The sequence below is a fragment of the Lathamus discolor genome, chromosome 3, assembly GCF_037157495.1.
Source record: "Lathamus discolor isolate bLatDis1 chromosome 3, bLatDis1.hap1, whole genome shotgun sequence".
NCBI classification, from domain to species: Eukaryota; Metazoa; Chordata; class Aves; order Psittaciformes; family Psittacidae; genus Lathamus; species Lathamus discolor.
Genome location: NC_088886.1, coordinates 39,591,947 through 39,663,677, shown reverse-complemented (window position 1 = coordinate 39,663,677; position 71,731 = coordinate 39,591,947). Strand labels below are relative to the sequence as shown.

Here is a 71,731-nt window from a genome sequence, read left to right as displayed (position 1 = left end):
CCTCCTCCTATGTGATTGCTTTTTACCTGCAACATGACAGAATGGTGTCTGTTGGACATGACCTGGATGAACCCAAGCAGCTCCTCTCCAGGCAGTGTGATGGCTGGAGCCATTACCTCCTGGGGAACTTGCAAGTCTGTTGTTAAATATTTGCCTTTTGGCACTTACCCTTACTGTATATTTGTGGAAGACAGTCAGTCCACCAACCTTAAAGGCCCAAGGTGATCCCTGTGTTCATCTATAATCCTCTGTAATGGGCGTAGCCAGAGAAGCCTTTCCTAAGCCACTTGCCTGGAGTTTCCTTTTGGTCTATCCAGTATGCAAAGGAAACGCAATCTCAGCTACAGCCTTTGGGCTGTTAGTTAATAATCAGTGATGACAAGGGTGTTTTGTTTACTTGGAATGAGATTCAGCTCATTGTCTCACTACAGGAGACCACCTGAAGTTCCACCTTCGCTTGTGTTGTATTAGCTTTCAACTACCAAATGAGATTAAACCTTTTATGGTTTTGTGGTTCTGCTTTTAACCTATTTTTTCTCTGGGTATATTTGGGAATCTTTTAATAACTACAAATCCTTCACTGAACACACCAAAATGTTTGAAGTAAATAGTTCTTTAGAGCTTAGGTTTTGCCAAAGCGTTTTACAATGATCCAGTCAAAACAAATCATTATTCATTAGCTCTATTTTGCTTTTTCCGGCTCATAGGGTTAATTTTTTTCTAATTTATGCCCATTAACTCTTGCATATGGTAATTTTTAACTCAAAATAAGTATGAAACCTGCACATGAACTGCTGTCACTTGTGCATTTTCACAACACAGCACCATGGATTTTGTACTTTAATCCATCTTATATGACACCAAGTTAATGAATTAAGGAGCAGATACGGGGAATCAGAAGTATTTTGCCTGGCCCTGCTTTCAGCAGGAGGTTGCAGTAGTTGCCCTGGCAAGCTGCCTCCCAACCTGAGTTCCCCCACACCCTGTGGATGGTGGCTGTGGGAAGCTGCAGGGCTGTTGCTATGGTTGACGGACCACAAGTGAATGCTGCAGAGCATCCTGTTGCCTTCCTGTTCACGCAGGACAGAAGCTGCAGGTTTGTTCCTGTAGTGTGGGCCCATATACTAAAGCCCCAGGGCCATGCCAAGTTCTCCTGAGCCTGGCATCCTCCTCTTCCTTGATGGGGAAGGACAAGGAGGATGGACACACACAGAGCTCTGGGCACCCGGCCGAGTGGCAGGAGCCCCGGGGAGCGGCACTGCCGCTGTGGCTGCTCTGGCTGCTCAGCTCAGTCTGTCTGGAGGCGACTGAGCACGTGTCCTGCAAAGACCTGGGCAGAAGTCGCTATGGAAAGGGGCTGAAGGGGCTGCTCTTCCCCGCTGCAACCCACAGATTGTCCTACCTGGAGAGTCAGGTCTGTAGCAGTTAAACACACTGGCCACGGAGGTGCCTGGAGGCAAAAAAACCTGATAATTGCCTTTCTGGGATTCTTTATCCTTTGTCACTAGTTTTTTTTTTTCTTCAGATTGGTCCAGAACAAAAATATTAATAAAGAGTGATGTCTTAGCACAGGTATTGCTTATTTTTGTGATAAACTCATTATTTTTCAAGTCTGTACATCCGTGTTTGTTACCTGCAGTGGTTAGTCTTCCCCTTGGGTAAAATTTTTGAAGGCAGCTATAAGCCTGAAGTTGAATATGAAGAACATATTCCAAGCTTCTGAGCAGCGAGGTTAAGCAACTGGGGATAGTGCAAGCACTCGGACCAGTAAAGCTGCAAGGGGAAGTGCTGAATTTGGGTGGAAGTTGGCTCAGACAGACACTAAAAGCCCTTAACTTTAAGAAAAAGCCCACAGTGTAGCTGCTTGAATAGGACTGTTTCACTCTCCTTACATTTGTGGTATTATTTCTAACTTCAGGGGCTTTGCACTGAATCAGAGCCTACTACAGAACAGTAGTTCTGCAGCCTAATGCTATTGGCACAGTAATAGCAAATATTTTCAAGATATACGACTTGTGAATTAAAACTACTACTTATTTTGTGGCCGTGAGGTAAAATGTGTTTCAAGGATATAGGTGAAAATGTCTATTTTTCTATTGTACTGTGATTTTGATATTGTTGAGCGAGTTCAATTTTTGTGCAAATACTAGTGAAATTTTATTGCGATACCCGCAGATACAGTGTTACTTGGTATTTAAGCTCAGGTTATGTAACTGCTTTAATTATATAGTAGTAAAAAAAAAAAATCCCCTTATTTGTCTATACTTTCAATGAATAAAAGGATTTTGTTTTTTAATAAAGCACGAGGTGTACTTTCGCATGTACATTTACTGTTAGGCATGGCTTTTAAAGTTACAACTATTTTTAGTGGCAGCAGAAGTGCAGCCACAGAGTTGCTGGCACTGTACCTAGCAACCTCACTTTGAAACTGCTCCAATAAAATTATGAAACACTTTTTCTGCCTTTTGTATTCTTGCAGTTAATTCATGTTTCCAAGTGATTATTCAGGCAGCAATATGTACTTAAGAACAGATAACAAAAGATTTGCAAGCCATATGAAACTTAAAACCTTGGGAAAGAACCAGGCGGATTAATTGAGAATAAAGTGAGTAAATGAGTGATGCTTCGTTTTCTAGGATTTTAGGAGACAGCATGTCCACAGGTGGCAGGTGAGCGACCCACCTCCTAACACAGAGGACATGCATATATGTGTGGTTCAGCTGGTGGAGGGCACTCCCCAGCATCGCTCCCGTTTCCAGCATTTGGCTGGAGAAGAACCTGCTCCCAGTCCCACTGTCCCTTCTCCTCGGCAGCTCTTTCTTACGTATTTATTCCTGTGGTTACTGTCCAGCACATGCAACTGCAATCGGACAGCCTGGAGTGCACTGCCTCATCTGTACAAAGCTGAATCTGTCTTTACAGAAACTTTCCTTTTTTCTCTTTGGCAGTGGCTGCTGCATGTTGATTTTGTTGCAGGATGCAGAGTGACTGTTCCTTCCCAAAACACTTAGCATCTAAAAACTAATTCAAATATTCAACCCTCTTTTTTATCCATACCTTATCTGACAGTATGGGTATTTCAGGTTTTATGTCACCCTCTGTTTTCATGCCACTGACTTGTTTTGCTGCCTGCAGCTACCCTAACTTCACACAGCGTGGACTTCCGTTCTGCTTCCCTCTTTACTCACGTGGGACAGCTGCAGTGCCCAGAGGCACCCTGCTCCTTTGGCTGGGGATGCCGCTGGCGGAGCTCAGGGGGCTCCAAGGGGCCAGGCGCAGGATGCTGGGACCCGTGCCTCTGCTGTCTCCTGCATCCCAGCTTCCCAAAGTAGCACAGCTGCTTCAGGGGACCTTTGGATAATTCCTGCCATCTTCTTTCTGGCCCAGTAACTACACGAGGCAAAATCCTGAAGCAGGAACCAAGGGCCCAGACCCTCAGCTGCAGCTGCAAGAGGAGGGACAGGTCTCTGTTGCTGAAGACTTCTTGCTCTTGCAAACTGAAGGTACAGGGTGCTGATACTGATAACGGGGTACAAAGTGCAGGTACATGGGATATAATATATCAGTATTCAATTTATTTCACCTGCTCTACTTTAGAATTTATTTACCTCATTTTCTTTTTTTTTCACTCAGTCTTGGTTTATCTTTGCAGTTCATGAAAATGTTTCAGCTTTGCTGTAAGATTCCTTTAATTGTAATGATATTTTCTTGTCAGTAAATGGATTCATCTTCAACAAATAATGCTCTTTCATGCCTTCCCAAAGTTCCCTCTCCCATCCAGCACCCACTAATATCCGACAGCCTCTTCCACCATCCACACAGAAACCTTTAAATGCTCACAAGTAAGTCAGGTCTAGAAGCACTGGAGTTTGTAAAGCTTTACTCTCACTGATTTTATTGAACATAAAGGGCTGTAAACAGCATGTTTTAATACTTGAACTGATATTGTGCATTTATTTCTGCCTTCCTTTAACCTTGGCCTAAGGTGAAAATGCATTTACTTTTACCCATGCCGATGTGAGGCAATGCATGAACACGGGGAAAATTTGCTTATAAACTTTTTTAGAATCAGCTTAGAGCATTAGCCAGTAGAAGACAAGCCTGTGGTGACAAGCGATGGGCTGAATAGGTAAATAGTCAAATAAATGTGAGTTTTCAAACTGTGCAGCTCAGGTTGCTGCTGCCAGCATCAGGCTTCTGCTCCAATGAGAGTGGAAGGGAGATACTGGGAATGCTGCTGTATGGTTCAGGCTGCATTCAAGTGGGCTGGGCTGAGAGTAGGACAATTTTTGGGGGCCACTGGGACAAGAGATTCATTCCCCTAGGGTTTACCCTGAATTATTACCAGCAGTGATGTTGGCAGCCACTGCACAGTCCTACTGGACTCAACAGGGCTCTAGCCCATAGCCTGCATCCCCACAGGGCTTAAACCTGACCGAGGGTTAGGGGTGAGAAATGCAGGACTGTTTGGCACAGCTGAGATGGAACCAATCATGTCTGCTGGCAGGAATATAAATACCCAGGGACTTCACGAATTACATGGCAGCTGAGTGTGGGTGTCACAAATTTTAGCAGTGCCTCCATGTGAGGTACAAAGAGGACAGTGAAGCACCAGGTGTATTTATAGCCCCTGGGGTGCACACAGTAGCACAGTGCTGGTTGGGGAGCAATGTCACCCCTCTGTGGGGTGGCAGTGACCCCCTGCTCTCCCCAGCCCCGCAGTGGGAGCAGGGTGCAGAGGTGACCACCTTCCCATCAGCTTGCATGCTGCTGCTGGCCAGCAGCTGGGCTGCGCGAATGGCTCATCTCACTGCCAGGGCAGCAGCTGATGTGCAGGAACTGGGTGGGCACCCTCTGGGGTGCTTGCTCCCCTGCAGGGTCACGGCAGCCAGCACTGTGCAACAGCCCACAGGAGGGTGTCCTGAAGCTCGGGAATACACCAGACTTCCCTGCTGAGATCCAGGCAGCAGCTTCCGTGGGGAAACCCGTTACCAGGGTCCTGAGCAATTGTGCCTCTGCCTGTGTGGGTCCCACCGAGCCGCTGCCTGCCCATGGGAGCATTCTTGTGTCTCTGACCGACCAACAGATCCACTCATTTAAAGTTCTCAAAACACCATTTACCCTTCCTGGCATTCCCGTGTAGCCAAGGAACAGTAGAGCTATTTATGTAAATAATTTATAAAAGTCTTCTCCATTCAGTTTGTGGCTCTTCTGCAGCAGCACCAGCAGCCACCCTGCATGCTCCTCCCAGAGTCTGCAGCAATGTCTGGGGGCCAGACTGAAATCTATAGGCAAGAGCCCTGCTGGTCTCATGGACCTTACCCGGGAGGGTGGGTGCCTCAGCTCTGTTTTATTAATGTCAAGAACTAAAGCCAGGTCCTAATACATGTTACTAGCCATTGTCGGGACTGCTTCCAGGCTTGTATTGTATCAAAGGAACACGATAGCTGTGAGCTCACCATGATGCAGGGCCTGGGGTATCCTTCCGCCTCTCAGCCAGACGCCCAGGACATGGTCCTGCTGGGCTTGTCCCCTGCACGAGGGTTGCAGGGGCACATGCCTTGGTGCCATGTGGGCATGCAGGCATCCACTGCCCCCCTGGCAGCACATGCTCTCCGACAGAGATGTCTCTGTGAAAATGGGGTTGATTGGTTAAAAATGTATTTCCTGCCACTGCAAATAATGACCTTTTGTAGGAAACTAATTTTTCTCCAGGATGGTGACAGAGAAATGATGCAGCTACGGAGCTGACTCCAGCTCAGCAGAGTAGAGTAAGGGGCAGGCGCCAGGGCTAAGGGGCAGGCGCCAGGGCTAAGGGTCAGGTGCCAGGGCAGTGGCAGTGCCAAGCCGGCACAGCGCCTTGACTGACCTGGCAAGCAGCTCAGGAGAAAGAGGAGTGGAGAATGCAAGGGGTGAGCACTCAGGAGAACACAGAACCAACTTCTGAGCTGTCAAGCAGTTTGGGCTATTGTAGTGCCAAGGCCCTACCCTTGATATTAGGGCACCCAAACAGACAGAAGGAACTGACAGAGGTGAGGAAAGAAAGGTCCTGCACATAGCCAAGCATCCTGATCCAATGCCTGGAGGCTTGGGGCACAGCCCTGGCACCAATGGGTGAGGACTTGCTCACTTGGTCCCTCTGGGCCCTAGCTAGGAGAAGCTCTTGGAGGTTATACACAGTTTTCATACCAAATATTGTGCTATTAATGTCAGAATTAAAGAGTACTTTTAAGAAATTATGGAAGTTTCAGTCTTTGCAGACTACTTGCATGGTAGAATTTGAATATCCTGAACATAAACACCTGGGAAGTTCAGTCCTATGTGGAAAATACATAAACTTTGCACTGTAGAGGAGAAATTATATATTTGATATTACTGGCCTTTTTTTATGTTATAGTCGTCAAACAATGCTGCCCTTACGAGAGACTGCTGTTTTCTTTCACTGATCCTCCCATGAGCAAGGAGTGTCAGCTCCGCCACTGGTGACCAGGAACAACTCTTGCATGGCTGAACTCCTCCTGTGCTGAAGCAGGACAGGGATCTGGACCTGCCACCTCCCTGCCACGATGCCGGGCTCAGGCAACCCAAAGTTCATTACTCCCCCTTTGAACATTGCACCTGACACTGCAGCGTGCAAGTCAGCATTAAAGAGAAGAAACTGCAGTTCTGCTGCTGCTTCTTTGCCTGGGTACTGCACAGCTCCACTGGCATTGGCCACCCTTTGACTGGCTCTTTACTTGGCCAAAACATGTCAAGCAGCAGTTTTGGGTGTCCTCAGGGCGGACAGAAGCTGGTTCTGCACCACAGACACCAGGGATTTGGTTCATCTGCACACTGAGGAATTTCTGCTTCCAGAAAGCTTTAGCAGCAGAGAGAAAACCATTCTGGACCAGCAGGTGCCTTCGGAAACATAGATTAATGCAAAATGAAGTCATACCAATTCTGTCTCAGCATTCAGACAGATTGGTGCATCCCATGTAACCAGCAAGAGCAGTAAATCGAGTGGATTTTGTTCCTGCTCCAGGAAAGTTGTGAATTAGTGACGGAGCCACACAGCACATCGTGGGGGACACATGCAGCTTTGGCGGGACACTTGGGACCAGCAGACTGGAACCTAGGCATAAAGTCCTGGTTAAAAATAATAAACCACTTTGCTATAGGGAGGGGACTGTACCTTTGCATCTTAGGTTACAAAGTTAAGCAACATTTGTGCATAAAGAAAACAGAAGTAAGCAGGCCCTTTAGATAATTTGGTGGGCGCTGTTCAGCTGCTGGCAGCTGGAGGAGCCGGCAGAGCATGCAGGCAGGGGAGGCAACAAGACAGGTCAACGCTGCTGTGAAGGGCCCAGTTGGCGCTCACAAGGGGCAGGAGCCAGGACAGAGCAGGGCATGCAATTGTGTAATTATTTTTTTCCTGTGACTACTCCCATTTCCCTGTTTCCTATTATATTCATTCCATAACCGTTGATGACTCCTATTGCATGCCCCCATGGCAGCTATTCCGGGCAGCAGTGAAAGCTGGGGACCACAAACTGGATCCCAACTGAAGCCCATCCCCAGCCTATCCCCATCCCTGTCCCTGTCCCCATCCCAACTGCAGGCTCCGTACAGGGCCCCAGGACCTGTCTGGGCGCAGCAAAGGATGGGTTTTGCCTGTACCTGCTCCTCTCAGCTGCAGTTAGGCAAATTCAACAAGAAAAATGACCTTGCAGAGGTTTTGTAGCAATCACCAATGCAACGACACCAACCAGGCCACATAGAAACAGCGTGCCCAGGCTCTGCCTGTGTTTCTTTTGAGCTGCAGCTTTCATCTGCCTCAGCAATGTGTCAGGACATGTTTGGCACAAATAAAAAAATTGTTGTTTAACATTCTTGTGTATTACTGAGGGGTGGCAGTGATGCTTCCTGTAAAACATATCTGCAAGCGTGGCAAAGCTGTTTGATATTACAGCCTTATTTAAAACAGCATTTAGATAGTAAAAGCAGTCATTTCCCTTCATCCCCACATACCAGCTACCCATTAAAATTCCTTCTCATGCTCTTGCACAAAGACTAATTTTGGCAAGAGCCTGACTTGCCCTAGATTTTTAAAAGACTACTTGTTTTAAAACAAAGTCCTTCGGGGAAGGGAGAGAGCTGGAAGAAAGACTACATCCTCTCTGCTTCCTCTCCCTGCCCACCCCTGTCCCACAGCAGCCCAAACACCCCCTGGCACTGTCATCCCCATCCCATCACCCCTGGCCCTGACATACTCCTTCCCATCAACCCCAGCCCATCATCACCCTCCAGCCCATCATCCCCAGGCCCAGGAAGCAGTATCAGCATTCTCCCGCCCCATTGAGGGGCCTCCCAGACCCATGAGGGGTGCTGGAGTGGAGCAGGATCTCCGGGCACTGCACAGGAGGAGCCAGGGAAGACTGAAAGGCTGCCATTTGCCTTGACATTTACATGCTAAAAATAAAGTTTTCAATGTTAAATGCTTTTAAACAAAATTATGCCGATATTCAGATATTACTTAAGGAACTCAATTCAGAGTAAAAGCTCTGGTTTTATAAGTCAGATCTTGCTACCATCAGAATAGCTTTTCACCAAAAAGATCTTTTATTTCTAAGTTGTTCTCTCACCTTCAGGCACTGGGCAAAATGTCACTTGACAGTGATAACTGAGAACAGCAAAAATCAGAGGGAAAATAACCTACAGGTGTCCGACGGAACGCTACAGAAAATAGGTAGAGAGAGACCCACGGAGGCAAATTAACAGCTAAACCCTCACTTCAAGCAGATGGAGAAGGCTGACTTGACTGTTTGGATGCGATTCAATGAAAATGTTCTCTAGCCTTCCCTTTCTGCATGGGGAATAAATCTGCAAAGAAAAACATTTCTCTTTGCTGTTTGCTGGCAGGACTGGTATCATAGCAGTGATACCTAATATTGCTATGGCTAGCTTCATACGTGTTTCTTAATAAGTACACTGAAAATCTTCTTTGGCTGGCTCTGGGATCATCAAAAGGCTACTAAAATGAAGATTTAATACCAGTGGTTAAATAACAGTGAATGCCATTCCCCAGTAAATGGCTGTATATATAGTTGCACTTAAAGGATATACATAAGGAAGCAGACCTGAATTTTCGACTTTCTGCAGTACTCTTGTCCCTGCAAGTAATGGTTCCATGGAGGAATGCTGCCTCTAAAACCTCTGTGGGGGCTCATGGGAACCTTGTCCACAGCCAGGGATAGAGCCCAGCCCAGAACCCACCTCCCTGTATCCAGCTGCCAGCAGAAATTCACCCTGTCACCCTGCACAGGGCTCACACAGTCAGAAGGGGCCAGAGCTAGTACCTGCGCTGTCACCCATGTGCCAGATCCGTGGCTGGTGGCACTGGTGGAGAGGCTCCAGGTTGGCTTCTTGCCCCCAGCAGGCAGCACCGAACCTCCTTCAGTGGGTTCAGTCACAGTCTCTGCTCATTTAAGCCCTCCTGTAACTGATACTGGAAGGGATGACTCAGTCCTAAGTATAGTTATCTGTACCCAAAATAGAGCCGAGCCCTGCCGGCAGTTTGCCTGGCTCATGGAGTGCGTGGCAGCCCGGTAACAACTCCTAAATCAGCAGGAGCCAAAGGTGCGATGTGGAGTGGCAGCCCGCAAGCAGCATGGGCTTTTCACCTGCTCAGGAAAGCCCACCAGCCATCCGGGAGAGGATTGAAAGTAAACCCTCAGAAATGAATTCACTTCCTTCCCAGAACAGCATGGCTACTCTATATTTTTATATGAACAAAAGCTTTCAGTTGCTACCTTTCTTAATCAATGTATACTAACCAGAGAGCTTATGAATAGGATCAGTTTACACAGAATCTAAAAATACCCCATCAGCTACATACATACATACATACCGGGGGGTGGGGGGTATGTATAACTACGTGCATGTGTATGTGTCCCTAAAATACTAAGATCCAATTGTAATTTGTACTATTTTTTTACACTTTAAATGACACATTTGAAATTGCTTACTGCAACACCCAGCCTCACAGGAAAAGAAGTTTTACAGCTTCAGTCTGAGATGGCTTCTACCACCCTCATTTGACAGGGGCTGAAGAAAAAGGTACTGCTACCAGCATGTCCCTCCAAAGCCACAGCCCCAGAGATGTGTGGTGGGCAAGAGCAGTGAACCCAGCCTCATCTGCAGAACAGCCCCCTTCCCCAAAGGTCCACTATGCCAGTGACCAACCTGCTTTAATATGGCCTTTGCCATTAGCATTTTAGAATTTCAAAGTTAGAAATTCCCAATAGTTTGCTGTAAAGGGCAGGCAGGCAGAAAACAGAATGCACTGGCAAGGCACAAATGGTGCTTTTGTAACTTGCCCAGCATGCCACGAAGCCCCCCGTGACCACAGAAGCTGGGAGCAGACCTAGGGGCACTGGCAAGTTCGCACTGGTGGAAAATCTCCAGGAGGGAATGGAGGAGCCGGAGCCACTCAGCCCCGTTGTCCTTTTCATCAGCATCTGACACCAAGAAGACGCAGTCTGAGTTCCAGGCTCTGCTCTGCCTCTTAGACTGAAATGTTTGAAATACCAAGCAAAAGAATATGCCTCGTAGGCTAAGATAAACTTACATTAAATTGTAACGGGGTCTATCCCAGCAAACCCTAGAAATAATTTACACATTGTGAAGTGCATCTGCATCTCATCGGTGCAACCCTGATGCCAGCTGGAGAGGCACTGGTTGTGCTGCTGCCTTGCCTTTCCCCACCACTGTGTTATGTCTAATGGCAGCTAGTGAGTACAAACCTTGGGCTTAATTACTGCATTATGACTAACCTCACTGTCATCACTACCTGTAATTAAATGCCAGATTAAATATTTGAAGCTAAGCAGATGACACGGCAAGAACGGAGGCCGCCCGGAGGAGCCTTGCTGGGGTGTGGTGTTTCCCAGCTGGAGTTTGGAGTCAGGGCACTTTCAGCAGCAGCTGCCAGCTCTGCTCCTCCTGCACCACCAACTTGCAGGCAGGATGGGCTGAGCCCATGGGGCAGCCGAGGTGGTCTGCATCCAGCTAATGGGAAGGAAGAGGACCAGCCTGATATGGACAGCAGATTCATTCTGCCATGACAAAGTGCACTGAATTACTAATTTTCTGCGTTTTTTTCTGTATATTCTGAGATCCTTCTCATCCTGCTCTCTACTGTCAAAACAGCAGCTGCTTGATTTGCCCATACTGATGCCTCTTGAGCTGGATGTACCTTGCCTGCAGCAGCAAGGGCACCTTCTCAGAACAAGGCACTAAGAGGCTGTGGGATGTTGGGGATGAACCAGGCTGTTCACCACCATAAAGCCCACAGAACACTGGGCTGAGCCAGGCTTCCACCCACAGAAATCCCACAGGATGCCGGGGCTTATCTGGGCTGTACACCCCCAGAAATTCCCAGTGATGCTGGGTCTGATCCAGGCTGCGCACCCCCAGAAATTCCCAGTGATGCTGGGTCTGATCCAGGCTGCACACCCCCAGAAATCCCTTGGGATGCTGGGACTAACCTGAGCTGTGCACCCCTAGAAATTCCCCAAGGACGCTAGGGCTGAACCAGGCTGTACACCCACAGAAGGCCCCTGGGACACTGGGGCTGATACAAGCTGTGCACTCTTGTACACACAGAAATCCCAGCTGCGAGCTGCAGCAGCATGCCCACCAGGCCAGTGCTCCTTGAGAAGCTTTTGCTTTTCTTTCCTGGCTATACTTTTAAGGGCTTAAATATGCATATGAGATCACTCAAAATGAGTCATATTTCAGTGTCATCTAATTATTAGTTATAGTATATGATATTTGCCAGCTCATATTGCAAACAGTTACTTTATATAACGTATGGAGAAGTGTGTCAGGCTGCCAGTGGTTTTCAAGATCTCTGCTTTGAAACTGATTTGAGTCTGATGCTTGTTTTAATCTACTCCAAACCTACAAAGTTGTTAACAGGTTTAATCCGGCAAGATGAGGTGTAATGCAGATGCAGTTGCCATGAAACCTTTTGAACCACCCTCGTTAGGTGAAGGAGATCATTTCCCAGATGCCTTTTTAAAGAAAAGTCAACAGCAACAAAAGAAAGAAAGGTCCCTGTAACACTGTTCAGTTTAGGCAGGAAGGATGCGCCAGGGCTGGCACTGCTCCCCCTCCCGTAGGTCTGCTTGGACTCTCACTTGAAAAATATCAGCTGATTCTGAAGATTCCTCCCCTCCTTGCAGGCTACAATTTGCCATTTGCAGATTTTAATGTAAAAATATGCCAGTGCAATCTGGAGATAGATGTGCAGTTCCAGGTGCTGAGCAAGGAGGGCCACTCCAAACCATTTAGGCAGGGGCACTGGTGCACCATCATGCACAGGGAAGCAGGGAGCAACTTAAATCTCTAGCAAGGTAGAAGAGTGGCATATTGGTTCCACTCTGAGACAGGACGAGGGGTTTGTGGTGTGCAGCTGAACAGGACAGTCATTGCCTGTCACTACCTGGGAGCATCCCCAGACCCACCACCGCTGCTCCCTTTGGGGTGATGCACATGGGTGCAGGACAGACCAGGTCTGGGCTCCCAGCCTGGAGCTCAAACACCGGACCTCTCCATTGCCTTCACACCGCTCAGGCGGATGTTTGCCAAGCCAGCCCCTCTGCCATCTGGTTGTGTTCTGCGGCTGCTCAGAGCATCCTGAGCGCAGCGCGGAGGCACAGCCCAGATCCCAGCTCACTCCCACGGCTGGGCACGGCAGGAGCAAACCCAGCAGAAAGCACTGGCTACCGCAACACGTGCTGCTGCCCGGGTGGGCGCTTCCCAGGTCAGAGCAGGCTGGCGACGGCTGTGGCACAAAACCTGCGTGTCCCTGGCTGTGAGGAGCCGTCTGCAGCCTCGGGCATACAGCCCTTCCAAATGGCTGTGCTCACCAGCTGCTTTTAGCTAGCACGAGTTTATCCTTAGCCCTACGGAGAAGAAAGCAGCCTTGTTTGAGGAGAGATCTGTGCTGTGTGACAAGACTTTGTCCTCTTTCATGCTCGTGCTAGCAGTGAAGGTCAACCAGCTTAGGGGCTTGCCTTTTCCTCCTAGCCACTGCATGCTGGGCCCTGTCAGCAGAGAAAACAGCTACTGGGAGTGGGGAGGAACAAGGCTGTGGTGAAAGAAGCTTGTCGGGGTTTTTTGGGTAGCTGTGTGGAGAGATGCATCCCATGGATTTTGTTTTGCAGAACTTGCGCTGTGAGTTCAGCACACACAGCACACACACATGCCCAGCACACACAGCACACCAGCAGGGAGAGGGAAGGGAAGGAAATGAGGAGGCATTTCATCCTCTCTGCCAGCAACACATGCAGTGTCTGCAGAGTCCAGAGCATGACAGTGCCACTGGGGCTGCCCTGGTCAGCACATGAAGGGACAGGACTTGTCCCCATTACCCCCACAGAGCCCTCTGAGCCCAGCCAAAAGCACCTGCCCTCAAAACAAGGGGAAACTGTGCAGAAAAGGTTCTAGGGTTGGCATGGACACTGCAGGTGTTCAAATGTGCTTTGCTGTGGCTGGCAAAGAGCCTTTCTGGCTTGGAAAAGTGAAAGACCTCAGCTTTGATTTTCCCTCCAGCCCAGCTACACCACGTTGGTGCTGTAGTTACTCAGTCATCAAGAAAGCTGGGATGCTGAGAAACAAGCAGCACATGCTCTGAGGAGCTGCTCTCAGCCTTTTCCTTGTGACTTGATGTCTCATGGCTTGCAGGGAGAGATGTGTGCTATTATTTCGACTTTGTTGTGACTGGTGATGAGAGGCAAGGGAGCGCTGGAGGCTGCTGGCGCTGCTCGATTTTAATAACTTCCGGAGAACTTCTCATTGCTTGTCTTTGCTCATATAACAATCCATGGTGCTTCACTCACTGTCCCCGTGCATCTGGCGTGTCAGGAGCTGGTTATTCAGGAAGTGGTGCAGTCAGGCGGGCAGGCAGCAGCAACACCTCCTGAGAGGGGCCAAGGTTCCAGCACCTGCATTTTCCTCTGCAGGTCACCCCAAGCCTGGCTGGTTACTCCCTGCCTCTCCTAAACGCTCGCCAAAGCCACTGCAAGTATTTCACTCTCTGTGGTTACCACTGTACCTCAGCCTCGGTGCCTTTAGCATCCACTTCTCCTCTCAGCCCTTCTCTGGGCTATGGGAACAGTGGCAGCAGGGGAGAAGGGGATGAGGAGTGATGGGGATGCCCCAAAGTCCATGGAGCAGCAAAGCACTCGGTCAAAAGCACTAACCACTGCACCAGCTTTCTCAGATAGTCTGGATCCATAAAAGCCACTTAACTGGGATATAAACTTTCTGTAACAAATCTCATACATTTGTCTGAGTGCTAAGTGACCATTAAAGGCAAACAGTCCAAAAACCACATTAGCGCATCCCAAGTCAGGGATGTCAAGGACAGCTGGAGAGAAGGGATATAAGTTCCAGCCCAGCCTACTTGAGTTCAGTGTCTCCGGCTGGTGTGAAACCTGATGGTAGACAGACCAGATTCATCATGTGGGAGCGCAGGGGCTCAGTCTCACATCGAACAGCTTCCAGATGATGACACAAGGCCTGATTTGGTCAGGCAGCACTGGCGGTCACTCTGAAGCCCAGGGTGCTGGCACAGCCCTCCAATTCCCCAGCACCCTAAGCAGTGATGCTCCAGGCAATGTCAACAGACAACTCCTGCCACTGCATAAGGTACCTGATGCTTTGGACAAGCCCTCTCACAGCTTCTGGAAAATAAGCAAAAAGGGACTCTTCATCAGGGACTGTAGCAATAGAAAAAGGGGTAATGGATTTAAACTTAAACAGGGGAAGCTCAGGTTAGATATAAGGAAGAAGTTCTTTACTGTGAGGGTAGTGAGGCACTGGAATGGGTTGGCCAAAGAAGTGGTAAATGCTCCATCCCTAGTGGTGTTCAAAGCCGGGTTGGAAAGGGCCTTGGGTGACATGGTCTAGCGTGAGGTGTCCCTGCCCATGGGATGGGGGTTGGAACTTAAGGTCGAATCTTAAGGTCCTTTCCAACCCTAACCATTCTATGATTCTATCAGAGGAGTTGAGGACAAGAAGCATGAGCCACTGACATGCCTGGGAGAGCCAGCAAAGGAGCAGCCCTGTGCCCAGCACTTCAGTCCTGCGCCTTTACTCCCCACCACTTCTGCTCCCATTCACCTTAGCTATAAACTCTCAGCAGAGATTTCCCTGCTGCCAGAGTGACAGGAGCTGAATTATCCTTCCTGGCTGCACTTTGAGCTCAGGCGGAGAAGCGTGAACCGTGGACACCCCTCCTCACCAGTGCACCCCAGTTTTCCAGCCTCCCTTCAAAACATCTGCCCAAACCCCACTGCTGCCACAGCTCCAGAGCTATTTTTAGCTGCAGGCTGTCATGCTGTGTCTGAATTGACTAGGTTAAAACAGTAAGATTTCACACCTGGGTTTAAAGAAGTTGGTTAGCACATTTCGCATGGCCATTTGTTAGAAATGCCCATCGTGGAGGCAGAGGCTGGCACCTCCTCTGTCCTCAAACAACTCCTGGTGCTCTCATCCTTTGTGCCTGCTGCAGGCTGTGGGCTCTGGTTCCCAGGGCTTGCTGTGCAGCAGGCAGCACCGCCCTTGCCAGATAGGGAAAAGGGGAAACCTGTGATCTTTCTTAGTGGGTTTAGTGCTGGATGGAAAAGCTCAATGCGAAAACAGACCTGAACAGTCGCTGAATCAGAGATGCTTCATACGAGGTTCTAATGAGGCAGAGAAAACTTGAGCAGCTGGAAGCCAGAGCTCCCTCTGCAGCTCTAAGACATGACATTTCTCCCGCACCCGCCGGTACTCCCCACCACCATCACGTTGCTCCAGCAGAACCAGGAGTCTCTGGAACGTGCTGTCGGGTCACGGAGCTGAAGCTGCGCTCAGCTTGTCTGGAGCCACGCCTCTCCCCCCGAGGCTGCCCCTGCAAAGCACAGACCCGGCTCCCAGCCCCTGGCAACGTAAAGCGATAGTGGCAGCACCGGCTTTGGACTGCCAAGTCCCCGCAGATACCACCCCCTTCACCCCAAGGCGAGTTTGGGGTGATCTAGCAGCAGGCCCCTGCTCCCCCCGGCATGATGCCTCCAGCCAGCCGGGAAGGAGCATTGCCCCACAGCAGGTCCTGCACAGGAGCCATCGCCCCGGGGCCCTGGCACGCCACAGCTGCACACCAATGATGATTAATTGCTGAGCAAATGTCTTTTGCACTCCTAGCATTTACACTAACCTGGTGCTCAATGAGCATCAAGCAAAGCCAGAAACACAAGGAAAATGGATTTCCCTCTGAAAACACAAAGGTATGGCTGTCCCACAGTCATGGTCATTTGCGCTAAAGCTCGTATTTGGAAAGGGTATAGAAATACTGATGTAAGTGTGATCTCTATTTTCAAAGCCATTTGAAAGCCTACAGTTCAAAAAAAAAAAAAAAAAAAAAAAAAAAGAAAAAAAAAGAAAAAAGAAAACAAACCCACAAAAACCCCAAAGGTATTTCTTTATCAAGGACTTAACGGAAGCAGAGACGATTAAGTGCAATCCGCTGCATTTCCAACCACTTAATTAGGAACAGGACACTATAGGAAATTATTATACCACATAATTTCAGTAAAAAGCCTTTCATAAAAAGATTAAACACATCTATAATGCGTGAAGATATGAGCAGGTTATAATTACTATTGACCTCACCTCATCAGCAGTATTTAATTGATGTCAGGGTCTTTGTCTGCTTGTTCAAGTTAATCAGCATCCTTGGTCCTCCAAAGACTACATTTGCAAACCTCCTAAGGAAGTAGAAATCTTTCTGGGTTTTTTTCCTCTCTTTTCTTCAACACGTTTTTCTGAAAAGCTGGCATGAAACGCTGGCATCTCTGGCTCTGCCAGGGGCACTCACTGCCTGTGTTTTTAAAATAAACCACTAAAATAGCTGCTCAGAGCCACCTCCTGCCACTTGTGTTTCCCAGCCACTTGCAGCATGTTCGGTTTTTCTGGAAATGTAGTTTTACACTTTGGGGGTGAGCTGCTCCCAAGCAGGCTGCTGGTGTCACACAGGGCTTTTTTCCAGAACCACACTTGTCAACCCAGGCAGACACCTCTCTGTGACCAGGCTGGGATGCTTGGGGTGCGACAGCCCCTGGTCCTGAGTCCTGGCACCACATAACACCCAGCCCCTATCGCATCGCTGCAGCACACCTTACCAGGCCCTGCAGCTCAGCAAAAGACTGGTGGCTGACCCTGTTCTTGTATAGATATGCATATATCGAGGGTTTATAAATATGCCAGAAGCCGGGAATGCATATGTATGGGCTGCAGCAACACGGTGAAGGGGAGGTGGGTTGGCTCCCCCGGGCTGTTCTGCTCCATTGCAGGCATTCATATTTATAGGCAGAGTTTATTTAAGTATCAGGGTTTTTTTTTACCCTGCTGGCCACCGAGGAGCTGAGTGCCCTATATAACAAGTGTTAAAAGAGAATTGGTGCACAGACTTTCAAAAGAGGGATGCTGCAGTTCAGAGACAGAGATTTTGGCTGTGCTTCAAGTGCAGTAAGTTTGAAGTGTACAAAGTGTACGAAAGCTCATGTCCAGACTCCAGGATAGAATAACTACAGTCAAACTTTTCTTAAATGAAACAGATTACCTGATTATAGCAGGATCAAACAGAGCCAGGACCAGGAAATCTCCCCTTTGGCACTGACATAACTTTACCATAAAACCTGTTACGGAAAAAGACCCAAACGCCAGCGGTGAAACATTTCTCTTGGCCTTGAGCATCAAGCTCAGCTCTGATTAAATCCCCAGGTGCTGGGAGAGGGTGGCATCTTGGGGCACTGGGTGCTGTCTCAAGCTCTCCACATCTGTCCTGGCTGCATTGGGTCCCTGAGGACTCCGGGGAATGTCCAGCAGAGACTGGGGTGGTGGATGTGTCCCTTCCCTCTCCCCTTCCAACCCTGCAGGTGCAAAGAAAGCAGACTTAGAGACAGGGCACCCCTGGCTTATCCAACACCGAAGTCAGGATCGCAAGGTTTTCTAAAATTACAGAGCGAATTCTTTGCTTCACCTTTCATTGCGTTAAGCTGATCAGTACCATTTAAAAAGAAGAAGAGTAGCTTAATCCTATATTTTAGCAAATCTTCTTTACCAAATGCATTCAAGAGAAAAATAATTCTCTTCAGAGGACCTGAAACTATTAGGAGAGATTTGCTGCAGGAGTCCCTCCTCTGCCCAGCTCCCCACAGACATCCATGAGTTCTTGGTTTTGTTTAGCTTTTTATTTATTAAATACTAAGGAAAAAATATGTCATAGCTGTAATGGGCTGAAGCAAGGAAATGTCAAACAAGTTCTGTGTCACCTCTGCCGGACACAAGCCCACTGTTGCTTTAGGCAAGTCCCACTTAGCATAACTAAAGTTTTTTTAGTGTCTCCTGCTTAGAAAACCTCCTGACTTTTGCCAACCTCCAGCTGGGCTCCGTGGGAAGCATCATCTCTGCCAGGAAGCCTTGTGCGCTGGGATTAAGCCTCGCCTGGTGCCGGACTTCATTGCTGTGAGCAGTCCCCTGCATTCTCTGGGACCAACAGGACACCAGTGCTGGCAGCTCCCAGCTCTTCCCAAACACTCCCGTTCAGACTTTTGCTGCCACATAATCACACAAATTGCTATATGCTTACGTTATTTTCTAGAGGTAAGTGTGTGATTATACTCCACACTACTTGAATCAGCACTGCAGCCTCACGGTGGGACTCAGCAAACCCTCAATGGACAATCACACGCCGTTTACCAGCCAGGCAACAGCTCTGTGAGCTGTGCCCCATGTGTTGCACCGTAACCCTACCTCAAGACACCATTTAGTGTATGTTTACACTTGCACAAGTTGTGCTTTCGGCTAAAGGCAACAAAAGCTAAAAATAAGTAAAGAAACAAACTGTTAGAGACTGATTATTCTGATAGTGTTGGAGCAATGAGTACAACTGGGATCGCTCGTGGCATTGGGAGCATCGGGACCACAAGAAGTGTCTGTACTGCTGTGAGCAGCAGAACAGCTCCTGACCCACTCTACCTGCCTGCTCAGCCCACAATGCACCCCACGGCTTCAGCTGGGCAAGTGAACCATGTCCATGCAGGCAGCCCCAGCAATCACTGACCCAAGCTGTGAAGAGGAGGGTCAGCCTGGTCAAGCAACCATGGAACAAATCCCTGTGTCCAGCCTTGGCTATTTGACAGCAACCCTTAAGCCTGGGCAGCTGCTCCAGCTCCTTTTAAAGCAGCCTTTTATCCCCTTTTGCTTCAACCTTTCCTTCTCTTCACAGCTCACTTCTTCCAGCATTCCTTCCCAAGCCTGATTTTCCAGGCTCCTTACCGCTCTCACCTCGCCCCCCAGACTCTCTGCAGCAGGTTTGCATCTCCTCAGGCCAAGCCTCAGGCTCTGGCTGCACTTCAGCTAACATTGATTTTTGTGCAGTAGATGGGGAAAAATGTTATCCAAGGGATGCCCCACTCCCATGGCTGCTTTTCTTGCAATAACACCGCATTTCTGTCTCCTGTTGAGCCCCAGTGCTGTGGCAGCCTCAGCCCCCTCCTGCCAGGCTGCTGCCAGCCAGGGCTTGAGCTTCTGTGCTGGAGGTGCTCTCAGCCATGCTGGGCCTCACCAACAGCATGGGCTGGATCTGCTGCTTACCTACTGCCTACAGGGCCATACCTGGGGCCCATGGCACAGGGGCACAGTGACCCCCTGCTGCCTGCCCTGCTTGCCCTTCCTGCCCTGCCTGCAGCCCAGACTCTGACCTCCCAGTGTCTGAAGAAGGAGCACATGGGGGCAAAACAAAACTTCGAACTACTTAATGCTTCACCGGTCTGGCCGTCCAGGGCTGATCCCGTTTAAGCTCCACTTCCCACAGCCTTTCCGGGTGCTGGGAGTGAGGACAGGGGTCCAGGCTGCTGCCGACCTGCCACACCACTGCTCAGGACTGGATCCAGGCTGTAGCCCCCAGCCTGGCTGAAGGGGAACCTGCGGAGGGCTGCCTCAGGGGGCACACAGCTGTGCATGCTTCCACCAGCAAAAGGAGCAAAACCTCCCCTGCCACCGCGTTGTTGTTTGTGCCTGGCTGCAACATGCTGGTGGAATCTGGCTGTGCTGGGGCAGGGTATTCTCGTTTCAGACATCATCTACAGCAGGCTGCAACAATTCAGAAGTCAGCAGGCTTTCCAAAGTAAATGAGGGGAAGCTGCTGTTGATTTAGAAAGTTGTTTTGTGCTTAGAGCCAGAAAGTGGCTGTTTTCTGCCAATTACACTTTCATCACAAGCCTGCCATATATGTAGGCATACTGTGACTTGGAGACATGCTTGAGAGCCAGGTGCATCTCAGCATCCCAACAGGACAGTATTTCCTATGTCTCACAGACCTGTACCAGGGACTGAACCTTTGCCTGACACCTCTGACTCTTTGAAGCTTGGACGGCAGCCACCAGCTACCTCCAAATGGTCGGGAATGGTGCCTGCCCTCCCTGGCCAATGGCAGGGAGTGTGCTAGCCCTCTGGCAATGCTGAAGCATCTTCAGCACATTGGACCCATGGCAGAAATTGCCATAGGGTGCTGGGCTGTGGATGAAGATGGATGTGGCATTAGCAGTTTCCCAAGGGATACTTTAATTTTCCATAGGGCTATAGTAAAACTTTACATGGGAAAATCAAACATGATTAGCTGGGATTGTAACCCAAAGCTGTGGATAGAAAGCTAGTGGTGAAAGCCTTTGTCCTTTGAGAACTGGGATTCCTAAGGCTTCATACATGAAGGTGTGTCCAAAAAGGTGAATTTCAGATTAAATGTCTGTTTGTGCAGCCTTGGATCTTAGCTGCCCCCTCACCACAACAGTGCCGGGTCACACTCCCCAGGGTCTGACTGCCACAAGGTGAATGTTCCTAGTTTTGGGAAAAGGGGGCAAGGGCTTCCTCTGCTGTTCCCAAAGAGGGAACTTTCTGCCAGCCCTGAGGAATTGGAATTGAGGTATTCCCTCTCTTCTGAGAAGGCGATTATGGCCACATGCTCATTTTAATTACAGCATGGCTGTGCAAGACCTGTGAAGTGCTGTGCCCTTTCTGAAGGATGCTCTCATCGCAGAAGTTGGCAGAGCCCAGCATGAGGAGTGCCAGGAGAAGGGCTTTTCCACGGGGCTGAGAGCAGTGGGACATGGGAGGACCATGGGCACTGGCTTCCATGGCAGTAGAGGGGAGAAAACCTCAGGTGTGATGGGGATAAAGCGATCTGACCAGAAAGGGAAAGGACAGAAAAGGTGTGTCTGAGCAACAGGGGAGCACCAAAATTAATATATTCTTGCTTATATATTCTTCGCATAGTGAGATCATAACCCTGCCATCACACACAGCGTGCTGAACGCTGCAATTCAGGACTGGAGCAAAACAAGGTGGGTGTAAAGAGGCTAAGAAAGGAGTCGTGATGTTTTGGTAAAATGTAAATCAGAGCTCCAGCAGTGTGCTCGGCAAACAGCGATCCGGGTGCGAAAGCAAATATGTTAGGATGGAAAGAGGGTAAATGAAACTGTCTTCGAATAACCCCAGCGGTTTAAAGGAGTAGTGCTCTGATGTTACTGTCTATTCAAATGTGTCAGTAACAAGAAGTCACATTAAAGTCATAAAGTGTTTTATTTTTGGAAAGATGATGTATTTCTCCTCCTGAGCTAACAACGTCTTAATACCACTAAACGAACAATGGTCTTATAATGTGGGCTCCTAAATAATGTATCACAGGTCAATTTAGAAGTACACTGGAAAGCAGTGTTGAGCACTGAAGGGTTTTTATTCCCTTAAGATATGGTAATGCATCAGTTGGATCCCAGCTTCTTAGGTACTGCAAATGGCTGAGTGTCTCTGCCCACTACACACAGGCTACTTGGCATCAGTTGGGTTGTTGTTTGTAATGGGCGTTGCAAAGCTTGCTGATCTCTCTTTGCAATATGGGATTTGTGAGAACAATGTGCATTTTGCAAGTGCCACTTGTACTCTTGTTCTTCATGGAAATAGCAAGAGCAGGTCAGCTATCACACTGGGTAGTTTAAGGATGGATCACTGAAGGATGGACAGGGAACAACATCTTTCACTGTTATATGAAGCTGGTCTCTTCCTCACTCAGATTTAAGTTGTGTTTAGCAAAGCATATACCTGTTTATTCTCCTTCTATATCTGCTGTAGTTTGGTATCACATGCTTAGGTATCATAGTACCGGAGAGCTGGGTACAATCCCCAAGATCAGCTACCTCATTAAAGTGCCTTTGAATAAGGCACTTTATGAGAACCACAGACATGTGCAGTGCCTGTGAACAAGTTCTCACTGGACTTGGCAGGTTCCCCTCCCTAAGCAGCCCAGAGACACCCGTGTTTCCTCCTGCTGCTGGTGTCCATTGTGGAACCGCTGAGATGTACAGGGGCCCAGCAGAGCTGCCCCCAGGAGGCAAGGAAGGATGTGCCATAGCAAAGGCGAGTTTGTCACCAGCACGGGCCTACTGATAGTCCCCATCCTGGAGGCCGTACATCACTGTGCTTGTTCTGGGCAGAGCAGACCCAGTGTTAGCCAAACACGAGCAGAGATATGTATGAAGAACAAGAAGCATGTTGCGGTTTAAGCCCAGTCAGCCACTGGCTGCCCAGACTGCTACTGCTGAACCTGGTACAAAGGGGATGATTGCAAATAATAGTTTGCTTTTCTTCAAAGCATCCTTTCTCTTCCCCTGCAGATCCACCGAAGGACGGACCCTGGAGCTGCAGGCATCTCCATGGTTACTGCACGGCGCACACTCCTGCAGGGTGCTCAGGCAGCACCTGCAGCTCTGTGGGGCCCAGGGTGCCGGGCAAGAGCGGGAGGGAAGACATGCGAGGATGGGATTACGTTCAGTGATGGGATGCCATGCAGAGCCCTTTCAGGGCCAGCACTGGGCAGAGACACAGTCTCAGCATCCAGGAAGGCTCAGCACAAGCCGACATATGAGAGGGCAGAGGTGGCTTGTGTTCTGGTGTTGCACTGGTCCATGCTAATAGATAACACATCCAACATTGCCCTGACTCACAGCTAACCATGGCCACGGCCCCTCTGGCGCACTCAGGTGCTGTTAGCAATAGCTGCAGGCTCATTTGTACCCATTTTTAAGTTAGTGATGTTGTCTCTGCACTAGCTAAATATATCAGTCTTGTACCGTGTAGTGAGTAACGTCTGGCGAAGAGCCACGGCAAAGCAGCATGTAGCCAGGCTTTGAGAAAGCTGCAAATGTGGTGTGGTGGGATGGAAGCGGATGGGATAAAACCCAGTGAACACCCAAACTGTTGCTTCATCCTGGAAGCACATGACAGAAAAGGCAGTGCTCACAGGTAAGCCAGCAACATGGCACAGTGGTGGTGGGGGAAATGCGCTCGAGAACCCATTCAGGAGCAGGTCTGGATGGTGCCTATTTTCGTGTGGGCAGCACATGGACTGTGCAGGGAGATTCTGGTGCAGGCAGGTCCACAAGAGCTCTTGTATTTGCAAGGAGATCCCAGGTTCTGGGCCCAGGCGTTGTGCTGCTGATTGTGGGTGTTGTGGCACCAACCCCAACAGCAGCTGTGTCCCCATGGCCCTGCACATCCCACAGGAGCTGAGCCATCCTGCTCAGCCTTACCTGCATCTTGCCTGCTCTGCTGCCTCTCCCCCCAGCCTCGCACTCCCAGGAGAGGCCATCCAGGTGCTGGTGAGCACTGCAATGCATCCCGCTGGAACCTCCATGGGAGCCTCACTTGTGCCATGCTGCTCACACAGATTAATCAACCTCTACAGAGTGTTTTCCAGACAATTAACATACTCCCTCAGAACAAATTATGCAGAGCCCTCCATCTCTCATCACCAAAGCCAAAACCTACTTTCCAGCACCCTCTCCAGAGGGCAGCTGGCAGCCCCATGCAGGGGGCCAGTACCCAGGCAAGGACTGGTGCCAGTGCATGGGGCACAGCAGCTCCTCAGGCCTCTACGCTTCGGGAAGCCCAGACTGCACTGGGAGGAGATGAGACGTTTGGTCTGTCCTTGGGATGAAATGTGATCCGCCACAAACATCAATGGGCATCTCGCATTACAGGCCCCGCGCATGCAGGTTTATATAAGAAGCCTTAAAGAACACATTTTCTAAAAGACTAGGAAATGTATGAAGGCTGAGCTAAAGTCCCCCTTGGAAACAAATGAACAGAAGTGATCTGACATATTATACCATTGCAATTAATTAGAAACCAGACTGGAAGCAAAGGGGCTGTGCTTGGGTTATTGTTTTCATTTTACATGAAAGACATTCTATTTTCTGTGGTTTTATCCTGAACTCCCTCCTGGCAATCCTTAATTAATAAAACGGCAAGAAGAGGACTGGGCTGTGATGGGGTCACCACAGCAATTCTAACACTGTCACCACTTGGAGTGGCCTGTGGGACGTGACAGGCTGACCCATGCCCAGCCACCAGACAGCTGTGAATGCCTGTGGGGGGCAGTGGCCGCAGCAACACTCAGCTGCTGCCCAGAGACATAGTGGCCTTTGCCTCCCTCCCAGCCCCAGAGGTGAAATGCGAGGCCTGGCTGTTGACCACAGCGATGCAGACGTCCCTGCCATCAAGGAAAGGGCATGACACAGGAGCCGCCATGGCAATTAGCATTACCTGAGGCCGTGGTGGCAGTTGCAGCGCAGGTCCTAGAATGAATGAACGCTAGGATCTCTGCCGTTCTGCGAGAGGCTGGTTTTCATTTTCCTCTCCGTCTGTCTAGGAACCTTGGCAAAAAAACCCTGCAGGGGTTGTCTCTGGGTAAGGATGCAACCATGATGCTCACGGCCTCAGACCCATCAGCGGTGCAAGGTTTCACTTGTTACTTCATCCACAGTTCACTGAGGTCAATGAGTCTTACAGTAATTTTGGTCATTGTAGCACTGCACGGGAGAAAAAGACACAAAAAAATGCTCTTGCCCTTGCCAGCTTTCTGACATTTCTCATGAAATTTCCAGCATGAAAGAGTTAAATGGCATTGGCTTGATAGTGTTAAGGAAAAAAAAACCACCACAACCCAGACTTTGGAAGTTTGTCATTTATCTTTGGTGAGACCTGCCTGCTCCCAGCCCACGTGGGGACAGCTTCCCTGTGTAACCTGCTATCAGACCTGTGAATCTCTTTACCAAAACTGCCAGCGGACAAGGGACCATCACCTTTGCTCCCTCTTCTTTGGTCTAAGCAGGCTGTCAAGTTGATTAGGGAGTAGGAAGATATGTGTCTGCAAGACTTTGTGGTGCAAGAAGGGCATCCGGGGCGGGGGGGTGTGATTGCTGTGTTGCCCTCGCCGTGCCCTCCCAGGCTGGCACCCGCTGCTCCCGAGAGAAGGATTGCCTTCGGCAGCCATGGATGCCTGGCGGCATCCGCGGCTCCTGCCCGCTCTGCAAGTGGGCGCTTGCTCGCAGCGATGCGCACTCGCTCGCCGGGCAGCACGGTTCGCGATGCCCGCCCCGGCCCGGGTGTGCCAGGCCGCAGGCAGCACCAGATGGCGCCCGGCTTCTCCTGCAGAACCTTCAGAGCCAAAGTAAACGGAGAGAAACCGCGCAGAAGGGAGGCAGCGAGGGGCCGGGCGGGGCGAAACACGCGTGGGGCCCCTCGCACCGAGGGCAGGCGGCCGTGAGAGTGCAGAGAGTGCCTCCTGCCCCGGCAGCCCTGCACCTGAGGGTACCACGGCTTGAGGAGGTGCCGGGCTGGGCCGAGCTGGGGGGGCTGACAGCTTGGGGCACAGGAAAACTTCAACAAAGGCCAAGTGCGAGGTCTTGTACCTGGGTCAGGGCAATCCCAAGCACAAACACAGGCTGGGTGGATAATGGATTGAGAGCAGCCCTGAGGAGAAGGCCTTGGGGGTGTTGGCTGATGACAAGCTCAACATGAGCCGGCAGTGTGCGCTTAGAGCCCAGAAAGCCAACCGTATCCTGGGCTGCATCAAAAGGAGCGTGACCAGCACGTCGAAGGAGGTGATCCTGCCCCTCTACTCTGCTCTTGTGAGACCCCAACCTGCAGTAGTGCGTTCAGCTCTGGGGCGCCCAACATAAGAAGGATGTAGACCTGTTGGAGAGAGTCCAGAGGAGGCCACAGAGATGGTCGAAGGGCAGGAGCACCTCTCCTATGAGACGTGCGGAGAGAGCTGGGCTTGTTCAGCCTGGAGAAGGCTTAAGGGGAAGCATTAGAGCAGCCTCCATTACCTAAAGGGGCCAACAAGAAATCTGGAGCAGAACTTTTTATAAGGGCCTATAGGGATAAGACAAGGGGGAATGGCTTTCGACTGACAGAGGGGAGATTTTAATCAGATATTCAGTTCTTTCCTGTGAGGGTGGTGAGGCAACCCCCTTGGATTTCAGTATGAGAAGTCTTTTTTTATCAAATGTGCAATACCTTGAGGATTTGTTGCTGATTCAAACATGCCTTTTCTCTGCAGTGATGGTAAAACACCTTCCTGACCAAGGACATGATTCATTACATCTTGCACAAGATGGAGCAAAGTTGATCCAAGCCACCTTCCTCTATGCAGGATGTGAGTTGTTAAATGGCTTATCTCTACAACAAATAGCATGACATTGTGTTCTGTAATTTTCTATAATTACTTGGTTTATTTTTCCTATGATATCTCAGGTATTCCGGTTTGCATTTCCCAGACTGTACTTGCTGTAGTCTTGCAGTCTACACTCAAAGAATCCAAACCCAGAAGAAATACCTGTAATTTTCCAGTATGACCTTCTCCATACTATAAACTGCAGCTCTCCCCCAGCCATGTTCCTGCCTGCCTGCCCGCAGCATCTCACAGAGGAAAAAACTATTTGGTTTTAAAAAACCCACTAGGGGTAGGAAGGAAATGTTCCAAACTGTGGAAATCCTGGCTCTGCACATTTGCCCCACTCTGCCATTCCAGAGCTTCAACCTGCAGTCACTAGATCTTAAAACACATCTCTGCTAGGCTAGAGACCTGGGAGTAGCACACCTTTGCTCATAAGCTGTAATGAAATCACTGTAATTATTTTTCTGTTCAACCAAACAGATTGAGCTCTGTAGTTCAAAGAGTGTTGAATATTGTTTAAAACTGAACCTTCATTTTTGATTCATCAACTTCCAGCTCTGAATGAAGAGGGGCAGCTGGTTTTGTGGGGTCTTGGTGTGTTCATTCTGAAATGTAATTGAATCTAAAACCAACTCCACACCCAGCCTAAATCTGAGAAAGGTAGAGATGTCTGAAACATCACAAACACAAATACACTCCTAGCATCACAGTGCTGAAAATATTCATCAGGCTACATGTAGGCTGTTAGTGCTGACCCGCCAGAGAGCATCCTGCCCATTACCCACATTATCAAAAGTCCACTCAACTGGTACTACTGAATTTAATACAGCTTCTGTTGTGCACTGTTGCCTTGGAGATATTTTACATACATCAGTAGGTATGAGATTTGTGCCCAGGTTGTTGGTTAAAAGCAGTGTAGTTTTCTTCACGTGTTGCCACTGTAGCATTTTGGTCCCTTGAGGATGCCCATCCTGCGCAGCACAGCCAGGCTCTGTGCTGACATCCATCCATCCATCCCACCCAGTGCCATGCTGCCTATTCTGCTCTGCCAAGGAGAGGGGTGCAGGAGAAAGGGTGATGCAGGAATGGTATGAGAAAACAAGGTAAAGGTCACATCACACGTAGTTTTTAGCCCAACACCTGAGCAGTTTTGTGCCAGTGGTGCTTTTGGGTAGGAAACAGAAACAAGTTGAGGTGAAGCATGCAGTTGTAATTACTGCTCATCAAAGTGAAGATAAGCCTGTTGCTCTTCATATTGAGACATTTTGGGCTCTGGAGGAGAAGGTGCTGTTGTATTCAAACTCTGACAGTAGCAGATACACAGTGGATGCTGTGCCTGGAGCCAGCTGTGCATGTAGGTTGCACACAGGCCAGGAGTTTAGAAATGTCAGTGCAGCAGTAACCACAAAGCTCCAGCACTATTTTCTTTTCCCAGGCATTAGGATAAAGCAGAGCCAGCCACAGCAATGGCACCAGCCTCACAGTGAGCCTGGGGGAGCCAGGGAGAGCTGAGACACAAGGTATTTCGGTTCAGAGCCTGCATTGCTGGACCCCAGGCCAGAAGGCAGCAGAGGGTTCTCAGCTCTCCTGCATCCCAGCAGAGCAGCTTCCAGCTGAACAAGGCTGTGCTGCTGCTGCTGCCACCCCACCATATCCCCACAGCACTCACTGCTCCATTCCTTCGGCTGCTCTCTGCTCCCAGATTGCTGCTCCATCCACTCTGCTTGCCACGATGCTCCATGCCAGCAGCATGCATCTGTCCTCCTGGCGTGCTCCTGCTCCTTCCAACATCTACAACACTAGATGCCATACCCCTCTTCCCCCAGCACTGCACTGCAGCCACCTACCTGCTTTATGTAGCTCCTCCAGGAGCATGTGAACCCTTGTTTCTCTTTGGGTAGAAAGGAAGTTTTCCATGGGCAATCCCACATCCCAGTTGGCTCTGATCCCTGAGCTAGCACAGAGAGGGGCAGCAGCTGCTTCCACTGTGCTGAAAAGCAAAGTGTGAGCAAATGTCAGTGCTTTTGAGGTGGGGAGAAAGGGAGACATGACAGTGCCAGCTGGTGAGGGTGGGCAGCTGGGGCCAAGCTCAGCTGAGCCCTTCTCTGTGCTGGCTGCTCTGGCCCTTGTCAAGGGGGCTGCCAGCAACAGGCCTGGCCAAGGTTTGCCCAGGCTCCAGCCCTGCAGAAGCGCTGAGGTTCCTGTGGCTGTTTGCACTGTGCAGGACATCCCAGTCAAACTTGACTTCCATTCAAACAACAAACCCCCTTCCTAATGCACAGCAACTCCAGACATTAGGTTTAAAACTGATGAGTGCAGCAGTCTAGCAGATATTTATTGGTTTAAGAAGCAGGGCATGAAAGTCAGACCTGGAGGGCAGCGATGGCTTCATGCTGGTCTCCACTGGCTGACAGGGTGCACAGGGCTTAGCTGGGTGCAGGTCACAGTGCTTCTAGGCCAGTGAGCACAAGCTGACATGAACACAGCTGCAGGCAGTGAGGCGGAATGTCAAACTTCAGCACTGGATATACAATCATTACAGGATTTGTGTTTTGTGGTTTTGCAGTATTTGTGCCACTGGGTGAGTAAGCTGGTCAGTGCTGCACCCTGCCTCATCAAAGTCCACAGCTGACTCCATTCTCACACAAGCTGAAAATCCTCTCTCCTATCCTGACATAAATCCTCCAACTAACAGCTCAGATGAAAAATATACCATTTATTCATGTACCTGGTGGCTGTGACCAACAGCTAGACCTGTTAGAAGAGAGGTTCTAGTTCACAAGGGATTTAAAGACAGGCTTACAGGCTTGCAAGGTGTGGGGAGGGTAAAGAAGAATTGCTTTTAAAGCAATTAATAAGTGATTAAATAAGTAATCACTTATAAGTAAATAATAAGTAATTAAATAGGTGATTGCTTACTTACTTAAGCAGGAATTCTGGTCCTACACCACAACTGAGTCCAAATGCTTATCCGTTACTGGGTTAAAAATAAAATAGCAGCAGATGCATCAATAAGGTGGCATTAGGCTATAATCCCCAGTGTTTATAACTGTCCCAGGACTCAGTATATATAATTTGGGGTAACTCAGTGAAAGCCAGTGAAATTGCAATGTATTTCACCAGCTACTGACCAAGACTTTGAATTCTTCTTGCTTTGTCCTCATTGTTGGAATATTGTTGAACCTGGGCCAAAATGACCAACTCCTCTCAAACTCACTTTACAGCACAGACCAAGGCATGAGTGAAAAGCAGTGGAAGTGCTCATGTGAATAAGACAAAGCTCTGTGTGTGCTGCACCCTTAACGTGAGAATTCAGTTGCATAATGGGAAAGGGGAGCCTCTCCTAAGTCCCATTGTCAGCTCCGTGATCTACAACTGAGTCCATCCCATAGCTTTGGCTACTCTCAACTGCTATCTTGCCTTAGTGGTTGGAAAGTTTCAAGTACATACCTATAAATGCATTGCTTATGAGGGCAAGCAGATGTGGGTTTACCTCTTAAGATGTTCTCCAGTTTGAATGTTCAACATCTCTTTTTTTTTGACAGACTGCTTACAGTCCTAGCAGCAGACTAATCCTGTTCCTTACTCTGACTTTTTGTCACCTTGTCTGGCTAAGAAAACTGATTTTAAAATAGACAAGACTGTAAACAAGAGCAGCAAATGGTCCTTGAAACATCCCGGAGGGTTGCTGAGCATCAATGTTCCCATTGTTCCAGCCTTGAGAAAGCAATGGCAGAAATTACAGCTGTATGTGTCAGACAGGACCTTCCAGCTCCAAAACCTCTGGGCTGGGGGAGCCTTTTGTTTACAAATGTAAAACCTCAGCCTGCATTTGGCCTTCCTGCTCCCTTCACTAGATAACCCTATTTTGGGCAATTTGCATAACCTTGTTCTGAGCAGTCAGCAATCCCATCTGCTAAGGAGGGATCTTGAGGGGATTAGTATTAACACAGAGGCTTTGCAATAGACCTTCAAACATCTGGAGCTTAGCTTGACCCTAACAAACCACTAAAACAACCAGTACCTCTGAATAAAATGTCTATAAGATTTTAAGTGTTCTCATACCATTTAATGCTGTGCATGAGTGATTCTTGTTTCCAGGGCATTGTGAAGAAACAAGCCAAAAGGCTTTCAGGAGGGATGGACTCATTGCTTACCCACCACATGGCCAGCAGCAGCTCCTTGATCTTCCTTGGAGTCATTTTGTTTTCCAGTTCTGTGCCAGCCTGGGTTCAAAGCAAACAGGCTAAAAACACAAGGAAACCCACCGTAAATTCCCATGACTGTCTAATGGGGTGAAGAATTATTGAAGTTTTATTTAAGATTTTCAAGATTATTTAAGATGATGCAAGGAATCTTAAACTGTCTCCTGCACAGGCTTTCAGCTCCTCTCTCTTAGAAACTGACTTGGTTAAAACCACCAGATTGAGCTGTAAGTGGACTCTCTGTGCAACCCCCTAAATACCTGTGACTGAATAGGGTGTGATTGGCACAGGATTTGCCCCAGTGCAAGAAACACAGAGCAAAGCTGGGCGAAACTTGTAAGCCATTCACTGAAGTTAATGAGAATCTTTTTCCAGTAAAATATAATTTCACTCCACGTGATTGAGCAATCCCAGAAACGCAAAGACAAGACAGCGCAAAACCAAACACTTCTCAAGGGTAGATCGCTAATGTGCTGACTGCAGTGCTAATGCTAGAAATATGAAATGAAGTACAGTCTGTGGCCATATCTGTGTTTCTGGCTTACTCCCATAGCCAAATCAAAGTCTGAAATTTATTGTCACCCAGCCCTTTGCAGGCTGAGGTTAAAGTAACCCTGCTGACTCCAGTTCATGCCTCTTTAATGAATCAGGCTCTGCAAGCATCAGTCAGCAGGCAAGCCCCTTCTTTGTTCCTCGAATACACGAATTCTGTGTGTTTTCTAGAAACATTCCTCCACCTTCTGTCTTCTCCAGAGGTAGGTGTTTGAGCTGGAACGTCTCCAAATGATTTAAATAATTGCTTTTCTAATTATCTTCTCCATGGGAGATGAGGGATGCTGCCTAGGGACAGTGCCCCACTTTAACCACGACAGCTCCTTGGGGAAGGTGACAGAAGCCTTGTCACCCTTTTCTCAGGAGGGCTCCCACCAGAAGAGATCTGTTACTGCAGGGCCATGGGACATTTCAGTCCAAGTTTTCTTCTGGGAAGAACAATCACAGAAAAACTATCATGTAAATAGTTGATGGGTCTGGATTTTCTTACATACCATCAGCTATAAGCTCTGCTTAAGCACAAAGCTTGGTACTCGGATATTATAATGGCAGATTAAAAAAGACTAAAGGCAGCTTGGTTCACCTGAGAGTGTTTCAAACCCCTCTTGCCATATCACCCCATCAGCTCCCTGAGGAACTGCACCACGTCTCAGTGCCTGCACAAGCACCAAACACACACATCTCTGACTTCTTATTCCAAAAGCATTAACTCAAAAGTTCTTAAATAGCCACTTACTTATGAAATTTCAGTACCTTTAGACTGGCTCAGTCAGTGCACTCTCGTTTTTTATCCTGTAGACATGTCTGCGTGAATTTAGCACCACATTAAAATACGAGCTTTCAGACTTCTCAACATCTGTCACAATTATTTATTAAGCGTGAGATCCAGCACTGTGCCGAGGACTGTGTTCAGCCTGCAGTGACTGATTAAGCTCCCTCCGTCTGACTCCTACTCTCTTCATTCTCTGCCTCGATAACATGAAAATGCTGCACATTGAGATCAGTTGAGCAGCAGTTTTTACTAATTCCCAGACAACTGTCATAAACAGTAGCCATTCTTTAGTTTTCAGGACAGTATATTTTTTTTTTGTTTGTGTGACTCAATCCACAAACAGCACATAGCTAAAAATGTTCATTTGTCTTCAGGTGGAAACATGGCTGGAGTTGTAAGAAAAGCTGGTTGGTACTGCGCTGCAAGCACTCGCTAATGCCTCCTGACAGCCACCCTTCTCTGTGCAAGAAGGAGCAGAAACAAGCCAAAGACCTTCATTCTGTGAGAAATGGTTGCATCACAGTTCTACAGCTGCAGCTTCACATAGATACCTACACATAGCAGGTCAGTGAAAATTGAGTTTCTTTGCTTTTCCCTCCCTTGGAAAGGGTGGCTTCCTTGTTCAAAGGTGAGTTTCACCTTTGATAGGGAAATTGAGGCGCATCCCTAACCCACCCCAGACAGCAGTGGGGCTCCTCTGCTTTTATCCAGTCCCTGGGGTTCTACCCCTCAGGGCGCACACACAGAAAACACCCCCTCCCCACCTCGCCTGGCTGCTAAATGCTCAGATCCATGCCCAGTACCATGCTGGGTACTCCTGAGGTCTGGTTCCCCAAGCAATACAGCATTTTCAACAACAGCACTCAGGTACCACTGTGCTTCATGGTCATTCTGCTTCCACTGCTTCCAGCCTTTGTCTGCCTCAGGGAAATAATTCTGCTCTCCCAGCTGTGCCACATCACTAGTTTTTCTATGTGATATTTGACCACCCTGGAGCTGAAATCTCACAGTGAGTCTAAGCTTGATGTTTTGCCCTTAATCAAATCTCAGGCATTTAACAAGTCCATGAAAACTGTAGAGAAACAATCTTTTTTAAAGTGAATTAAGTATAGATGAAATGTAAATAAGTCAGGAATGAGCTTCCATACATAAAGACTAAGAGCTGCTGAGAAAGACAAACCCTACATCACTGTTAAACCAAAGTTGCACCCGAGGTGAAAGGCCAGAGCTTTTATCCACTTAGTTACCAAGCCTCTGGTTTGAAGCACAAGTATAAATGCATCTGCTCAGCAGGCAGCACGTAAGAATCAAATCAGTTAGTGCCACATTATGTGACTTTGGAACCTTTATGCATTTGGAGGAAGCCATTTGCATTTATTACTTGCTTAAGAAAATAATACTACCTCTAGTTTATTTTCCTAATTATTTTTTTTTTCAGTTTGCTTCTGTTAACAATTAATCACAGTGCTGCCTTCTTACTGGAGCGCAAAAACCGTCCCACCCATTTATTTATCCTACAGCAACAAAATGGCATTTTCTTCTCAAGCAGGAAATGAATAATTAAAAGGCAACAGGAAGTTATTTTTTGTTTCCCTCTCCCCTCTAGAATAACAAACATATCAGAGTGTATGTGCTCTGTGTGTTGATTACTGTGAGGCAAATGGTCCTTAAACATGATGGCAAGAGAGGTATCCATTAGAATTTGAAAAATCCCATTAGCTTTACAAAATAACTAGGTTTATATCTTTCCCAGAGCACAGAGTAAGCAAAAACCTTTTAAACTGCTCAATAGGAAATAAATTTTCCCAGACTTCTTCAACATGAAAGGATAAAACAGTGCAAATACATACACCTGATCGTTTAGCTAGGCTGAAGCTAACATTTGTTAACACACAGCATTCGTTGCATTAATTCCAACCTATTCAAAATTCCTGACAAAAACACTTAAGTGGAAAAGACCAAACTCATTTGGCTTGTGAAGGGCATTGACACAATGGAGGCTGTCCGCAATAAAAAGTGACAAGTGCTTGGCAGTGCTTTTTGAAAGATGTGTGCTTAACCTAGGAAGAAAACTTCAAGAAAAAAAAGTCACAGCCCCAAGAGCAGTTCTCTGCTGCATCAGTTTTACCCTGCCTTACACATGGTTTTGGGTTCGTAGAGCACTCTATCTCCAAAGGCCATCACTGCCACCTCTTTCGGATGAAGGTTCCTCCCACAGCCTCAGGCTCAGGCAGCTGTGCCTGTGGTGAGTGGTCCTGACCGTGGGGTGCCTCAGAGCATCCCAGGGTGGGGCATCCCATGAGTATCCCTTGCCCACAGCACCAGCCTGGGCCAGGAGGCAAGAGAGGTCAGGGCAAACATGATGGAGATTGACAGCCACCATGGGGCTCTGCTAGGACCAGGATCCGCACACACCCTCATACTTCAACTCTCAAGTGAAGACATGAGCAGTGGTAGGGGAGCACCTGCTCAGCTGAAGAGGGGCTGTTGTAATTAACAGAAACACAGTTAGGCTGCCTTCTCTGCCAGCGTGATCTGCACCTCAATTCTGCAGACAACTGGTCTCACATCCCTCCGTGCCTGCTGCTCCCCAAAGCATCCACAGACACCTGAGCAAACAGGACTTTCAGAGACTTTGAACAGTGCAAGCCTGTGCAAGATGCATGTCCACTGCACCACAGACTCACCTTGGTGTCTTTGAGGTCTGCCTGGCCCACAGAAGTGAAAAAGAGAGAGAGAGAGAAACAGAGACCAAAGTCTGAGGAAGAAAGAGTGCATGTACACTAATGGACTTGGCATTGTCCTTGAGAAGACCAACCTTATTGTGAATCTACACTAGAAAAAGAACACATGCACATATTCCGAGTGGAAAAGTGAGCCTTTACAAAAATAGCTTACTCCCATCATGTTACCAAATATGAATCCCCAGGTTCCTTCCTGTTAGCTTTTGACATCCGCGGAAAGCAATTCAGTCGAAGATGTCATTCCCCTACTCAGAGCTTCTTCTGCCCAAAGCTCGTACTTTCCCACCATCAGCTGAGTAGTGAGGGTGTCTGGCAGTCTAGCTTCTAATAAAAGCATCTTCTGTAAGTGTGTAAAAGGGATGAACGAAGCTCTAAATTCGTGTCTGCAGAGTTGTACACCCACAGACTCATACTTACATTGTCTGTGGCTAGGTCTGACCTAGCTCCAGTGAGTAAGTGGAACAGCCATATGACTGTACTGTATCAAGCTGAGGAATGGCTATTGTTTTGATACAATGCCTCTAGTGCGAATATTTGGCTTCTGGATTGGATTTATCCTGCCAGTTTAGAGCACAGGCAGAGCAGGCTTGGGTCTGTCTTCACTAAGTTAGCAAAGACGTATCTCTCCGTTCTCCCCCGGTGACGGATGGCATGCTTTAAGTGGACTCTTAACTTCTTTGGTCATTCTCCACTGCTGCCTATCCATGACCTGATGGCTGATTGCCATCTAACGTAGCACACATATCTCTCTAAGCACATATGGGATAATGCTGCATGGATATAAGGTAGGTTTATCTAGGCACCTTTTCTTTTCCAGTCAGGGTAGCTGTTTCACATATCCTGATTATATATTATATGACATACTACAGCAACCTACATCTGTGGAAATGCAGAGACACCTGTGTCAGATCCACAGCCCACACAAATACCCAGTGAGCCCATGCTTGCATCAGCCCAGTAATATCCTGGTATACCTTGTAGGACAGGGATCCTTCCCTGTCACAAGGCAATAACATGGCAAGCGGGTTGAGCACGCTGCTTGCCTTCTGCCTCTTCTCTGCCATGCGTTCCTCCCTCTCCCCTGGCTTGCCTCCAGCATGTCCTGTTAACAAAGCTGCCAAAAGCATTTTTGTGACACTTGCATAGTGTCACATGTCCTTGCATGGGGACACTTGCATAGAGAAGCCAGTTGTGATCTTGAACAAAGTGAAGAGCAAGCCCAGATGGAGAGTAATGCCAGAGCCCCAGAGGTTAGATAGAGAGCTGCACTCATTTTCTAACTGCTCACCTTAGGTCAGCCTCTTATTCATGAGGAATAAAATTTAAGCTGATTAGATTGCATAATTTATGCTACTGGAAAGCATTAACATAAGAATTACAAAAATATATTCATAATCTTTAACAGATCATTGTATAGGAATAAAATCACAGCTTTGCATAGAGCCAGTGATTTTATTTGCATTTGTTCTAATTGCTGGGCCTTGAATATAAACAGGTTAAGGGCCATATTCTGTTTTAACAGTAGTGAAACAATACTCAAATGTCAGTCCAAATATTAATTAACAGATGTTCACGGTATATAACAAATCAAACTACTTTTCAGCTAGATTTTGGACATCAGGTCTGCTATTTCTGCTTCAAGTACAGTAGCTGAAAATGTCTCTCATTTGTGTCCCCAAGCAAAACAATTAGTCTGCTCTTTGCTCAGCCTGAGCTGCAGCCGTGCTTAATGACAAGGAGGGAGGGGAGAAAAGCCTGTCAAACAGGATTATTCTCCAAAAAATAGCTAAGTGGATTTAAAATTGCAACCTGTCACTGCCTTCTGCAAGTCATTTAGGAAGAGCTGGAAACCAGAATAACAATTCTATCAAGAACAAAAAATCTAAGAAAGAAAAAGGGGACTTGTGGGAGGAGACGACAGACCTGGCTGTGAGCAGAATGGTGGTGGTGTGCTCAGGTCACAGCAGTCGTGACAAAGGTGGTGAGGAGACTGATGCTTGTAATTCCCAGAATCAGAATATCAAAATGCATAGGGAATAAAAAATTTGATAAGTATTTTTAATATGGAATATATGTTAAATTAAATATAGAGTTATATATAATAGGCACTGCATATGCAAACATATACTTTATAGTACATTTATATATTTGAATATATATTTAGTATTTGTATATGTAAATATATAATACCCTGGTATATATTTCTATATACGTATATTTATGTATATATACAACTTTCTTAAACTCCATTTTTCCTAGGACTGTTCCTGTGACAGGAGAAATAATGATGTTTCATTCCTCTTTGCCTCCTTCCTTTTCACCCCAAAGACCACTTGCAGGCAGATTTAGGAGAATTCAAAAATCTCATGAAATTACTAACTGAAGATAAACACAGTTTAATTCTCTAGAGTTTAGTTCCTTCCATAGTCTCTTAAAATCCAAAAACCATTTGTAGCCAGCCCAGGAAGTGGGTCAGGAATTTTGCCCTCATCTAAGGTTCTGTCTAGAAGAACTTCAGTGAGCACTACTGTCCCTCTCCCATACTGGGAAGGTAGCATTCTGTAACTGCTGGTGGCATTCTGTATCTACTGTGAGTCTTAGACATTCATGTTAAAAGAAGCTAGATTATTTTTTAAATCCTTGGGGTGTCTTAAAATATGCATGATGTGGAAAAAACAATGCTAGAGCAGAAAGAGTACGGATGCACTGGCAGTTACATGCTGGACAGGAAAACAAAGTGAGGACTCCTGTTGTTTTTTGCTTCCAAAGATGATGTGAAAGTGGTGACAAACTGAAGGCCCATGTTTTACATTTTCTTTCCATAAACTCCTCAAAAGAAAGAAGTGGTGACAACACCAATGCTCTTATAAAATATAGTTAGAGTATCTTTATCCCGGCCAATGCGAATATGAACTTTAATCTTCTGAAATTTATGAGCTTCAGGCAATTTGAAAGCCCTGCATGATCTGACAACTCACCACTCAGCAGAGATGCGCCGCTCTTCCACGTCTAAAGAGCGGGTTTCAGCATCTCAAGACAGTGCTGGCCAGAGCAGGAATTCCTGTGGGGATCCTACAGGGCTAGAGGCACTGCAGAAGCAAAAAAGCTGTCTTCCTCCTCTGTGAAGTTACTTAAATTTATTTAATGATGTGAGAACATGAACTGGGAACAGAAATGAGAACATGAGCAAACCCAGTGATTAAATGCCATTGCTTATTAGTCTGTGTTCTTCTACTGCCTGCATTGAGATCTGGAGGAGAAGGCCAGGATCTTTCCACCAAACCCCGCTGACATAAACAGGGTTTAGCCACATATATCAGATTACAGGATATCGGTCCTGAACTAGTCTTGAACCAGTGATCTAATCCCATTACCAATCCTCTGAGTCATTCAGCTCCACTAGGAGCATCTGAAATATTTCGTTTTTAATGAAAACACACAGGAAAGGCACGGCGTGTTTGTAATACACTCTCATTATCTCTGCAGATGTACCGATAGCAGAAAGAAGTCTTACAAGTCTCAGAGCTCTCTTGTTCAAACTAAAGATATAAGAAAAGCACAGACAGCTTAAGCTGTTGGCTTTCCACTGGATTGGGTTCTAACTTTGAACTCTCTCCAGGCAAATGGGTGCTGAGAATCAGGGTTTCACTCAAGCAATGGTATCTGACTGGACTTCCTCATAGCTTTGAGGGATCTGAAAGCGATCTGTTCTGAAGAAGCATAAAACAGTAAAGCAAAAGAGAAAACACATTCTTCAGGAAATAGCTATTACCAGGAGTTCTTGGGGCTAGTTTTACAGCTCTTTGAGTGAAATCTCATGGATTTTGTCCAAAACAATGAAGAAGAGCCCATTCTGTTACTCTGTGTATTGCAATAATTTCCTTCTTGAGCTCAAGCTGTCATCTTCTGATGAGCAAACATCCTAGAGCATTGCAACTGAGTCTCTTGAGATACTCAGCACAGAGAAAAAAAGGCGATTTTAAGAAGCATTTTGTTATTTCAGTGAATAGCAACACTATTTCACAAAACAACAGCAGAAAGACATTTTCTGCTGTTACGAATTTCTGGATGAATCCGTTTCAGACACTATTAGGTAATTATTTTATGACAATCACCTGTTTTTCATTGTAATTGCTATGCTAAAGCTATACTCCATAATGGCCCTCAACGGCAGTTTTCCCATCTCTTCCCTTCACAGGCATTTCGGTGGTATTTTTGTTTGGTGGCTGCAGTTCCAGCTCTGTGCATGCTGCTGGCCTCTCTGTGCTGTTGGTGCTGCCAGCAGATCCATGTGTTGCCTTTGGTCCTGCATGTGGTGTTGGGACAGCATGAGGCCCAGCAGGTCCAACACCTCAGCTTGTCCCTGACAGGGGTGGCTTCAGCACTTCACTGACTGGTGAGGCATAATCTGCCCAGAGGCATTATGTTGCTGGAACAATACTCCCTTCAAACTCAAGCCTGTTTAGAGCTTATTCAAGTATTTTATACTGCACCATGCAAATGTGCTCCTTGCTAGTCTCAGCGATGCATCTGCTTTTATTTTGTGCACTCAGAAAGCACAGTATTTGGCCGTAGAACTCTGATATCATCAAAAGTAGGAAAAAACCCCACAAAACCAGACGCTATAAGCACTGTCTCACTTTAACTGAATGTCAGAAAAAATTACTCTCAGCAATTTGAATGTGGCAGAACCACTCGAGCGCAGATGTATCTATCACACCTCCTCATGTCTTCATTCTGTACAAGACCAGCTGTGCTCAGGGTAGGGCAGGACCAGCTCTCAGTTTACTATTCAACCGAAAGCGGTCACTTTGTCTTTTCGGTTTGTACTATGAGCTACAGTGGACAGTGTGTCCTCTGTCCTCTGAAATGGTTCCTTTGTCATTAATCAAATTCTAATGTATGCTTCAGCTGCTCTCTTAAATTCTCATCCATGAACTATGAAGCAGCAGTAGTTATATGCTGAATTAAGTAGTTCAACTAAAAGAATCACATATATTGTTTCCAGTCAATGGACATTATGAATTGATTTTATATAAAATTACTGGGAATGCATAAGCATTTTGCCAAATATGATGGAATTTCTTACCCGAAACCCTGTGTGAAATGTAATTTATGTTTAGATACTGACAACTGAATCATACTCGGCATTTATATAGTGCTTTGCATATGCAAACTGCCATAAAATGTTAATTAAGCAATAGATTTCCTAATGCTGAGAAAGTACATTTACACCGGGCTCAGTGTGTTAAATGTTTAAATACTGTCAATGCTTAAATACTATTTACAGAATTTCATTGTACTATGAGTTCAGTTATTGGCATAGCTGTAACATTCAATGGCTTTTTACATATGGTAAGTAGGAGTAGGAACAGTGGTTTGGTCTCTATCTACACTAAACTTTACTTTGTAATTTTACTTTTGCTACCAATATGTTATTTTTAAAATGAAGTAACTGTAGTTAAGAACACAGCCTATTTGTAACTCATCGTACATCTACAATAAAGAGTAACACTACTGTCTATTGGGGGGGGGGGTGGTGGTGGTGTTTAATGTTCCAGATGATTTTTACTCTTTTTTTACAGTCTGTTCTTTCATATTTGAGAAACCCTCTTCATCTTCAAACCACTACCCCCAACCTCCAGGTAGCAACCATATTGTTTGTGTCTCTGCTGCATCCTGACCTACAGGCAGGTCGCGGGAGTATCAGCTGTTTGTAGGCTCTGAGGCTTACATGAATAAGTTGCATCAGTGAAACTCCTCTTACAGCACCAGTAAATTTAACTGTGTGACTTCTACAGGGCCTTATGTATTGTAACTACACTTATGAAGTAGCCCATACAGTAATACTCACTATATAACAGTGAAGTTAATAATATCCTCAATATTTCTTGTTGGAGCCTCTGCTCTTTTTTGAGTGAAGCAAATGCAGACTGTATTTTCTGTGAAGCACATTCATCAGCAAGAATAGACTATGACTTCGATGCCAGGTTCAGCTTTCCTCTTCTAACACAGCTAGTTTTTCTGATATCACAGGGTTTTAGGTATTTGGTGAAAAAAAAAAAGTTAATTACATATAATTATAGCTTCTATAATGTTGCTACTGATGATGGGAATAAATGTCTGTGTTACATATACAAGAAGAGAATCAGCTTTTAACAAATTTGTCATTTGGATAACATTATTTTTAATCATTCAGAGCAGCAATGTTTGTCACTAGAACAGCAAACCCACTTTTGTCTTCCCTTGCAGCTGCAACTCTTTCCCTCTGCACAGTGCCTCTTCTAGGATGATCTGATTTTGTAATAGCATCTAGTAATCTCTTTATCAGTGCTAGTGGTAAGCAGATTTAGTTTTAATGCAATCAATTTAATAAGAGATGTCAATCTTTTAATGACTGAGCTTGATAACTACATGCTGAGAACCGATGCAGATCTCCATACAAACTTAAGGCTATCCTAAGCCATGGGGCACATGTTTATTGGTGTGCTAAGATACTCTCACTGTGTTCGTTACTGCAGAAGTAGCAAAATACATTGCTATGGTGGTTCCCAGCCCCTGCAGCTCCAGCTCCAGCTCCTGAGACAGGATGTTAGGTTTGGGGCTCTGTGATCTGACGTGGCATGGCAGACAGCCCCTTGGTGCTGTGTAAGTCATGGGGTTTTGTTGTTACTGGTTAATTCTGTGTATTGCTCAGGAAAATAGTAAGATTTGGCTGTAACTAGCCTGAGTCAGGACCACACCTTATAAAATGTCCCAGGTATTACGTGCTCTTCCACTCCCTCTGCTCCCTGGGGTCGCAGAAATGGCTTTAGGTCCTACACAGGAGGCATGACTCATGCTCTGGGGGTGCTATTTATATACATACACTAACTGCAGCAGCCAGGTACTGACACCAGGTACAAGTCTGGCAGACAGAGAGCAAACACAACTCACGCTTGCTAAACACGGGTAACTGCACGCCCTAAAAGCCTTTGTCCTTCTGCTGTCAAGCCTTACCAAGCCAGCCAGCTGGGCGAGATGTGCCAGGAGCAGCCAGATCAGCCCCCTTCTCAAATGCCAGTGCCTCACCCTGGCCAGAAGGAAGTGCCCAGACCAGCCACATGCAAAATAAGGATCAGAGACTCTTTTGTTTCCAGTTAACTGAGAGTGAAACTAACTGGGAACATTTTTATTTTTTTAACCCTTTCTTTGACAGCCTGCCACAGGACTCCTTCCTGGGCGAGGGAAGTCTTTTATCAGGAAGACTAAAAGGAGCTTTAAAATCATTATTTTAGGCAATGACAGTGCAGAATGAGCTCATGACACAAAGAGCTGGCACATTCCTTCCAGATCGCAGCAATCACAAGATCCCAAACACTCTTCCAAATGCTTCTCCAGGCCATGCAGACCCCCAGCTGTTCTTGCTTTAGGTGATCGATGGTTTAGTTTAAAAAAATTAACAATAGAAGACTATTTATAATGGATTTGTCACTGCAGCCACGAACGCCCCACAGAGTTTACTTTCCTGTTCTCATGAATGTATTTGTTTATATGTGCAGAAGAATTCAGTGTAATGTAAACTATGAAATATGTTGTTTGCTGTACAAAGACAGATACCAAGGCACTAGTTAACAATGAAATTAAAACTGACTCGTACAGATATATTTGCATTAGTCAGTCACCTCCGTGTCAGCATACTTGGCTGAACACAACTCTTCATTAAGCAGTCTGTGAAAGCATCTAGAAGATAATAACCTGTTAAGAAACTCTGCATGTAAATCCAGACATAAATATGAATAAACCACACTGCAGTCTACATTGCAGTCTGCAAACCACTACACAGTCTCCATTTTTATCCACAGAAGCGTTCATATACCAAAAGTGAGAGCCAGTGGATCTGATGTGTTTTCTAAGGAAAAAAAGCTTTTCCTACATTCCTAGCTTCCAGTAAGAAAACACTATTAGTATATTAGTGGATTATATACAGAATAGTTATCAGCAGTCTGCTGTAAAACTGGAAGGGATACCCAAAGACTTGTAATACAGTTTGTGTTTGTATAAATGCCTGGAACAACAGAAGTCCAAATACAAAACTTGCTGATGTTATCAAGGTGGTTGCCAACACTCCAAAGAACAGAATTGGAATTTTAAGTGACTTTGATGAACTGGACAATTGAGAAACATTTGTGATTTCTATGCCATTTTTAATGGGGTATCTAGTTTTAGTTTTTACACAAAAAGAATCATCTCACGGGTTGAAGTATCCTGCAGGCTTCACTAGTAGGGTAAAATCAAGCAAAAACCTCTGAAGCACAGATGAAAACCAAAACGCTGATCATTTTGACATTTTGTTTTGCTTACAGTGCTAAAATGCCACATCTGTTTCAGAGATACTGTAAGATCCTCAAAGTTCACCTCTTCTTGAGCAATCAAGAACTGGCCAAAATGAAGAAGCATTAGTACAATTAATTGGAGTAGATCCTGGGACCAGGTATCTTGTTTGCTGTCTGCAAGTGGTACAAACAAGTAGGATTCAATTCTGTTCTGGGGAATATTCTTCTTGTACATAAAGTGACTTGTGGGTTTCCCTTTGACTATGGATTGATTCCTGATGCCATGTTACCCTTATTCCATACAGACATGATTCCCAGATAAATCACAATCCCCCTGACAAAGAATGGTGGGCTCTGTCTCTGTGAGCCTGCTGCAGATCCCTCCCGCTTGTGACATGATGGATTACAAACAGAATCATTCCACCTTTCAAATAATTTTTAGTCTGGTCTTTCTAGTATATTTTTCTCACACAACACGACTAGTTTGGGATGTCTTTTACTGGTGCGCTTCGAGCAGTACAGTGATGCCAATGGAGGCTGTTACACTGATAAACTGCTGTTGGTACTCCTGCTGCATATTCTTACTGGAACTATTTAGGACAAAATAAAGTTTACAGAAATAGAAATAAATTTACATTCAGCAAGTGATATTCTACATTTATTGTTGCAATTACGGACTGTGGTATGCAGAAAAGCTTACAGAAAAGCCAGAGCAGTGGTTTCCTGAGAGGGGCAAGGAGTTTGTCAGCCAAGAGCTGGCTGGGTGATGAAGCCCTAAGGGAGCAGTCAGTCTCCCAGAAGGGCATGATGATAACCAGCCTTCAGACAAATTCTGCAAGGGCTTGTGGTCACATCAGCATTCCTTACTGCCCTGGCTGAAGATATCAAACATGGCCTACAGATCAAGTAGTATCAACATTATTTTGTCTTATCTGTTCATTCTCACGAGGTCATCTGTCAATACAAAAGAGGTGATTTGTGCCTTGGCCTGGAGTCAAGCTGGGTGGGGTTATCTGCAGAGGCCAGGTGTTGCAAGAGTCTATTTGCTCGCACATTCACTTTAATCTGCCCCAGCAGCAGAAGCCCTGAAAGATGAAACAGTATTTAGGCTGGTGACACAATCAGTGGTCGGCCATAATGATACATCCAACCTTGACCAGCCAGAAACAACAAAGCTATAAGCATCAGCCCTTTGAAAACAATCAGAAAACATAGCATTCGGTTAACACAGAGAGCTACAAGAGATCTGAAAGCTGTCGAGGCTGCGAATAATTTATGCCAGTCTGAGCCTAATGCAAGTCTCTCAAAAAAACCTTATCTCATTTGTTGATATGTTTACACCAAAATTGCTTCAAAATACTCAAATACAAGTCTCCACACATATAAACAAGAACAGTCAATATTTAAACTAGAACCTTTTCAGTTACCCAAGGTATAGCATAAGAACTCCGCTGGTTATACCAGAAGTGTATATAAAAGACACAGAACAGGAAAAGTTTCAGAGCCGAAATGATGCCATCCTTTCTAAAATCTGGTCTTACATGCTCTTAAGATGACTGAAGACTGAAATTATACAACTGGCAATGAAATGGTTTTCACTGACCTACCATGTGGTCATCATCAAGGCTGCCAAATCTGGCACAGCTGTTTCATGAACTGCCATTGCTCATATGGCCACTCGGCTTGCAGAGCTTTGCTGACCTTGCAGTCTGCTTGCATATTACAAAATAAAGCTCAATTTAGAAGGCAGTTCCTGTGGTCTAGTTTAATTCATTTTCTCTTGCAGTCTTAAAGACTCAGTCAGGGTGAGGCTGAGGGATCTGGGGCTTGCATGCCTATGTGAGACCTCAAGATGCTCAGCTTCTTGGAGGGCCATACTGTAAATATTTCATGAGTTTGGACAAGGTACCTAAAACTGGATGCCTTTTTGATGAACTTCTGTAAGTCTAGTAATAGCTTCATTCCAAAAAAAATCATGTAGCGCTATATTCGGACAGAACCTATCCAGCAACTTCCTCTTGCACAGCTCTTACCATCAACAAAAACCCCAAAACAGGCAAAAGGCCTTGATGGTTACTCTCTACATTTATTTCTTTTTTAAAGCTTTGACTGTGTGTTGATTGTTCTGTAACTCTTTTTAAACCTGGAAACACAAACTGCAGCTTGTCTTTTACAGCCACTGTCACCAGAGAAATGCTATTTTAAGTCTCCTTCAGTATTAACCAGTTGGGCTCAGCAGCCTAAAATTTTTGATAAACCATAGTAAAACAGGACAGAGAACAATGAGTCAGTCAGCAAACTCACATTGATTTGTCAGGTAAGATGTGAATTTATACAAAGTTTTTTGTTAACTCAACTCGGTTTGTTGCAATCAGTGTTCCCAACTTGCCACCTTCCCTTTGTAGCCAATGTAAATGTTCACAGCACAGGGTAACAAGTGGCAAAAAAGAAGACTTCTGGTCTATCTTACTTTTTCAAACACCTGCTGTGATTTAAGGCTCAGCTTCGTCCATTTTCCTTGCAACTGGAATTTACACTAGAGGCTACAAAAAAGCTGGCAAAAAAAAGGAAGCTGTGGACAAGCTCCTTGCAGTTCAGTGCAAGGTTAGCTCTCTGCACTTCAGTGACACAGGGCTTTTGGGCTAACAGGGTTGGCTCTGCACCAAGTGGCTTCAGGAACTGTCACGCAACTTGTGCCACAGGGCTAATTGTGAAGGTAGAAATCTTCAGCTGGGGATGATAAAGAAATTCCATGCTCCATCTGAATCCAGAGGCAGATATACTGTGAACAGTTCTCAAAATGTACTAAAAGAAATAATGTCAGGAAATGGAGTTTAGCTTGACAGACGCATCACGGTAATGTGAATTGGAAGAAAGCGAGCACTAGCAGCTATTAATTCACTTGCTATTAAGGTTAGTCAAAATGTACCACAGAATACTGTTCACCAGATTGGTATTTTGATTAAATGACACTCTAGGGGGAAATTCTGTGCTGTCCACTGAAAACTACACATACCCTCAAAAAAAAATTTAAAACTTTCATATGTTTTCACTAAGTTTAAACCACTTTTTCTTGCTAATGAATGGAAGAAGTATTTTTATTTTTCTTGTTTTGGTAAATAACGGAAGGGTTCACTTGCCTCTGCTGTCTCCAGACCCCTTCCTCCCACCAGTTTCATAATATCTGCGTTATGGCTATGGACTCCCTGGTTTGTTGGATTTACCTATAGTTCCAAAATGTTCATGGGAATTACAGGCAATGAAAAAGGAATGAAATACAACTCTGGTTATATCTAGGAGTTTTCCTCCTTCCACTGATGGACTCTCATTTTTGAAAATGTTTGTTTCTCTCGTTAGTTAGACAAAAATCCCCAGACCTTAATAATTACCAATACTTAAAACCAGAATTTTACACCACCAAACTGAGACCAAAGGCAGACTGCTGCAGTGATTCCTCACCTAGAAGAAAAGACCTGCTGGTGACTTGCAAACACTACTTTCTGCTTCTTTAGGACTTCTGGAAATCTCCCATCTCATGAAATACAACAAGATCACAGTTGGAAGCATTCATTCTTCACTGCCATTTGTCAGAAGACAAAGCTCTTTGACCCTGGCCAGGAGATGGAGGAATTAAACAAATTGAAAGAGTGAAAACTCTCCAAATTGTAACTATTTCCTGCATCTGAATGCTTCTGCCAGCAAAGTTAACGCTGCAATGTGATGTAATGCCATGGGTCAATGAAGAAAATGCATTTTTCTACAAAAGGACTTTTACTGCAGGCAAGTTTATTTTTTGAGTTAGTCACTAGTTTCAAATCATGCTGATTATACAATTTTCATTAACATACAATAGTACTGTTTCCATGCAAGTGCTATCAAGATTACCTTTATGGTTCCAAGAGCCATTTCATTACTCCTACACAAAACTTGATTGCTGCACATAGCAACAGATAAGTGTGCTCTTTGTTTCGTATGCTTACCTAAAATCCTAATCTTCATCACCTTTTATGTAAACTGCTGCTGTGGTAAATTGGTGTGTGATAATTAAAAAGAACATAGGAATAAACCCGGGCTTTGACAATTATGCATATTTTGACCGTAAACATCACATCTATGAGGTGTATATAAACATGTCATTGAACACATTCTTCACAAAGAAAAATAAAGTGGCATTATTACACCAATTCAAGTGCAGTAAGTTCTGGCAGCACAGGATATTTTTTTTAACAGTGATAAGATCTCTGGCAGGGCTTTTGATGGAAATAATGAACTTTTTCTTCTGTGTATGTGTTACTTTTTTTTCTTTCTTACTTTTTTATATATATATATTTATTTACACCCACCAGCAGCTGCTATTATTTCTTGATAAAATGAAACATGGATGTTTTGCATTTGAGAATCTTTTTGCAGAGGAAAGTGACAGCGGGGCTACTACATTTCCTGAAGACATACACACTAGGATTGCCAACAAAGGCAGTAAAAGTATGATTCTGCATAAACCAGTTCCTACCCGGGAAGTAGTTGGCAAAAGGGAGACCGCACAGCTGGTTGAGTCAGGAGGGAAACCACCTCATACTGCTACAAACAATCCAATTACAACATTCAGCAGCACCTTTGGCCTGAGTCACTTCTCAATTTGTCTTATCAGTTTCTTTCTGATTATCTGGGTATTGAGCAGAGGAAACAGTTTCACATACAATGAAACTAGCCTACCCATGGAATTACCCTAATTGACTATCTCACTTAGCTCCATATGTAGACTTTTTTATTCTAGAATAAGATCACCTAATGCCACCGGATAAACAGACATTAGGCAGTCTTGTTTCAGATATGTATTTGCATATAGAATTATCAAGAATAACTCAAGGTGCAGACAAGCTAATTATTATATTTAAATACTGTTGGAATGACAGATTATTTTTTATGAAGAATTTTGAAAGGTCTATTCTCTCCTATGTATGGATCTTCTGTAACGTAGAACATAGGCAAACAAGTGCATTTCTATAAACAACCATGTAACACCCATAGCATGGGGAACAACCAAGAGGACTTAGAGATGTGTGCACATCTATGGGGGTATGATACAATAGGCATTACAGAAATATGGTGGGATGGCTCCTATGACTGGAGTGTTAGAATGGAAGGCTACAGGCTCTTTAGAAAAGACAGGCCCAGCAGGTGGGGAGAGGGAGTTGCTATTTAAGTTAGGGATAGGCTGGAGAGTATGGAAGTCTGTCTGGGGACAGGTGGGCAGTCAACAGAGAGTTTGTGAGTCAGGGTTAAAGGGAGAACAGCAATGGGAGACATTACTGTGGGAATCTGTTACAGACCACCTAATCAAGAGGACTCTGTGGATGAAGCACTCTACAGACAGATATGAACAGCCTCATGCTCACAGGCCCTCGTTCTCATAGGGGACTTCAACCACCCTGATATCTGTCGGAGGGACAGTACAGCCTGGCATAAGCAATCCAGAAGGTTCCTCAATTGTGTGGAAGACAACTTCCTTCTGCAAGTAATAGAGGAGCCAACAAGGAGAGCTGCCGTGCTTGACTTTGTGCTCACCAACAGAGAAGGGCTCGTTGGAAATGTGATGCTCCAGGGCAGCCTTGGTTGTAGCGATCACGAGATGGTCGAACTTGAGATCCCCAGAACAGTGAGAAGAGCGTGCAGCAAGCTCACTGCCCTGGACGTCAGGAGAGCAGACTTTGGCCTCTTCAGAAACCTGCTTAGTAAGGTTCCATGGGATATAGTCCTAGAGGGCAGGGGGGCCCAAGACTGTTGGTTGCTATTCAATGATCACCTGGTACAAGCTCAGGAGTGTTGCATCCCAACTAGAAGGAAGTGCACCAAGAGGGCCAGGAGACCTCCTTGGACGGATAAGGAGCTGCTGAGGAAAATTCAAAGGGAAAAAGAGGCTTATAAAAGGTGGAAACAAGGACAGGTGGCCTGGGAAGAATACAGGGATGTTGCCTGGGAAGCTAGGGACCAGGTTAGGAAAGCTAAGGCCCAGTTAGAATTAAACTTGGCAAGGGATGTGAAAGATAAGAGGAAGGGATTCTATAGGTACATTGCAAATAAAAGACAGACTAGGGACAAATGTGGGCCATCTCCAGAAGCTATTGGGAGAACTGGCTACACAGAATTTAGAGAAGGCTGAGGTTCTGAATGACTTCTTTGCCTCAGCCTTCACTGGCAAATGCTCTGACCACACCACCCAAGTCTTGGAAGGCAGACACAGAGACTGTGAGAATCAAGACCTTGGGCCCACTGTAGGAGAGGATCTGGTTTCAGACCATCAAGTCCATGGGACCTGATGAAATCCATCTGCGGGTCCTGAAGGAGCTGGCGAATGAAGTTGCTAAGCCACTGGCCATCGTATTTGAAAAATCATGGCAGTCAGGTGAAGTTCCCGATGACTGGAAAAAGGGAAATAGAACCCCCATTTTCAAGAAGGGGAAAATGGAAGACCCGGGGAATTACAGACCAGCCAGTCTCACCTCTGTGCCTGGCAAAATCTTGGAGCACATTCTCCTGGAAGGCATGCTAAGGCACATGAATGACAACAAGGTGCTTGGTGACAGCCAGCATGGCTTCACTATGGGGAAATCCTGCCTGACCAATTTGGTGGCCTTCTATGATGGGGCTCCGGAACAGATGGACAGGGGTAGAGCAGTTGATGTCATCTAACTGGACTTATGCAAAGCATTCGACACTGTCCTGCATGACATCCTTGTCTCTAAATTGGAGAGACATCAATTTGATGGATGGACCACTCGGTGGATAAAGAACTGGCTGGATGGCCGCACACAAAGAGTTGTGGTCAAAGGCTCAATGTCCAGCTGGAGACCGGTAACGAGTGGTGTCCCTTAGGGATCGGTGTTGGGACCGGTCTTGTTTAACATCTTTGTCACTGACATGGACAGTGGGATTGAGTGCGCCCTCAGCAAGTTTGCCGATGACACCAAGCTGTGTGGTTCAGTTGATATGCTGGAGGAAAGGGATGCCATCCAGAGGGGCCTCGACATGCTTGTGAGGTGGGCTGATGCCAGCCTTATGAAGTTCAACCACGATAAGTGCAAGGTCCTACACCTGGGTCGGAGCAATCCCAGGCACAGCTACAGGTTGGGCAAAGAAGAGATTCAGAGCTGCCCTGCAGAGAAGGACTTGGGGGTGCTGGTCAATGAGAAAATGAACGTGAGCCGGCAGTGTGCGCTTGCAGCCCAGAAAGCCAACCGTATCCTGGGCTGCATCAGAAGAAGCGTGACCAGCAGGTCAAAGGAAGTGATCCTGCCCCTGTACTCTGCTCTCATGAGAGCTCACTTGGAGTCTTGTGTACAGTTCTGGTGTCCTCAACATAAAAAGGACATGGAACTGTTGGAACAAGTCCAGAGGAGGGCCACGAGGATGATCAGGGGACTGGAGCACCACCCATATGAAGATAGGCTGAGAAAGCTGGGGCTGTTCAGCTTGGAGAAGAGAAGGGTGCGTGGAGACCTCATAGCAGCCTTCCAGTATCTGAAGGGGGCCTACAGGTATGTTGGGGAGGGACTCTTCGTCAGGGACTGTAGTGACAGGACAAGGGGTAACGGGTTAAAATTTAAACAGGGGAAGTTTAGATTGGATGTAAGGTAGAAGTTCTTTACTGTAAGGGTGGTGAGGCACTGGAATGAGTTGCCCAAGGAAGCTGTGAATGCTCCGCCCCTGGCTGTGTTCAAGGCCAGGTAGGACAGAGCCTTGGGTGGGATGGTTGAGTGTGAGGTGTCCCTGTCCATGGCAGGGGGGTTGGAACTAGATGATCTTGAGGTCCTTTCCAACCCTAACTATTCTGTGATTCTAACCTGGACACAAAAACATGTAGCTTTTTTTGCACAACTTTCTAGGCATGGTATAAGAGCAGAATACTTTATTACAACAATATATTTCATTACTTTCTGATCATTATTGAGGGTTACTGTTAGGGGGGAAGAGAAGAATAAAGTAGAAGAAGATAGGCAGACAGAGACCTTCGACTCAGCTTGCCAAGATGTGGACAGATTTTCAAAAGTAGTCAGTTCTTTCCAGTATTGCTCCTAAAATGAGCTTATGCCCCTGACATAAATCTTTCTTGCTGATTTTTGGTTAAAGCTTGGCAGCAATTTTTTAGGCCCAGTGACTGAGTCTCTCCCTTGTGCAGTGATAAATGCACCACCACTATTCAACAGAAGCAACCTAAATTAAATAAAGAAAACTAAAGTAATTGTTTCAGAACAAGAGACACACTAAATCTTGTTGTTAGCAGACATTCACCGTAATGCAATTTTAGATCTAATATGTGTTACTGATTTAAACAACACTTAAGTTTAATCTTTGCCTATAACAAGTGAAATGCATTTTTGAAACAAAAAAAAACCAAAAAACCCCCAACCCCCCCACTATTATGGAGTTCTATAATGCTGACACTTGTACAGCCAAAAATAACTATAACAGAAGCAGCTAATGACTCGACCTTTCTAAACTATGCAAATAAAAAAAATAATCTTAGGTCATATAAGTAGTTTCACTGAATGAGCAAGGTTAATCAACACAGCAAAAGCTAGTTTAGTTATATATGTAAATATTGTACGTAAACTGCTTAGTAACCAAATTTATGATTTTCAGCTGATTTTTATTTTGACATTTTTAAAATAGTATCAAATCATCTTGAAAGTGTTTTTAAAATATACTTGATTATTTTGAAAATCCAATTAATGCAGCCGACTGCCTGATAATTATATTTTGCCTAGATTCCACTGCATTGTAACATTTTCATGTTGCCCAAATAGAGCTTGTTTCAGGATAATTTTCATGTACTCCTGAATCTAAACCATGGTACCATCCATGAAGTACAAGAACCCAATATAATGCGTGTGCTTCATAATTCAAAAATTAGGTGCTGAATACTCTTGTGATTTAACTTGGATGTGTAAACCCTTAGCCAGGGATTTTCAACTGACAGATCCCCTTAGCAGTCTCTAGCCATGCACAGAAAATTTATTTCTAGCAAAACCAGACTCGCTTCCTTTAGCTACTTCCCACAGACTCCTTGGTGTTATTTCATGGACTCCAAATTTCTAAAAGCAGCACTGCAGACTAACTAATTACCTAGAGCTGGCTGGTAACAAGACAGATTAAATTAACATATGTAGTAGAGGATGGGAACTTGCGAAATAATATGTCATATTTAAACTCAACAGCATAAAGGTCATTTGTTACTTTGAACACATTTCCTTCTCCAGAAAGAGCAGCAATTAATAGCATAGCATGGAATGAAAAAAAAAAAAATTATTCTGTCACTGCACAATAAAACATGATTCAATGGTCAATTGATATTAAATAGCCTTTAAACCAACAGTACAATTGTCTGGTCTTTATATGGCTACTGCCACATTAGGGATAAGTGCAATGTAAGTTAATTTACAAGTGGGTTTGCTATAGAGGTGGTGAGGGTAAGGAAATCCACACTGTACCCAAAAACCGTACTGCAGCATTAGCAAAGCGCAGACCAAGAAAATAAAATAATTTTGCAGCGATACCATAGCTTTCGCACAATTTTTATAGCTGTTTTTAAAGATAACTTGGCAAGCACTTGCTGGCTCATGACAGGTTTTGGCTTACTTACATAAAGGTGGGAGTGCGCTATCAGGGGGTGATGTGCTAGCTCTGCCCCCAGATACTTATAGAGGAGAGAATCAGAGGGGCAAGAGAGCTAAGAAACAGAAAAAGGTGGCAAAAGGGCTCAGAAGCCTCCTAGTGAGCTGTTACTTTGTTTCCAAACCCAGCATCTATCCATGTCTGCGCAGGAGCTGAGCAGTCAGTGAGAGGCGACTTACTGACATAACTGGAGGTCGTAGTTACCCACAGAGGTCTTTTTCACTTTTTTGAAGAATGAAGCACTGTAGTACTGCCCTGGAAAAGAGATGGCCTACAGGTCTGTCACAAGTAATGGGGGTTAGCAAGCAGAGTCTAGAACAGAGATATGGCTGAATCCCAGCCCTAAAGATTCAGTGTGAGCTGCAGTATCTGATCAACATTCCAGATTGATCTGTTTAGCACCTTGAACTAGGTCAGGACCAGCCTGCAGCTGACGAATTTGGCAGGTGAGAGAGAAGACTGTGCACCTAGGAGAAATCAGGTGGAGGCCTGACAGACCAGCATCCCAGTGGGGACTCTCAACAGGTACAGGGCATAACTACACCTACAAACTGAACACAGAGAGGGACGGGTTTCAGATATGCGATATGTTTAAGTAAGTTGTTTAAACTGTTGCCCACTTCACAGCAGGGTTGCTTGAACACAAGTTTAGTATTCCTCAGGAGTGGCTTCACTTGCAAAGCTTCACAAACAGTAGGAGAGGAATTTAGTTAAGCTCCCGAGGACAGGATCACCAGAGATATGGTGCTCAGCAAAGGATCAGTGGAAATGCAGTACTCACCAGGTGACCATGGGGATGCAGTGCATCCAGATCCAGCAGAGCGAATCGCCACCGTGAATTCCGGCAATAATCTTTTTAGCCGAACTTGGCCTCTGCAAAAATGGTTCAGGAGTAACAGAATGTTGCTTACAAAACTTACTGCAACCCCCTTTGTCTACCACTGCCTGTTTCCCAAGTAGTGTTTAAATTAGGTTTCTAAACAAGAAGGTGCATTAGAAAGGGCATACATGCCACAACTTACTTCCTTAAATACTGAGAGTATTAAGGAACTGAGCAAGATATAAAACCAAAGACTAGAGGGTGCCAAAATAGCTAATGACATTTTCTTGAAAGGAATGTCTGATTGATAAGAAGTCCAACGAGTGACTTTTACAAAGAGCGGCACGTAGCCAGTCCACGTGACTCAACGCTGCCAGGTGAAACTGTAGTTCGAGGACCACAAAGCCCGAACTGCATCAACATCTGGCAGCTGCCACATTTCGGCTTGAAACACCACCTGGTCCTGACTTCAGGTGGATGTGGAGAATACAAAAGCCTGGGAGGGCCTCCCCAGAGTTCAGCGCTGTCCCTCCTGAGCCGGGCGGCCAGTCAGGAGGCAACAGGCCGGTCAGCTCCGTCCGCCCCTCCCTAGGAGCCCTAGGGCTGAGAGCGCCTTTGCCACCGGGAACGGTTTCCGCTGGCAGTTAGTGGGCACCTTCAGCCGGGCAGAGAGAGCTGCTGGGGAGCCGAGGGGACTGCTCCAGAGCCCCAGCACCGGCCAGGCCCTCCCGCACGGGGTGAGAGGGCGCCGCAGGCAGCCCCTCCGTGGCGAGGACCTGGCCCCCCGCGCAGCTCCTCTGGTGCTGCCTCCGCGGGGGCCGGGGTGCCATTAAGCGCCAGGCTCCAGAGCCGACAGCCCCGAGCAGCAGGAGGCGTCGGCAGCTGCTCTGGCGCCGGCTGCGAGAAGCGCCTCGCCCCCTGGCGAGGGCCGATAGGGCGGGAGAGACCGCAGAGAGAGGAGATAATGGGGCCGTGCCCCCGCCGATAAGGGGCAGGGGACCTGGGGCTGCCGGTCCCGCCGCTCTTCTTCCCTAGCCGGCCAGGGCCAGCGCGGCTCCGAGCGCGCTCCGCTCCTAAGGCAGCGCAGCTCCACGCCCCGGGGCCGCGGGTGGCAGAGGGCTCATGCTGCGCCGCCAGCCCGCCCGCTCCGCACGGGCGGCGGCGGGGCCTGACGGGCAGGGCGGGGCGCTGCGCGCGCGGCTGCCGGCCGCCGGGAAGCCAATAGGGGCAGGCGGCGGAGGGCCAGAGCCAATGGGCCGGGCCGCGGCAGGGCGGGGCGCTACGGGCCGCGGCGGCACCGTCCCGCCGTAGGGCCGGGGCTGGCAGCGCCGGCGCAGTGCCCCCCCGCTGCTCCAGCGGCGGCGGCGGCAGCTACCTCCCCCTGCGCAGGCGCCGCAGCCGCCGCGCTGGGCCCAGCACCCGCCCCCGGGGCGCGGCGCTGCCCAGCGACGGGGCTGGCCCGGAGCGGCTCCGTGAGGCGCGGCCGCCCCTTCCCCGCCCCGGCGGGCCCTGCGCGGCGCCAGTGAGCGCCCGGCTTGGCGGGCGCGCCCCTCCCTCTCTCCTTCATTCCCTCCCTCCTTCTCTCCGCCCGCCGTGAGGGCGGGAGGGAAGCGGCAGCGCCGAGCGGGAGGCGAGGGAGGCGGCGCGCCGGGAGCCATGCGGGAGTACAAGGTGGTGGTGCTGGGCTCGGGCGGCGTGGGCAAGTCCGCCCTCACCGTCCAGTTCGTGACGGGTTCCTTCATCGAGAAGTATGACCCCACCATTGAGGACTTCTACCGCAAGGAGATCGAGGTGGACTCCTCGCCGTCGGTGCTGGAGATCCTGGACACCGCGGGCACCGAGCAGTTCGCCTCCATGCGGGACCTCTACATCAAGAACGGGCAGGGCTTCATCCTGGTATACAGTCTGGTGAACCAGCAAAGCTTCCAGGACATCAAGCCCATGCGGGACCAAATCATCCGAGTGAAGAGGTACGAGAGGGTGCCCATGATCCTGGTGGGCAACAAGGTGGACCTGGAGGGCGAGCGGGAGGTCTCCTTCGGGGAGGGCAAAGCCCTGGCCGAGGAGTGGAGCTGCCCCTTCATGGAAACCTCGGCCAAAAACAAAGCCTCGGTGGACGAGCTCTTCGCGGAGATCGTCAGGCAGATGAACTACGCCTCGCAGCCCAACGGGGACGAGCAGTGCTGCTCCTCCTGCGCCATCCTCTGAGGGCGGCGGCGGGCCGGGGCTCGGCGGGAGCGGAGCGGCAGCGGGAGCGGTCCCGCTGGCGGGCGCGCTGCCTGCGGCAGCCGCCGACACCGAACGCACTCAAAACACAAACAAAAAAAACCCGAAAAAAAAATCGTGTTGGAAATGTGGCTTTTTTCGGCATACACGTTTCGTCCAGTCCTGGTCGTGGCATATCTCCCGTCGGTGTCTCCGCGGCGTGCTGCCCCGCGCTGTGCCACCGGGAGGACGACGCCGGCGAGAAGCTGCCCCGGCCCGCGTGGGGAGCGGGACCAGTGCGGACGCCCCTTTCCCTGCCCCGCCGGTGCGAGGATCGCTATGCAAAGTTGCAAAGTCGGGGGTTGTGCCGGGGAGCCCGGCCCGGGCCGTTGCACGTCTGACCCGGGACGAACTCGGACCCTGCGGCAGCCCGGCGCGGGGTGCTGGGGAGCGCCTGCGACGAGCCGTGGGATACCTTCCTATTCTGTTTACCTGCTGTATCGGATGGGAGTTTGCAGGAGAGTGGTAGCGTGTTGGGTTTTCCCTGGGTTTTGTCTTGTTTTTTAAAATCAGCTGTGAAAATGTTACAAATCTGCACAATTTTTTAGGTGTGCCTGTGTGTGTGATTTCGTTTTCATTTTAATTTTTGTTTTGGTGGGTGGGAGAGGTGTTTTTTGTGGTTTTTCTTCCTAGGGTTTTTCTTTTTAGGTTGGCAATAACTGATTTTGATGACTAGCTCTCTAAAGTGCAAAGACTTCCTATATGTGATGCAGGGCCAACAGCAACCCTGTGTCTATAGAGTGCCTTCAAAACTCAGCTGTTCCAGCCGGTGCCAACCTGTGAAAGCTCCACAGAATCCCATTATCTACTACTCCAAAAACTACTTAACAGTTTTCTTGCAGTAATCATACTGAACAAACCAGGACAAAAGGGCCTATTGTCAGTGGAATTTATTTCTTATTTCCATCTGAGCCTTTTAACTGTTATTTCCATGTCTTGCAAGTTCGGGCTTCATTTACTTCAAATTTACAAGAATTTAGCCTTTTGGGTTTTTTGGGGGGAGGAGGGCTTTTTTGTTGTCCTTACCACCCCCCCCCCCCTTTGGTTTTGTTGTGGAATGTACCTCCAGCCAGCAAAGAAGGAAATCTTATCATTGTGATGTACCAAGAAAATTCTAACAACTGTCATTTTAATTCCAGACATGCATTCAAGAGATGTCTATCCATTTTAAGAATTTTAATACAGATGCTGTTTTTTAGAAAACAAATTTGTGCGCTTTTATGTATTACATGAAACACTAACTTTCACATAGGCTGTTAATCCTGGTTTGTATCTTAATAGAAGTGAAAGGTGGGGGGGGGCTCGATTAGCTAAGGACAGTGTTTAAAAAGAAAAGGGGAAAGACCACAAGATTGCTATTTTACCTAATATTACAGTTTTTCATTTGTGTTCAGGTCCTGACCCTATGTGATGGCAGCATATGAGTGGAAAGCTGTATTCAGTAGGCAGCTTTAGGAAGGTAGTGTGGCTTTAATGCTGAAGGCCTTGTCAGATTAGGCACTTACTCCTTACTGGGAACAGTGTTTATTGGGGTAAAATTCTAATATCTTTAAAATTATGTGTCAGACCAATATATCTTTCCTGGTTTGCAGAGAGGTGGAAGGAGACCTGCACCTTCTGTAATTTGGAAGATTTAAGGACTTAATTCCATTATCTTCCTCTCAGCCCCTTCTTTAAAGATTAGCGCACGAAATCTGCAAGTCTCTCTTTTTTCTTTATTTTTTTTTAACCCCCTATCCCAAGAAGACTTGAAATTATTTTACAACATTAAACCAAAAGTTGAGCCATGATGTGTGAAGGGTTTTTGTGAGGGGTTTTTAATCAGGCCAACTGAAAACTAACTGCCATGATTCCTGCTGTGAATCTGATAATTTCTATTTTAAGTAGGAAAACTTTTTTGCTTCAGTACTGGAATGAACAGTGTTTAGTATTAGTTTAACTCTATGTATTGAAATCCCATGGGGGTCTCTTCTGAGCTCACATGTATTGCTCAAAACAGCAAGGACCTGTTCTGATACAATTAGCCAGATTGTGTCAGTCACTGATACAATCAAAGTTAAAAGTAGAGATTTGGAGGAGACAGTCCCTCAACTTCTGTTTGGGCCTTCATATAATAGACAAATTGAACCAGCCCCTCCTTTTTCAGTGAAAACTGAAAATCACTTTGCAGTTTATTTTTCAGAAATCTCTAAAAATTAATTAGAAGCCAGCTCCTTGGAGACTTCCATTTTAGAATTCAGGGGGTGATGCTTATTATTAGTAGGGGTTTCTTTTAACACAAATACTGCATTGAAAACTAAGAAAGCCACCATGTCTGTAGTTTTAAAAGCTTCATATCTGAAGTTAAAAAAGAAAATGCCATAAATTTACATCTCAGCTATTGCTATGTTTCAATTTTGCCTTAAATTCAGTGGGATTACAGAGTTTTTAGAACCCAACAGGCCTTGGTCTAGATCAGTGTATTGAAAGCAACTTGTTCTGCTTAATAAAAAACAGGTATTTATTCTGTTCTCCCCTACAGACAACAGATTCTTCATGTTTTCTAGTGTCTCCTGTTTCTCTGCTGCCTGTGTTGTGACTGAAGAATAATGCAGAAATGGGTGTTTGTGGCACACAGCGGCACATAAAGTCCAGTTTTTCTCAGCCTAGCAGAGCAGCTGAAGCCAGCCTAGTAAATTCCAGGTTATGCTAGGCTTTTCTGTAGATACATTCTATTTCTTGCCAAAAAGGTGTGTTCATTAAACAGTGAAGCATTTAAGAAACCATGGCATGGGTCTAATCAGAGTTTTGAATGTATTTAGGTGTTCAATGTTCTCTATGACTTGGTGAGGACAGTACAAAAAGTAAAGCTCAGTAGTCTGATCTTCCAAATACTCTGAAGTGTTTTGGTGCTTGTTAAACATAGGCCTTGTCTATAAAGTAGAAAAAAAAAGTAATACTGCTTTAACTTGACCGAATAATGAAAGCTATATTAGCTTCTACACTTGAGGAAAATGTTGTATCAATATAAAGGTACTCTTTTATTCCTTTTCCCTGTGGGAATATGTTATATCCATGTCAATACAAAGGTGGTATATAGCTCTTTTCAAAGTGAGAATTGCAAATATTTAATTGATTTGGAAAAAGAAAAAAAACATTCCCAGGCAAAAGACTTCATGACAGTGCAGAAAATATGTAAACAAGGCCTTAGTTTAAGGCTGGTCTTACGGCCGCATTTTTTGCTGTACATAATGATTGTATTTTTTAAAATCCAAGCTTGTTCTATTGCAAGAAAGTGTGTCTTTGAAATCCTAGTCTCTGTGATTGTAACTGTGCAGTATTCTCGACCTCATTTTCAATACAAGTGTGGTTCTTCTCAACATGATGCTCAGGCTTTATTGATGTTTATGGTTCTGGAGATGTTGAATTATGCGGCTGTGGGATTCCTGATGGTTCTGCTTCTCTCAAAAGAATGTACAGCAAGTTTTTTGGGCATTTTAAATAAAGGGCAGTTGGCTCTTTATAGCTTCTTCATTTGGATACTCATTGTGTGCAGGTGTTGTTCAGTACCAAATTTCCTCAGGAGTGACAAAATGCAGAAACTTACATGTTCTTTAAGAATTTTCTACAAAAAGGACTGGCATGCGTGTTCTTCTCCCATTCAAATCAATGGACAACTCCAATGATTGTAAATGGAAAATGGTTGGAACTCTCCTGTTAGAAGCTATCTTGCTCTCCAGGTTTGTATAGCAGGCAACCTAGATGCTCTTCTTTTCAGTGTATCTTTAGGAACGACTGTTTGGAGTGCCCTTTCACGTTATGGTGAGATTTGAGACTTGCTGTAGAAGCAAGTACGTGTATGAGCTCTGTTCAAAGGTGACATAGTTCTAAATAATCTTCATAGTTTATAGCCTCATGCAAAATATGTATGTCAAAAAGATTCTCCTTCCTGTCATACTCTTAGCACGGTGTTCTAGAACCTTATTTTTGTAGGAATCTAACATCTGCTCAACTCCCAAAACATTTTATTGGGGCTGACCATCTCTGGTAAATGTATGCATAGCAGATACCTAGTTTAAGCAGTTGAAGATATTCAAGTGAGTTACAGTGTTGAGAAATGCGGTGTGTTGCTGGGTGTGTTGGGTTTAATTTCATTTTGTTGGTTTGTTTTTTAATTTGAGTAGACTAAGGATTTTTTAGTCTGTAATCAAGAATCTCACTGCATTTCCCAAATGAGAATTACTCTCTGTGTGTGCATCTATTCTGACTTCACTGGGGTTGGAACCGAAATTCTTGCCTATACCACAGATGATCTCAACCTCAGTGATCTCAATTCTGTGTGTAGTCAGTATCGCACTGAAGAAAACGCCCAATGAAACCTGAACTGTTTCACCGATAAAGGGCTAGAGCAGACAGACTTACGTGCAGAAAGCTTAAGAACAGCCATCAAAATTTCCCTATTTTATTTTTTTTCGAAGAGTATAACTGCTCTAATACACATCAGTTGCTGCTTTACTGCTGTTGATGCTAGAGCACAGTGATTCAGTAGATGACTTATTGTGCATAAAAGAAATACTAGATGTAAATACTTAATCTGCAACATCTAACAAGCTTTTAGATCCTCTATAGAGCACTGCAAATTAGAAGTCAGTTTACCAGAATTTGTAGGTTGTTCAAATAAGTCTTAAAAGTATTGGAAACAGCTGCTCTATAATGACTTCATCTTATTTTGCAGGTCTCTGGGTCTTTTGGGCATTTGGGCAAAGAGGAGATTTGATCAAGAATATATAGCTTTGTTTTGATAATCCTCAACAGAGGTATTTTTAGCAAAAGGGTGTCTGACATGTAACTTTGGCTTTAATGATTTAAACTTCTGCAAAGTTCTTTAAGGGAACATTATGAAAAGTGCATAGTTAATAGCTCTGATGTCCAGGTAACAGACAGATCCCAGGTGTTGCTCCTCTGCTTGACTGACTGATCATGATTGCAGAAGACATGCTGCAGCAACCAGGCTGCTCAGAATGACATTACCATTTTTTTTTCCTTTTGACATAGTCATCTTGTCCTGCTGTATTATGATGCTAAGATGAAATGGGATGGTTGAAGATGGTTGCAAGGGACCTCCTAGATGAAAAATTAATCCAATTGGATGGAATTTGTTTGGGTTTTCTTGCTTCTTTTTTTTTTTTTCCCTTCCCTCCCCACCCCACCCCCTTCTCTAGGTATTAATTCCCTGAATTAGGTATTGAAAAAAAGTACAGGTCAGCATTGGTATCAATATTCCCCTACTAGTTTCTCATTTATGGATGTATTCATATAATGCTTTGTTTCTGCAGTGTTACTACTGTTATCCCAGTTTGAACAATTAGGATTAATACTTACTAATTCAACTACTTTGCTAGAGGTAGAATTGCAGGTAAGGCAGTAAGCACTGAGCTACAACTGAATATTTGCATTTGCTCTGTCACTAGTAGACAAGATGTTCAGGTGTAGAGCCTGATGCGAGTACCTGCAAAGAAGTTTTGTTTTAGCTGTTGGAAGTGATCTACCTAGAAGTTTTCCTGAGAAGCATGATAGTTGATACCCTTGTGATAGCTTTTGTTCTGAGGTTTGAGGACAGATGCAAGAATAAGATGATTTGCTGTTGAATTAACTTGAGTTTATCGTTTCCCTGTCTCACAAAGATATTGCAAAACTGGTAGGGTTCCTTCCAGCTATGGTGTCAGCAGTCCTGACATGGGGAAGCATTATGCTTTCGTGATGGGAGAGATCATTTAAGTTCCTTACCATCTTGCTGCCTGTAAGTAGTTTAGTACATCTGCAACAGAGTTAGAAATAAAAATGAGGGAGCAAGAAGTTTCTGATTTGCAGAGTTGTAGCAAGGATGTTTAGCTTGGCCCTGTATCAAAGCTGTGCCCTGTACCTGGTTTCCAGCAAAAGCTTTCTGTACCTCAGTTTCTCCAACTATATTTTGTTGAAATGTTCATTTCAGTGCAGATGAACTGATTTTTGCATGAGCATTTGGCTCGAATTGCAGCATCAAGTAAAGGAAGAAGATCTTGAGAAGGATTGAGGGCACAAGGAAGGATGCCATCACTTGCGAGTATGTGGATTTTTTTCCCTCTTAAGACAAACCTACATACTGAAAGCAAGTTTTTGAATACTAAGTGACTAGCAGAAGTCTTGGTTTAACCAAGCCTTATGCTTGAATCAGAAAAGATACTTAGAAGCCATTTAGTGTTGGAAGTATGGTACTTGAATAATTTTAGAGAATTATCTTTGTAATTTTTCACCAGCCTTGGTTTGTTTAAATATTCTAAGAATGATTTATTGTTGTGATAGTTATCACTAGATAGAGGATGTGTTTAAATACGATTTAATATTTATATTAGTTTAGTACTGTAAGTATCTCTATGTTGTGGGGATTGATAGACACAGTAGACATGAAGTGAAGGCCTGTTTACTTACCGAAGGTAAAGAATCAAAAGATCCAGGATTCTGCTTTCAAAAATTATGATGATGCAAATAAGAATGCTTAATGTGACTTTTTGAGTTTACACATGACTTCTTGTTGCTCAAAATAATAGACAGCCATTTAGATGGGAGATGATTGTCCCTTCTCTTCACTGCTGTGTAACTAGATGAGCCGTTGCATTTTTTTGCCTGTAGTGAGAAGAAAAACCTGTGTGACCCCTCTGCTGCCATGAGTGCTTGTCAGACTGGGCCAGCTTCATGACGTCGTTGCTCATTTGGGGCTCTGGCATTCTTCCTCTTGTAGGCTACGTGGGGGAGGAGGAGTTCTGATGATGCAATGATAACGAAGTGATTGCTTATCAAAGCCCTGGAAGGCTGGCTCTCTCAGTTGGCCTTACAGCATTCTCCTGTGGCTAGCATACCGCACACTCAGAGGATGACAGTCTGGCATGTTGAGAAAGAATTATGCACGTGCGTTGTGCCCACTCTTGCTTGTCCAGAAAGGTAGTTTGAAAGATAAATATTCTGCAGATACCTTTAAAATACTTTCTGTAGATCCATAAAACAGATACATTTTAGAGGTCGAAACAATGAATCTTTGTGTTTCTTAAGAAATATGTAATGTCACTTCTGTTTAAGTTCCTCTACTGGACCTTATTTTCTTCCCCTTGCACAGCACCTCTAATACAGCAACAAAATCTGCTTCTTCAGACTCTTGTGAGTGATCAGAAACTAAATGCATGTTCAGTATTTTCAGCATGTGTAACAGCTGTAAGTTTGGGGTGTTATTGTACATACCTGTCCATGACAGTGTATTAAATGATGTACCTCCTCTGCATTTTTATGAGACTAATATAAGGGATTAAGAAGTAGCAGCATAGGGCTGGTAAAATACCGGCTAGGTAGGGCGGGAGTCTGCAGTGGAGGACTATGTTTGTGGTTATGGTGTGAGACTGGAAGTAGGACATGCATTCCTAGGTTTTCTAAATACCAGATATGATTTGCATGGAAGGGTAGGAAGCAGTATGTCCTGCTGAGGGCAGGGGGAGTTCAGGAGAAGATGGGTTGAATTTTTCTGTTTCAGGTACAAAGAACATTGTTTTGTGCATATATGTTGTGGATTTAGGTTTGGGGTTTTTTTTTATCCCCTTTATGGTGCTAAGCAGATTCGAAAGTGAGAAGAAAGCTTGTGCAATGAGTGTGTTATCCACCAAGGATGATTTAGATGTTCTGTGTTTATATTGAGTTTGATAGCTTCCCTACACCACTAATTGCCAAAAATCTCTTTTAAACTATGTGGAACTTCATGATGATGATGGTTACAGTGTGACTCAATGTAGTTGGGAGCCATATGTATTTAAGAATGAGATTAGTGATAATTTCATTCCTTGAATGAGCTACTGTAATACTATATACCTCAATTTAGTATAGTGAGTTTGCTGCCAAGTTCACTTTATGATTAACAAAGTCAACATGAATGCATGCTAACAAAGTACTTGAGCAATTAAAGAGATCTTGATTTCTGTTCTTTTTGGAATATCCTACCGTGTTCCAGATTGGCTATTTTCTGCTGGGTTTCTTGTTTCAAATGCTGTGTTTGCTTTCGTGTGGGATTTTGTTTCTCTTTTGTTGATGGATCTTTAATTTTTTCCTTTAATTAAAGGAAAAAATAGAGAGGAGATTCACATTTGAATTGCTGTATAGCACAAGCTGCCTGGGTTCCAGAAATACATGCCATGCACTCCACATGTTTTTTGCAGTAAGAAGAAGTTTAGGGAGAAACACTGTATGTCTAAGGTATTTCCAAGGCCTGGACTTAGCAGAAAAACAGCTTGAAAAAGCTTATTACCAAAGAACTAGGTCAGCCTGGAAGTGAATTGGAGTGTTCACAGATACTTGTTCACTTACAGCATTACTATACTTTGACCTCTGTAGTGAGAGTGAAAGTTACAGATTTATGAACATAAATATTTATGCATATATACAAAGTTGTATATGATATCCTCAATTTGGGCAACACCCACATTTTTCTACTCTTAGCACAAAAAATGAGCAATTGGCTGCTTACACTCACTGAGTATCAGACCAGTAGTGTAGAAACTTAAGTATTTATTTAGCCAACTATGAGCACCTTTTCTTGAGTTTTCTTGATTATTTTCAAGAATTTTTGACCTGGCACAAATTACTTTTCAGCATTGCTAAACCAGAAAATCACTGTGGTTTTTAAATGTGTGCAGCCTTTTACCAGATGTAGGGGTAGCAACCTGTCAAACTTGTCTGAATTGTTTGTGGTCAGTGCTGTCTCTGAATAAAACTTTTATCTTGTGTCTTTCCTCTGTATTTCTTGTGCTAAGGAGATGAAAGCCAAACCTGTCAACTGCAATACTGAGAAGTTCAAGGGTAGATATTCTTGGATGCTTTATGGACTTCATGATAGATTGGAATTGCTCAGTGTACATCATTGCAGCTTGTTTCAGGTGTTTATTTGACGCTGATATCCTTCATCATCACTCAGGGTTTTCCAGTGCTTCGAGTAGTGAACAGAAATTAATTGATGGGTAACTGGAGTTCATTTGGCAAGTGTGTTTGTGCATACTAACACGAAGACATAAACTGCATTATTCCAGGATGTAAACAAACTCTAAACAAATGTTTGGTATCCTAATTGCTTACAATAGAATTTTTTAATATAACTTCATAACCGAAGCTGCATTTGTATACTGACTTCCGCTGTTATGAACCTGAAGTCGACTTGTTTTCTGATGCTGTAAATGTATGTATGCTGAATTGCTTGTTCTTTTGTAACCCTATTGAAATCAGAGCCTTATTTAAGCAAATGAGAGCACAATTTAACCTTAGTCTGCGTTTTAAATATTTGACATGCACCTAGTAGTGTGATCATTGTCCTTTTTAAGAGTTGTGATTTCACTTAAAAAACACCAACAAAAGAAAAACAACATCAAAAAGCCTTCTCCTGCACATTTAGTTGGATTTTTTCAAATGAAGAAAAAAAAAAAAAAAAGAAAAAGAGAGAGGCATAGTTAAGGTAGAAAACCAGAAAGAGAAGCACCTTCTGTTCTTTTCAGAGGTGGGTCCTGCCCTATGTGTACTCTCCTGTGCAAAAAGCAGTCCCCTGCAGTGCTCTTTCCATGTGGCTGTGTAGTTTTCCAGGACCCACTCAGACTCTCCTGTTTCAGATGCTCCTAGGGCTGGTCAGAGCATGCCTTGGTCACGTGCAGGAGTTATCTGCTTTGTGCATGCTGGTAAACGATTCCCGTCTACTGTGTAATTACTCCACAGTCGTTCACCAGGCACTTGACAGAGCAGGGATGTCTGTTGCCTTGATCTTTTTGTGTGCCCTGAATCAGGCATGCTGCAATGCCTTATGGTGCCCCATGGGATGGGCAGCGTTGCAGCTGGAGCAGTTGTGGTGTGTCCATGATCCCTCTAAGCAAGTACTAGGGTTGCATCCCAAGTGCTTTTCTCTGCAGCTGCTCAGTGCTGTATCAAAAGAACATAAGTTAGATAAAACCATCACTTATTTTTTTTATTTTGCAGTGGATGCCAAGAGCTACATAAGCCCTTGAACTATGTCAGAACTGGAGGGAGAACAAAGGTGCCCTGAGCTTGCCTTTCCCTCCTGCCCTTCTGTCTTCCCTGCCTTCAGAAACTGACCTTTGTGAGCCTTGGAGTCTGTGGGTCACTGCAGGGGTGTATGCTCCACATATTTTAGAATATGTATGTTTTCATATACAATCAAAAATGCAGTTCTGTACTTCAGGAAGCAAGACTTCTGCATTGCTTTGGTGTAAGTGCTGTACTGTAGGAGCTTAGAAAAGAGAAGTATTAATCTTTCGGGTGGCCCCACCCTCCACTGAAGGACAATGGAAATATTTCTCTCTCAGATCCAAAGGTTAGATGTAGAACACATGGTTTGAGGAGGCTCGAAACTGAGTCAATTTTAAACTTACAATTTTTATTCACTTGAAACTGGGTCAATTTCAAATCAATCCTTCTGAAAGATTAAATACACTTACTTAAAAAAGGGGTTTTGTGATGATCAATCGCAGCGCTTGTCAAATTAACAGAAAGGGTTGATTCAGTGGAGTGTAGAAAAAAGGAATATTTTACTCATGCATTATAGTGGTGTAGCAGGTAACAGGATGCATTCTCAGTTGTGGCTCCAGCTTTCTTTCAAGGGTAGGTACTAGAGTCTAATAACTATCCGTAGGGAATAAGAAAATACTTTTTTAAGCCCTCAGAAAAGGTTCAGTCTAAACACCAGTGATTGCAGGACTCAGGAAGATTATGATAATTTATTTTAATTACCAATGCAAAACAGGTTATATATCTGTGCTTCACCATCTTGTGGAAAATCTAACATTCAAAATGTAGCATAATGAGATTTTGATTTATGCAAACTCTCTGGACGACAGTATGCCAGTCTCCTGTTTTGCTGCCCATAAGGTTGCAGTGATAGGAAGTTTATGTTTCACTGATGGTTGGCTCCTCGCAAGACTTGTCTTATGAGGCTGAAATAAACTCTTAACTGATGGGATGGTGCTTCTGCCTGCTACTGCTGCTTTGCAGGGCCATAATGACACCATACGGAACAGAACAGCTTTGTCAGCAGGCATCAGGGTGTCCCCCTCCAGAAAACCTGTCACGTGGTGATTAGAGCCCTTCCTTGGGAAGGTGACCATCTTGTGGGATTCTGGTCTCTCCAGCAGGTGTTCTGCATGGTGAGCTTCACACAGGTGTCAGTTCAGCTTGTGCCCAGCAGAAACTCATGAGGCTGAAGAGCAAAGAGTGATGGAGCCTCACCCTGTTCACAGCACCAGAAGCCCATTCCTCTGTGTTTGCCTTGTGTCGCTACAGAAGCTGTGCTTGTTTGTCTTTTCTTTGGTAGATGATTTTGCCCACTCCCTTCATAGCTGTAGAAGAAAAATGTTTGCAGATCTCAGCATTCTTCAGTGTTCTCAGCTTCCTCATCTCTTCCCTTTTGTGCACACATACTTCTGCTTCCTCCCATTCTACTCCAAAAGGAAAAAAAAGCAGTAGTAGTTGAACTCATATTTGGGGTGCTAAGTAGAAAGCACACGATACTGTGTCTGAATCTGGGGCCGTGTGAATGCTCTGTTCAGCTGCAGCCACTCTCAGTTCCCTACTGCATGCCCCATGAAGATGGGTGGCTGCAGAAGTGATTATTCTGCACTGCCCGATGTCTCCAGTACCTGAGGGCAGAGCGTCGTCTTATTCCTTGGCATAATGGAAAATGCAGTGAATGCTGCAGCATGAAATGACTAGCTCGAGAGGTTTACACAAAGGTTATAAATAATTTAAGTTTCCAATCATGGGTCATTCCAGGCACTGCTAATTTCACTGGGCGTAGAACTGGCACCATGCGACAGAAGCTCTGCCTTAATCTGAAAAATAATCTATCTGGTGAATTGAAATGCCCTCATTCTGAGCATGGTGTGGGACATACAGTCTTCAAGCTCTGAGCAGTAGTAACTGGACTTGCAGTCTCTAATTTTAAGCAATAAATGCTGATTAATGTTCAGAGTTTAAGAGTTTTTAAAGTAAAATGGTTTGTTCTGGTTAAAAGTAGTCACCATGCTATTGACATCCCGTTATCTGTTAAATGATCTGTTTATCTATGATCTATTTATCCTTTATCTGTTAAATTATCTCTTGAATTATTTGGAACATAATGCTGAATAAGTTGACGGATTTCTTATTTATGGGCTACTGATTTCTACTGCTTAGGCATCTTGAATACATGCATCTTCCATGTTTTTAGACAAGTCTGAGGTAACAGAAGTAATGCTGTGTCTGTGTGCTTAGGGTTCATTTTGCAAGCAGGTTTCCCAGAAGGTGATATTTTTGGCCATGTATTCATGACATCTTCTGGATCTGTATGTTCATCAGGCCCCACATCTTAGTGGGAGGTGTACATGCTTTCACACAGTGGTGCTGTCTGTAGAACTGTTATAAAGTGACTGTCAGGAGATGTTGGTAGTTAATGGTTCTTGGTATGAGATTTCATGGACAACAAATCCATGCTCCTCAGCAAGCTGGTGGTGCAGGAAGTGCCTGACAGAGCCCAACTCTCACTTTCCTCCTATCTACACACTGGGATCATGTGATGCTTTATATATAAATATACATAGAGATATATATATGTCTATAAAAATATACAACTGCTGATGTACTTGTGGGAGGACGTGGGCATCATGTGGCCTGGGGTGGCCGGGTAACCTCAGAAAGCCAGGCCACCCTGGGTTCTGGGTATGCGCAGCAGCCGCTGGCTCTGGGCCGAGACCCCAGCACGTGCGCGTGGCAGAGGCAGTGAGCCTGCGAAAGGGCCTTATGGAGCAGCTGTTTTCTGAAGGTTTGCAGCTGCGTAATTCAGGCTTGGGAGTTAGAGTAATTGACTTTGGAAAAGAAAATCATTGTGTGCATTATAGCCTTTTTCTCAGCCATACTAATTTCCTAATGTTTTAGGAGCTGGCATTTATGTTTCTCCATAACAGGGTAAAACAAAACTGGCTGGCATTTCAAACATTTCAAAGACTGTTTGTGGAAAATCTGAGAGTAAACATACTTTTTTTTTTCTTTTTCTTTTTTTTTGTTATATCACTGTCTGCTTCACTTTGTATTTGGACTGACAAATTCCAGGTTTGATTCCTGAAGGGGACTAAGTGTGTTAACTCCTGCCGTTAGCCTGTCACCTCCCACATCAGCCATGGCTATCAGTAAATAATAGTCCTGGGCACAGGGGAAGAGTTTCAAGAGGAACATACTTGGTGTTTTTACAGCTGAAAAGTGCCAGCAAGGGCCTTAGTCTATATTGATTAAGAAGGTTTTTCTTGTTGCCAGTGCTCATTTTTATTACCTACATTTTCCTTCTGTGACTAGCCTAAATGGAATCAGTGCTACTGCCTGAAGTGTGTGGCAGTTAGGATTTGAGATACATTTTTTTTTCAGCATCATAAACATCTGTAAGGACCTAACTTACAAAGACAAGATTCCATGCCATTGTTCACAAGGACAGTAAACAGGATGTCAAAAGCCTTCTTGTATATTATACAGCTAGTTATCATGGAAATGAATTTAATTCCTTTTTATGCCGTTTGCACTATTATCACAAGTGTAGCTGATACTTGTGATTGAAGATCAACTGTTACATGCTTAGATACTTCATTAACACAATTTAAGGACAGGAAAACCAACACTTAGCCTTAATTTCTTAAAACAGCTCTTCACAATAACTGATGTCTCCATGGGTGTTCATTGATACTTATATGCATGGAGCTGTTTTTCTGATTTGGGCATGTGTGTAATAAAAATGGTAACTCATTCTTTCCATATTTGCTCTTGACGAACATGGCCTTTTACCTGTGCTGGTGCCAGCTACCCCCTCTGTGCTGGAGAAGGCACGTAGCTCCCTGCTTGGGAAAAAGACAGTGGAGCAGGTCATAGGGAGAGGAGGGGGATTTAGAAAAGGGGAATAGGAGTTGTTAAATCAAAACCAGGGTGGTACAAAACTTCAGATCTATTTTTTTTTATTTACGCTTGTTTTCCACAGAATGGAGTGGAAGATGTTTTGTGCTCAGGAAGTGTCTGGAATTTCACTTGGAAATTTCAGATACAGTATTTCTTTATTTCATGCCATGTAAGAAGAAAGAGTATGGGTTTTGCTCCACTGGTTTACCAATATATTAGTAAATAGATATATTTATTAACCTGAAAAAGTATTAACTATACTGCATATGCTTACTTATTTGAAAGTGGTTTTTTTCCATGACCGATCAAAATCAAAACATTCCCTCGAGAAATTCAGCGTTACCTGCTTTTGCCTCTCCTGTGCTGACCCGTCAGGATGCGGGTTTGGTGGCATGCATGACCTGTGCTGCTGCTGCCTGGAGCTGCTGTGTTTGCTGCTGCAGGGCTGCCCACCTCTGTCTGCTGGAGATGGGGGACTCGATCGCAGGGAATTTTGATTTCTGAACTGGAAAGAAACCAGCTTTTTCAATAGGAAAATAACACATGGAATCTTCCTTTGTCTACTTGTGAAATCAGTTTTGTGGGTTTCTGGATAGATGGTGAAAGCTTTCTATGCAGTATTTGGGTATTGACTGAGTGCTATAAATAAGATCGTAATTTGATTTTTTTATGGAAATAGAGTTGAGCTGTTGGTGATGGGAAACCAGACGAGGGACTTCCTCAGACTTGAAAGAAATTTGTATTTATGGTTTATTCTTGGTGTTTACTTTGACCACTTGTATTTGACCATAGCTTACTTTTGTCAAGCATACTTGTCTGGGATTAAGGCCAGGAAATGAAGATACCAGCATAAACCAGCCCTTTCTGCTCTACTCCAACTTCTGGTGATTTGTTTAATTAAAGACTGGGACAATAGCAGGCCTGTGTACTCAACGAACTTCAGCACAGGAATTTCACCACATCTCCTGAGCACCTTTTATTAGCTTCAAGTCTCCTAACAACTGTTTCTATCCTATTTACTTTTCTTAACAGTAATGATGACAACAATCTCACTTCATCAGAATTTTTAAGGCCTTTAAAAATTTTCCTAACAGATTTTGTAGTACAAGATCCTCATTTGCCATTTACTTTCTACTCGACGTGAAGGTTCCCTAAGCAACGTGAAAAATCCTCCACCCTTACACAGCAGAAAGGGTCAGCACCCTCTCTGCTGGTTGCGTCTGTATCAGGGTAGATGGCAAGTATTTTCAAGGCACCTCTTTCAAGAAAAGTATGTAACGAAGTCTAATCTCTTGTCACACCTTCTAGTGCCTAACTGCCTCCAAATCCCTAGCTGGAGCCCAGCAGCTATCCCAGGGGTTTACCTCCAAGCTCTCCATTGCTGGTGCATTGCAGGGAATAACACACTTAGCAGCCATGTGTAATCAGCCAAGTTTTATCTATTTACAGGGTTTTCAAATGTATAAATCAATACTTTAAATATTTAGAAATATTTTGTGTGTTGTGGGTTGGTGGGGTTTTTTTGGTGTGTTTCTTGTGTTTGTTTTGGTTTTTTGCTTTTTAGTGTAATTATTTAGTAATAACTAGGTTTATTTTGTGTAGGGATTTTTGTTCTTTTCTGAGTTAACACCAAACTGCACTGTCCCGCACTTCTATACCAATAGTACAGAAACCTCCAGCTGGGCTTTCTGTTGTGCAGTAGAATCCTCTGCTACCCTGATTCAGGGAACGTTTTTCTCTCTGCATAGAATTTGCAGTTTTTGACACGGATGGTTTCTTTCACACATGGCTGGGCAGGCAATTTATGTGCTGATCACCA

General features: G+C 45.4%; 2 protein-coding genes and 1 long non-coding RNA gene across 5 annotated transcripts in view; 2 read left to right on the top strand and 1 right to left on the bottom strand.

Annotated features, from left to right (window-relative positions):
* P2RY1 (purinergic receptor P2Y1) overlaps positions 1-2,455 on the top strand; it is a 7,676-nt gene extending 5,221 nt beyond the window's left edge. For both annotated transcript variants that reach the window (XM_065674731.1, XM_065674732.1), the window contains exon 2: positions 1-2,455. This exon is cut by the window's left edge and continues 4,299 nt beyond it. The gene's annotated coding sequence lies outside the window, so the exon portion shown is untranslated.
* Positions 2,456-24,703: 22,248 nt separating this feature from the next.
* Positions 24,704-54,846, bottom strand: LOC136010941 (uncharacterized). 2 transcript variants are annotated; one of them, XR_010611089.1, is made up of 7 exons: positions 54,686-54,846; positions 53,647-53,738; positions 53,045-53,120; positions 30,671-30,851; positions 28,453-28,595; positions 26,446-26,607; positions 24,704-24,953 (listed from the first exon to the last, which is right to left on the bottom strand). It is a non-coding gene; the product is annotated as an uncharacterized LOC136010941 (long non-coding RNA). The 2 variants fall into 2 exon arrangements; XR_010611088.1 differs by lacking the exons at positions 24,704-24,953; positions 26,446-26,607; positions 28,453-28,595; positions 30,671-30,851 and adding an exon at positions 43,824-44,278.
* Positions 54,847-55,268: 422 nt separating this feature from the next.
* On the top strand, positions 55,269-59,452 carry RAP2B (RAP2B, member of RAS oncogene family). The gene has a single exon (XM_065674730.1). It carries the CDS (start codon positions 55,342-55,344, stop codon positions 55,891-55,893), a length of 552 nt encoding a protein of 183 aa, XP_065530802.1. The 5' UTR covers positions 55,269-55,341; the 3' UTR covers positions 55,894-59,452.
* Positions 59,453-71,731: the final 12,279 nt, after the last annotated feature.

Coding starts and splice junctions, on each gene's coding strand:
- RAP2B (XM_065674730.1), top strand. CDS start 55,342: ATGCGGGAGTACAAGGTGGTGGTGCTGGGCTCGGGCGGCGTGGGCAAG.